Source organism: Dipteris shenzhenensis, chromosome 23 (assembly GCF_047967505.1).
Source record: "Dipteris shenzhenensis isolate YYH24624 ecotype China chromosome 23, Dip_SZ_1.0, whole genome shotgun sequence".
NCBI lineage: Eukaryota > Viridiplantae > Streptophyta > Polypodiopsida > Gleicheniales > Dipteridaceae > Dipteris > Dipteris shenzhenensis.
The window spans coordinates 48,351,995-48,424,083 of NC_141618.1; positions in this window are offsets into that span (position 1 = coordinate 48,351,995).

The window sequence follows — 72,089 nt, forward strand, 5'->3', positions numbered from 1 at the left end:
AATCTGACCTACAAGCCCTGCTCAACCATTGACCAATAGAAACCAGATTCTTGGTGATGTTCGCGACATGAAATACATCAGACAAGTATTTCTTTTTCCCATCCTACATAGACAAAGGAATTTTACCAATCTGCACAATATTATGTCCAGTATCATTACCAGTCTCCACAAATCCTAGTCTTTTTATTTTCCTTGCATCCTGCATCCATTCTGCATGACCTGTCATGTGGTTTGACACACTTGAGTCAACATACCACACATTATTTCTTTCTTCTGCACTTGTCACAGAATTCGTCATGTGCTGCACCATAAACAGATGCTCACTTCTGTCATCACCCTGTCTACTAGAAGATGCATAATTGCCTTACTGCAATTTTCCATTCATAATGTCATTTTGCTTTTTGTAGTAGTCTTTAGCCATATGACCCATTTTACCACAATAGTAGCATTCAACATTGCTGTTTGCATTTTGGCCTCTCTGCCATCCACCATGACCTCTTTGGCTCCCCCTGCCTCTAGACTTACCACGTCTCCTCCAAAGGACTGGTTTTCTTGAGGTTGCTGCATATTATGATTTCTACCACGGCCTCCAGATCAGCCTCCTCTACCTCTGCCTCTACCTCTTCCAGCATTTGAGTAGAAGATAGTTTCTTTTGAAGTTTCTCCTGAAGAAGATGCACTACCATTTCTCTGCTCTTCAGAAATTAGAAGAGCAAACAACTCCTCAAAATCAAGAATTTTTTCACGGACTGCAATGGATGTCCGGAACTATGCATAATCCTTTCCTAGACGATTCAAGGTCACAGAAACTAGATCATCATCTTCCACTGGCGACCCAATGGAAGCAAGTGCATCTGCAATTTTCTTCACCTTCATGTGGTAGTCATTGGTGCTTATATTTTCTCTCTGCACATTGTGCAACTCTTGCTTGAGCTGCATTTTCCTGACTTGGATATTTGTGATGTACATTTTTGCCAAAGTATCCCATGCCTCCTTTGGCGTACTTGCATCCTGAATATGCACAATCATAGAATCCGAAATACTGATAGACAGCCAATACATAACTTTTCTGGCTCTCTCATTGCATCCTTTAAATGCTTGCATTTCCTGTTGATTGGGAACATTAGGAAGAACTGGTTCTTTTTCATTTCCTGTAATGAACTCCCAATAGTCTTTTCCCATAAGAGGAAATTCGTCATTCTAAACTTCCAGAACACTACAAAATATTCTGTCACTGCAAAAAACACAGCTTTTGCCTCACACGGGTAGATCTGCAAAACTAACGAAAGTGGTATTTGACCACACAGTCACTTCCTAGTGATGATTTTGCATCAATAGGAAACAAGGATGATTCTGCAACTCCCAATATCTCTGCACACAGGCATACGATACGATTTCTGTGGCAACTTTTCATCGACTTGCAGAGCAGTGGTCGCACAGCAAAAAACAGGGCCTTTTTTTGAGTGCCTGTAAAGAACTTCCGCCTTCAAAACGGCAGGCCTCGAAATGGCCCCGAAATATTTCGCAGCATATATAGCCCTCTCGCTACACCACGAAGGGCATCTCAATCTGAGATAGTATACTTTTGCACTTCTGGTTGTGCTACCTGCAGAGATTGCTCCCAAACTCGAAAAAGGAAAGCAACACTGGTCCTCTTACCAGGACACCACAAACTAGGTTTGCTTTCTTGAGCTCCTTACCACAAACCAAGCTCTGATACCATGTGAAGATAGTGGGAGAGAGGGAAGGATCTCACTTGCAGCTTTCTCACATACACAATGGGGGAATATACACAAAGGTGGAGGTTGAAAATAGTTTTCCTCTTCTTAGTTGTGTAAGCCAAAAGAACTCTAGTACAAAGAAATAGGAGAACCCTATATGTGGGTCTCAAACCAAACTCAGCTAACTAAGGTGGCATACTAACTAAGCCACGAACTAGAGTACATAAGGATAGTTGTCATCTAGCTATTATTCATGGGCGGTGTACCAACCGCATCTGCAGCTAACAAGTCGGTGACATAAATGCACAACGGTCACCCTGGCATATCACGAGTGGAGCTCGATATCTCAACATCTTGTTACATATATCTAGCTACCAAACAAAGCTTGAATATAGCCTCTAGGGGAGGCGTAGGGGAGGGGGTCACTTATAAATCTATTAGCATAGCAAGTGGGTTCAATAATAGGAAATTTGAAAATGTTTTTTTGAATTAAAAAATGACTTTTAAGCTAGGTGGCTTGATATAGAGGATACCATGTTGCATTGAGAATATTTCTTTTAAAATTTAAAGAATAAAGTTAATGGTGATTAAACATCAAATCTTTTAGAATTACAGTCTGAAGTCTTAGTGAATGTTATAGAATTTCATTTCTAGGTCATAAAAAATTTCTACCCTACTAAAGAAACTATTTGCCTTCCTAACAAAACTAATAAAAAAATAATCAATCAAGGTGAGTGACAATTGTGCCGTAGGCTATAACGATGACAATTGTCTATACTCGAGTCTTTAAAATTCTTTAATTCTATATAGGCTTTTACCCAAATCCATAGAGGCTAGGGGTGGATGTTATTCACACAAACCTCTCGTGAAAAAAAATGTCAGTTTATGCTCCAAACTTGGCTAGGGATAGAGAACTTCTTTGGGAAAGTGTTTTCCATTTAGACAATTCTTTGTTACTAGGAGATTTCAACACGGTCGAGAGTATGAAAGGAAAATGGGCTGGGATAGACAATGTGATCATAGGTGCCCATGAATTGAATGCTTGGACTTGCTTCAAAGAGATGGCAAAGTTGGTTGACATTTTAGAAGACACTACATTTACTTGGACTAACAACTAGATAGGACAGCTTCACAGGAAAGGGCAAACAGAGCCTATATTTGTTCTAAGAAAATGGTTGATGATCTGATATGTTTTAAGAGAAAGTTGGAAAGAATAATTGAATATGCGCAATTGAAGTTTATATTTTCAAGTCTCAAGGGTTGATCTAGCTATTATGTGCACTAATTCATGTCGATATATTTTAATATTTCTGCATTAACTTTACAAGTCCACTTGATCCATTGAAAACCACTTAAATCACTTATACCACGTAGTTCACTTAGATCACTTAAATCAGTTAGTCCACTTAAATCACTTAAGTCACTTAAATCACTTAAATCACTTAGTCCACTTAGATTACTTATACCACTTAAATCACTTAGTCCACTTAAATCACTTATACCACTTAGTTCACTTAGATCACTTAAATCACTTAGTCCACTTAAATCACTTAAGTCACTTAAATCACTGCCTATATGGTCAAAGTGATATAGGAACCAGAACCCACTTCTTTTGAGCAAGCCATGGGAAAAGAAAAATGGGAGAAAGCCATGGATGAAGAAATGGATGCCTTGGAAGCAAATGCTACATGGGAATCGATGCCTTTGCCTAATGATAAGAATGCAATTGGTTGTAAGTGGGTTTATAAGGTCAAGCACAATGCAGATGGTTTTGTGAACAGATACAAGGCAAGATTAGTTATCAAGGGGTATGCACAAACATATGGCATTGATTATGAAGAAACATTCAATCCGGTTGCAAGGATGGCAACCGTAAGAGTAGTCATTGCTATGCTCTTGCTATGGCTGCATCAAAGGGATGGTCTTTACATCAGATGGATGTAAAGAATTCCTTCTTGCATGGTGATTTGCAAGAAGAGGTCTTTATGGAGCAACCACCAAGTTATGTTCATGCTGTTCATCCTGAGTTTGTTTGCAGGTTGAAGAAAGCCTTGTATGGCTTGAAGCAAGCACCTAGAGCATGGTTTGACAAGATAGGACAATATCTTGTCACTATTGGCTTTCAGATTTCCAAGGCAGATTTCTCACTTTATTTGAGAAAACAGAGAAAGGTATTATGCTGCTTGTCATTTGTGTTGATGATTTGATCATCACAGGTGATAGTGATGAGTGAAGATATCCTTCATGTGAAAATGCTATTGAAGCAGAAGTTTGAGATGAAGGATTTGGGAGAGCTACGTTATTTCTTGGGCATTGAGGTGATTAGATCACCAAGTGGGATACAGCTCTTGCAGAGGCAGTATGGATTGGACATGTTGTCCAAATATGGGATGATAGACTGTAAGCCTATTTCACTTCCTTTGGAGTAGAATGTGAAGCTAAGCGCAGATGCAGGTGAGCTTATGGAAGACCCTACTATGTACACATACATAGCAGGAAGTTTGATTTATATGACTATTACCAGGCCAGATTTAAGCAATGCTGTTGGATTGGTAAGTCAGTTTATGCAGGCTCCAAGGAAACCACATTTGGATGCGGCTAGATGCATACTCAGGTATGTGAAGTCCACATTGCAGTATGGACTATTTTAAGAGGCTGGGGTTCAGATACAGTTGCATGGATACACTGATGTTGATTGAGCTAGTAGTATTTCTAATAGACAATCTACCAGTGGATATGTGTTCTCTTTTGGGAGTGCTGCGGTCACTTGGAGCAGTAAGAAACAGCCTACAGTTGCCTTATCGAGCACAGAGGCTGAGTACAGGGGTGCAGCAATGGCTGCATGTGAGGTAGCTTGGTTGCATAAGCTACTTTATGATATGCATCAATCTACAGATGGGCCAGTTGTCATTTATTGTGACAACATGAGCAGTATATAATTGGCAAATAACCCAGTCTATCATGCTAGAACAAAGCACATTGAGGTGCATTATCACTATGTGTGGGAGAAGGCTTTACTAGGTCTTATTGATCTAGTTTATGTCAGCACAGAGGATTAGGTAGCTAACATAATCACAAAGGCATTGGGTGCAAAGAAGTTGCGCAAGTTTAGAGACCTGCTTGGTGTGCAGGAATTGGGATTGAGCTCGAGGGGGAGCGTTGAGATATCGAGCTCCACTCGTGATATGCCAGGGTGACCGTTGTGCATTTATGTCACCGACTTGTTAGCTGTAGATGCGGTTGGTACACTGCCCATGAATAATAGCTGGATGATAGCTATCCTTATGTACTCTAGTTCGTGGCTCAATTAGTATGCCACCTTAGTTAGCTGAGTTTGGTTTGAGACCCACATATAGGGTTCTCCTATTTCTTTGTACTAGAGTTCTTTTGGCTTACACAACTAAGAAGAGGAAAACTGTTTTCAGCCTCCACCTTTGTGTGTATTCCTCCATTGTGTATGTGAGAAAGCCGCAAGTGAGACTCCTTCCCTCTCTCCCACTATCTTCACACAAGATTGTCTACCACTGATGAGAAGATGCCATATGTATCTTATGTGCCTAGACCATCAAAGCAGCTTATCAAAATCATATCACTAAATTTATATATAATTTCTATTTTAAATCATCCTTTAACTAAGATAAACATAACCCATTCTACATGTAAATTCAATAATTTTGGAGTAGTGTAGCCATATTACTATTTGATAATCATGGACCTTAACATCCATGTCTTACTATGCTAACATTGGTGTAATTCCCACAATGTTACTATGTAGGTCCAGGTGTGCTCACCTCACCATGGTTGAGCTTCTAAATATTGCTATCATGAGTCACTTCCCTTATTATAATTGTGTACAACCATGCATATTATTGTGGGGGGGAAAGGTAAAAAGAATGTGAAGAAAAGTAGCCCCATTGTTTACTCTAACAAATCAAAACACATGATTTTTGATAAGGAGAGTAGAGTTATCATTACAGGAGACTTGAAATTAAGAAGGATGGTGCAAAGGTGCTCTACATATGTCCTTTACAATTGCATTGTTGTAGCATGAGTAATAATTGTAATTTAATGAAATGCTTAAGTTAATCTATGATTTGGGTAAAAACCTATATAGAATTAAAGTATTTTAATTTACAATCTCTTTGACAAACATGATAACTGGTGTCTCTAAATTTCATCTAACTATTAGATCCCAATGGGATTAGTAAGGACCATTCTTAAAGTCATCTTGTACATTTACCATAGGTGATTTAAACAATAATTTTGAATCTTGTGAGTCGTGACAATGAGAATTATAATTCCAAGGATCAAGACGTAGCATAATGGCATGCATATTTGGGATCACTTTTCGTGTTTAAATGATCAACATTTAAATAACTTCTGCTATGGTTCAATGTTTCTAAAGTGGTAAGGAAATTTGAAGACAAGGGTCCATGTTTCCATTTGAAGACAAGGGTCCATGTTTTCCATTTGAAGACAAGACCCTTGTGTTTTCCATTTAAAGATCCACATTAAAATTGCTGGCATGACAATTAAATGTATCTATTGAGGGTGCAAATTTGTATAGCTATTTTCGATACGAACATTTTATTTCAAAATAAAAAGTTCACAAATAGATACATAACTACATTAAATGTCATCTTTGGTTACAATGTGCATGTGCTTAACATGGCTGAAATGTCAGAAATTAAGGATCAAGCATGAAGCTTGGGTAATAGTTACATGTCAAACCCTAATAACCTCTAGAAAGAGAGCATATTATATTCATGAAGAGATTAGGTCAATATAGTCATTTCATAAACAATGGGATGCACAATATTTATGCATGTGATGATAACACATTTTGTTACATATGAAAACTCTTCGAATCTGTGCATCTAAAGGATGGGAGAATTTCACAAAAACATTTTTCATTTTTTTAAAGCTTGTAATTATAGAATTCTATAGTATCATTTGAGGTGGGCGAAAATGTATATACCACACTATATACTTTGTAAGGATAATGAAGTGTGATTTCTAGTAATACAATCTGGTTGAAAAAACATCCTCGAAACATCATTTAATAGTTTACTCATGGTGGCGGGGGAGGCTTGTAAATATGTAAGCATAGCACATGGATTCAATAAACGAGATTTTATAAATCTTTCTTTTGCACACATTTTACATATAAAAGGTACCATTTAAAGGGGATATCCACAGACTGAATAGAAAAAGGGTGGGTCTTATTCATGAAAAATTCATAAAATTTCCTTGAAGACACGTGATATAGAGGATTTACATATAGTCAACCCTCAAAAGTAGTTTATTATGTGGGTAGCATTCTTAAAAGGATATTATAGATCCACCTTTATTTTGTAAGATCTCGCTATAAACTAGGTGTCTCAAAGCGACAAAGGAGCTTTACAATAAAGTCACGGTCTAGAGACAAACTGAGTGACGTTTTGATTGGAGAATGAGACCTTGTTCCTTCTTTTATCCAAGATCCATACCTTAAACCTTGGGAGAAGTTCAATGGGTGCTTATCTTTTGTTTAAGGTGGATGGCTTCCTCGCTGTGGGGAGCATAGAACCTTATAGATACTATCCAATGCCTTGAAATCGAGATAAAACACATAGGCAGCATATGGTGTCATGTAGAACATTACAACAAATTACATCATATGAAATTGGTGCAGATAGCCAAAATGTAGGCATGCCAAGAACACACTTTTCTACAAATGGCCTGCAAACATTACATAGAATTGATGTAACTTTAGATTGATGGAGGGTTTGTAGATGGTGTCTAGTCACAACATATTGAACCGGTATGGAAGGACATAAAGCAAGTAGGCATGCTGATAACACACTTTTCTATGGGTGGCCCACAAATCTTGCAATGATTCATGATAATATTTCATGTTAAAACAAGTATGAAAAGAAGGATACTCTAAAGCGTGAGAGAAGACACATGAGCAATTGTAAGATGCTTTATTTTGTACCCTAAGAGGGATGGAATGGTTTCAAGATGGTGCAATTATGGTAGTGGCTTACTAACTTATACATCACTATGATGTATCAAGATGCCCTTCATCAATTCTAGGCTAGTGACAAATAAGGGTGTTGGCATGGTGTGGAACTCCACGTTGAAGATTTATTGATGTTATAGATTTGGAGGATTTATTCCATCGAATCTTTGCTCACTTGATATATATTCTTACCATGATATATATATTATTCAAAAACTTTCATGTGTGCAAAAAGGAGAATATAAAAAGCCTCTTATTTATTTTTTCGTAGGTGATAATTTTCCCAAATGGGAAAATTCTGAATACCCTTCCTTCATTTTCTAGGTGCCCAATGGAGTTGTATCGCCATGTCATTAATCTACAAACCTGATTGGCCCCGTGGCTTCAACTCGTGTGTTTTCAAAATCGCAATTTTAAATTCCCTTCGTTAAGGAAGGGAAGGACTGCACCCAATTGTGAATCGAATCCGGATGATGGATGCATGATGCATCAGGTAAATGAAAAGAAGTCGAGCGAGGTTGAAGTGACAACAGTCATATCATTTGTCACGACGGCGAGTAGAACCAGGGCGAGGTGACAGGATCTATAAAACGGCTGCTTCAAGCAGGCGACCACATCAGATCCGACGAAGGAGCTAAGGCGGCCGAGAGAGAGAGAGAGAGCACGCTGCAGCTGCGCGAGCGAGCGAATCACGTTGCTCAAGCTGAGAGCGCGCGAGAGAGAGAACGCGCGCGAGAGAGAGAGAGACACGACAAGCCGAAGGAGCTAGCCATAGCGGCTTGTATAGCCGGAGTCGATTTTTGAGGTGTGAGAGCGACAAAAGTTGAGGTGTTAGGGCGAGTCGAGAAGGTGAATAGTTTGTGAGAGAGAAAAGAGTGTGAGAGCGAAAGAAAGAGGAGAGCAAGGCTAAACTATAGATTGCAAGATATTGCAGCTTGCTAGACGGATAGGGAGAGAGACAGGGAGAGCCAGCCTGACAGTAGCTTGTAAGAGAGAGAAGCAGAGAGCGAAAGAGCGCGAGGGCGTAATTACTTAGACCAGCAAGGCCAAACTATGGAGCTCAACGTGCAAGGTGTGAACGGAAGTGAAGAACCGATGGAGACGACGATGCAGCTGAAGGAAGGGCCGTGGAGTCCCTGGGAGGACATGCTTCTGGCAAGCTACTTTCGTGAGCATGGCGAGGGCGATTGGGAGAGAGTGCAAGCAGTGTGTGGGCTTGCCCGTTCGGGCAAGAGCTGCCGCCAACGCTGGCGCGACCATCTGTGCTGGATCGACACCTTCAGCCCCGCCGAGGAGGCCGACATAATCACGCTTTACTTAGTCTTCGGGGGACCGGATTGGGATAGAATTGCTTTACATGTGATTAGAGAAACTCTTCTCGCTCTTTTGGAAGCCTGACATTATGAATGTTGCAGCATCTTCGTCTTCTCTTCGTTTGGAAGCCTAATATTGTCTCTATTGCATCTTCTTCTTCTTCTCTTTCGTTTGGAAGCCCAATATTTTCTCACTGTTTCATCTTCTTCTTCCCCTTGCTTTTTGTGTAGTTGCCAGGAAGAACTAAGCATGAAGTGATGAACTTTTGGAAGATAAGAACCAGCCACCGTTATCAACGTCCTCCCGCCTCGGAGCTCCCTCGCCCTCACCCTGCTGCTCCTCATCCATTACTCAGACCTCCCACCGGTCCTCCCTCCCTCCTCCCTTCCCTTTCTCCCCCTCCCATGCATCGTCCCTACTCCCTCCCCCGCATTCTCGAGACCCTCATGGCCGCACTCCTCCCCCTCCTCCCCAGTTTCTCTCCGCCCCCTCCTCTTCCTTCGCGTTTTCCTAACGTGCCTCCCGTCCCCGTTGTCCATGCTCCCGCTCCCCATTTCGCAAACGCTGTCCTCGGAGCTGACCAGATTGTGGCTCGAGCTGAAGAGCTCGAGCTCTCTTCTGTCCAAGAGCCTCCTGGTGAGAATAACCTCGCATCAATCCGACTCCTTCAGCCTCTCCTTCCTGCTTATTTGATTGTTCAGGAGAGGATTGGCGAACATCTTGTAGAAGGCATACTCGCTGAGCAGCTCACACAAGGCCAACGTTCTCCCGGACCAGCCCCAACATTCCAGAACAATGCCGCCCCCAAACTAGAAGCTCTAACTCTTCCAGATGGAATGATCTTTGACCTCCTTCGTGAATTGGAAACTCAGTTTGACGTTACCATGTGGAACAACATGCCAGGAGCCCAGGAGATGCCTGAATGAATAGTCCCTGTTCTCCGTCTCTAGGTATGTGTAAGCTAAATTAATGTCCTTGTTACATTCGTGAGACCATCAGCTACAGTAGGACTAACTGTTGTAGTGTATTGCAGGTGGAGCTGCTTACTGGAATACTTAAGCGGAGTCGTCGAAGAGTTGCAAGGGAGCTATACTTGCAACTATTACTATTGTCCTTAGCGGCATGTATGTTAGTCTAAGACGGAACAATGTTCTCAGTTAGATGGCAACTGTTTTTTTTCCCGATGCTCTCCTCTCTGCTGTCCAATGCTGCGTGTGTGTCACGCCTTCGGACTCCCAGTTGAGGAACAGTATTGTAGCTACATTGAAATGACAATTGGCTTGCATGTTGACTCTCTTTCGCTGCTCTCGACTGGGATGGTTATGTGTGTATCTCACGTACTAGAACTGTTGGAATTAACATTTTCAGCGTATATATGGTCGTTACAGTCCTATTGCATTCTTCACGGCCACGCGGTCTATGATTGTCCTTTTTTCGTGCGGCCCACGAATCGTCTGCTGCTTATGCTCAGATTTATGTGCTTCATGCAGCTTGAAGAGCGAGGTAGCCTTTACCGAACGTCCTCTACTTCGTTTCTAATACGTATCTTTTGCATCTGAGCAACTCATTTTAAGAAATTACTTTTTCTAACAACATTTGTGAGAGCGATGCCCAGGCATTTACGAGTACTTTGTCGTCTTAGGAACACCAAGTAATAAATAATGTGAGAAACACAGAGGTGAAAGGGACTGTAGATAGGTACCCTGTTAGCAGAGAATACTTACAATAGCTGGTTTTTCAAGTGAGCAAATTGTTGATGCCTTGTTTTGCTTTCACTGTCATCTTTATGGGATATGGACTCAAAAAACATCTTTGGTGTTAGCTATACCTTCTTGGGATCTTTTCCTTTCTCATGCATATGGGCTATATCTCTGCGTTTTTTCTATTCACTGCATTGTATCTCCTTTTTCCATGTACTCTAGGTTGAGTTCAATACAGATGTGAAGAGAGTAGTAGAGAGAATTGAAACTAGAGTTCCAGTGGTGGAAAGAGTAGTTGCGGAGAAGAAGGAAGTGGATGCGTTCCAAAAAAGATTTCATATCTTTGACAGTTGTTGATAAATATATAGCCTCACTACTACAGTTTCCTCCTTTTTTCGATGTTTTTTTAGCAATGTTTAGTGCGCAGGTCTCCAAAAACCATAGGTATGACATGCAGGCATGTTTTATATTGGTGTTAGTGTTAGTGTATGCCAACACTAAAAAGTGTCAGCATATACTGACATTAAGACAATGTTTGATATAACGACATTAAGAAAAGCGTTAAATTACTAGTGTTGGAATGTATCGACACTAGTAGAATTTTTTCGTGCCAACGGAATTACAGAATGTTGTTTCCAATAAGGCCTGAAATATTTTTTTGCTACAAGTTTTATCTTTTGAAGATAAAAAATATAAGAGTATGTACACCAATTTAAGATCACTTGATACTCATGTATTCATGGTAAACTCAATATACAAATGTACAGAATGCCACTACGAAAGTGAAAGGGCCAAAGATAGAAAGCCTTCTCAATGGAAAAAGGATCAATCATTAGATTTATATCAACGGCTTCATTTTGAGCCATGTCCAACACGCCAAATAAGTGTATCTCTAACTATATAGTCAATTGATAAACTATATCATCATTGTCTACTATACGTCTACCTAAGAGTTGATCCTCTAATTCATCTTCTTCAATAATATCGGGTAATACAAGATCCCCAATCTTTGATCTCCACATTCGCCCATTACGATGTCATTATATGCACTATCTTCTTGGCCCATATTGTGATCTTTATCTTCTTTCCTAGATCCATCGAGATCAACTGGATCTATTGACGGCATCCCTATATCCACATTCCTATCTTCAAAAGAATGTTTACTTTGAGGAGAAACTTGGACCCCTACCAACATCTTGGATCAGAACGATTTGGATGGAATACTATTAACAGCCATTAAGCATGTTGAGGGATCTGGCCCACCCAAATCCTACGGGTGTTGAGCCAAAAATGGCTCAGGATTGAGGTAGTCCTATGGGTTTTGAGCCTCAAATGGCTCAGGACCAAGGTAGTCGCCTAGGATCACTCAAATTAGCCAAGATAATACAAGATCCATTTGGATCCCATATATGGATAACACAACAACACAAAGCACCCATAGATGCACACACAGATGCATTTTCTTAACTTAAGAACAAACTTATGGGTGCGCCTATTTGCACATCTATTAGCGCATCTACAGGCCCGCATCTATGAGAACATTGCATAAGAAAATTGAAAGCCAAAAAAATAAAAGGAGCATTAGGGGAGAATTGGTGTCTCAAAAGGGCCTCATAAGGAATGGATTAGGGAATGCTTAGTGGGCTAATGCAAAGGGCTTGGAGGGTCCCAAAGAGGCCTAACCATCCCAACCTAGGTGGGTTAAGCCCACATTTGAGCCCACCTCTCCTCCCATCAATGAGGGGAGGGGGCCACTTTTTAAAATTTGAATTTCAAATTTCAAATCTCCCTCCCTCCCTCTCTCTCTCTCCCTCCCTCCCTCTCTCTCCCTCCCTCCCTCCCTTTCTCTCCCTCCCTCCTCCCTCCCTCCCTCCCTCCCTCCCTCTCCCCCCTCTCCCTCTCCCTCCCTCCCCCTCCCTCCTCCTCTCCCCTCCTTCGTCTTGCTCCTCCTCCTCCCTCCTCCCTCCTCCCTCTCCCCTCTTCCTCTTCCTTCTAGCTCCTCCTCCCTCCTTCCTATCCCCTCCTTCTCCAGTCGCCTAAGCTCCCTCTCCTCTGCTCCTCCCTCCTGCGGAATCTCTCCCCTCCTCCTCCCTCTTGTAGCATCTCTCCCCTCCTCCTCCCTTCTACAGCAGCTCCTTCCCTCCCTTCTACACCTGTCGCCCTATTCTCCTCCTCTTCCTCTTGCCCTTATCTGCTTCTCCTCCTCCCTCTTCCTTGCTACTCTCTCCCTCTCACTGCTCCATCTTTGCCAGTTCTCCCCTACATTTTAGCTTGCATCACTGATACCTCTCTTTGAATACTCATGGCACCATTCGAGGACATATCCAACAAGTACCATGTGAACCTACAACTAGAGGCAGAATATGCAAGCACACGCTCTTTGGGATATAGTGGAAATCCTCAAAGTGTGCTCCACAATCTTCGATTGCAAGGGAAGAAGCATCTTGACCTTTGAGTGGATGGAAACTTGTATCCTTTATACCCTGCCACCCAAAAGAGTCCTCCTTTTCATATAGTGCATGATGTTGTTCGGTTTGTTGACGAGGGACATATGCTAGATTGCTCAGTTATTATAATCTATTGAACCATTCTTAGACATTGGCTATGCAAGCAAGTGAGGTGTAGAGAGCCCAAGCAAAAGAACTTGCACATGCACTGGACTTGACTTGGAGCGACGAATTGGAAGAATCAATCCAGAAGCTCGCTAAAAGCAAACAAGATTTAGAAAGATCTATCTATGGCCAAGTTCAATGTGCTGTGGAGAAGGAACGAGAGAAGTCAATAGAACGAGTATAAAAGTTGAAGGGAACATCTTTGGGACTGAAGGAGAGGAAAAGACAATTGCAATCTATGGATGCATTGTCAACCAATAGTAGTACCCGAAAGAGGCGAATACAGGCTCCAAGGTTAGTTTCCCAAATTTTCAATGAAATTTCTTACTCCAAAATATTTGTGGTGTTGCATTCTTTCCACTAAGACTCATTTGTCCTCTACTTTAGGAATTTCATGGAGGATGTGATGGGAACAATGGAAACGGATGATAGTGATCCTTCATATGTTCTAAGAAGTTTAATAAAGCCAAGTGATGTCATGGAAGTGTTGAGGACCCTAGACAAAATGGGCTACGTAAACAAGTTGCTAGAGAGGTAATGAAGGATTTCAAGGGCCTCATCCAAGAAAAGGAGGTGCTTGGAGCTTGTGATGCTGCTGGTGTAAGTCGTGAAGCTTAATTTTCAAGTCTACTATGGAGGAAAACTATAAGATATCTACAATGCCATTGCCAACACCATGGTCTGTAAGGCTTGCATGTCAAGAAACAAACCAATGTGCTAGAGAAAAGCTTGGAGGATACCGTTGTGTAAGTGGCACAATGACTTGGAAGAGTAAAAAGAAATCTGGCATCCAAATGTTTGAGATGAATGCTTTCAATAACGTTTACATGGATGTAGAGAATTCGTAGAGAGCCATAGTCAAATTCTATGGAATGAGAGAAGAAGGTAAGAGAAATTCCCTCTTCACATTCAACTTTATTTCTTCTCATTTCTATATCCTTACTGTATTTCTCTTTCATTGTACTGATGTCAAGCTAGTATTTGTTATAAAAATGGATGAAGCTCAATTGGTAAAAGAGCACAAGCTAGAGAGGGTGAGCATTTGTATTATGAATGATGCCTTGTGTTTTGTTCAAGGGGATGAGGAAGTTGAGCAAGGTTTCTTAGTCCAATCTAAGAAGGACATATGGGGATTTGTAGCCTTTGAGACCCCAAAGGAGTGCCATGAAACATTGAAGTGGGTTTTGGAGAGAACTGACATCCTGTCTATTATTCAAAGACAAGAGGCAGGGCAAACATTAACTCAGGGGGGTCACTCATTATATGTAACCCTATCGCGTGAGTTCAACAAAAGGATGTTTTTAATATCTAAATTTAACAAAAGTTAATTTACATAAGGGAGTATTTAAAACAAATTTCAAAAAAATTTACAGATTTGTATAGAAAAAGGGTACATTTTATTGATGAAAACTTTACAGATAAGGGATTTTAGAAATATGCCTTGAACGCACGTGATATAGAGGGTTTATACATAGTGACCCCCCCGAGAACATTAATAGCAGATGGGCATGGAACGTTTCAAGTTGAATGGCATCTAGTTGGTGATTTAAAGACCCTCAAGTGCTTGTATGGTTGTGATACAGGTGCAGATGCAAAATGGATATGCTTGTATTGCACCCACTCTCACAAGATGCAAAAGGGAAGCCTATAGTGGGAAAATGGCATTCTTTATTGCAACCAAAGTGCAACCCCTGATCGTCACAAAAAGGATCCTAAGTGGGACCCCATTCTACCAATTCCATTGGAGCAGGTACATGTGTGTAGTTTGCATGCTGAACTACATATACTTGATAAGTTACGAGAGCTATCTCCATCTAGTTTATGCTTGGAATTTGAGGCCACAGCAAGTATCTGCACAATGCATTGCAAAAGCTGAAGAACTACTCTCACTAATGGGACTTCATGGAGGCAATGTGAAGCTTAAGCAGGACAAGAAACAATCAAGAAAGACACAAAATCTTCATGCTAAAGTGTCCATGGGTGGAGGAAAGGCAAGGAGGTTCTTGTCCAACCACAATGCTGATAAAGAAAAACATACATTGGCTCAAAGCACCCTAGGTTGGGAGTATTGGAAAGCTTTGTGTGAGTGCACCACTAATCAAGCTTCACATCTGTGAATTGCTACTTTGAGAGCAAAACTATGGACAAAGCTTGATGCATTTATAAAGTTGCTTAGACAAGGTCAAATAGATGAGCTTTATTATGAGAGATTCAGCACAACATTGGGAGAATTCATATCATTAATGGTAGAAGCACGGGGGGGGTCACATATTACACATTACATGGTAATCCTCCTTAGGTTGAAATTTTGTGCTTTAAACTTGAGTGAGTTTATGTTTCTAATACAATGTTTTTCTTTACAGCATATTCGTTATGCACATGCACCATGGTTTGTGGAGCAATGGGACCCTCTGTCCATTTGGAATCCTCAAGGAATGGAGAAATCACACTATAGAGAAAAGGCAACATACTTCAAGAATATAAGGCATGGGGGTGGTATCACGCGAAGCAATGTACTACACGAAATGTTCGATTGGTTTTATAGATGTCTAGAGGCTAGGACTCTCAAGCGTGATAAGGTAGAGGTCTCAAGTCTCACAAAAGTAGTTCAACATGTCAAGAAGACAAGGAGATGTGCTGGTTAGAAGTCCTTAACAGGGAGCCAAGGGGTTGCGCTTTAGTTGCAACATAGAGTCAGATAGGGAAAGCATTCGGTTCTAAGAGAGCCCCAAATGTAAAATGTTTGATGAATAAAGGTAACACTATTTTGAGTCAATTATAGATTCCAAAATTCACAAATTTGTTTGGAAATTGCAAAATTGCATGTGTGACATGGTAGGGCGGAGGGGTGAGTGGGTTGGGAGGGAGGGTGGTGAAGATAAAGTATTACCGAACTGGTGACAAAAGACGAGGGGGGAGGGGGTGCGCTCAAAAACTCCTAATGTAAAAGAAAAACCTTAAAGTGCTTTAAAAAAGACTATATAAAGCACATCAAAACCTTAAAATCCCTCATTTCTATGGCACGAGTTAAACAAACTGCTAGATCCACTGGATGTCGTTTAGATGCTACCCGTTGTCCTCCTCATAATGCCATGGCCTCCAAACACACTGCAAGCCCCAGTGGTGAAGAGGGTGATGATCAGCAAGAATCTGAAGGCGGTTCTCATCATCAGGAGTCCAAGCAATGCAAGTCCCCACCATCTAACTCTCATGGGGGATCCCAGGGATCTCAGCACCATGAGGAATCCCAGCATGATGAAGGATCCAAGCACGATTAGGGTTCCTCTTAGTCCTTCCACACAACTAACCGTGGAAGTAGTGAGGTCTCCCAAGAGAGGTAAAATAGTCCGGTCAATCCTGATCAACTGCCCCTCCCTCCTCTGTGGGGTCCTGGCATGGAGCATCTAGACCAACAAGGGACCAAGAAAGGCAAAGTGAGGAGATGGAGAGATTATAGGAGCCACAACAAAAGGAAGTATTTGGCGGGCTTGTAAATATAATGAACCTTGGCCCCAATCCTCCAAACAAGTAGACCGCATGGAAGAGCACCATCAACCCTCTATGCCTCGATATTATCAGATATGAGGAGCCTCTAATACGAGTTGAGTAAGAGGACAAAGTAGACCCCTAGGGGTGACAAGCCACTTCGCGCAAAAAATCAGGCATGAAGGCATTTGAAGAGATCCGCAAGTTCCAAACCATTGTGGACAATCTCATTCCCCGTGCACCCTTCCAACGTGTTGTATATGAAATAGCATAGCAATACAAGAATGATGTGCATTTCACTTCAGCCGCTATGGGAGCAATTCAAGAGGCAACAGAGTAGATGACAGTAGGTCTTTTTGAAGACGTGAAATTGTGTGCTATCCATGCCAAAAGAGTAACAGTGATGGACAAGGACCTTGCACTCGCCATTAAGTGCATCCGCTCTGATCCGTCCCTTAGGCCCTAGAGGTTGTTTAGGTTCATTTGGTGTAACCTAAATCATTTTGTAAATATTTGCCCTTTGAGGCCAATGAATAAAAGATATTTTTATGTTCTATTACTATTCCCATGTTATTATACATATTACGTGATGCTTTCCATCAGTTTATGCAAGTTCAGTGTGAATTTGAGTAGTCAAATGATGTTTTTTCACTGTGGTGTAGAAGGCAAATGTGTTCGGCATCACGCGGGGAGCCTAGAAATGCCAAAACCCACTATGGCATGTATGGGGCCTATTTGACTTGGCATATGTGCCATAGCGGGTTTTGGCATTTCTAGGCTCCCCATGTGATGCCGAACACATTTGCCTTCTGTCACGTGGTGAGATTCTTTGTGACGCTCCAATTTTGTATATGAAATATTTTGGAATATATATCATAGATAGTGTTCAAAAAGGATGGTTTTGATGTTTTGAAGGTTTTGGGAAAGTTTGGTGTTGGTCGAAAAATTTTGGTTTGTCCATTATGGTGTCGGTTGGATTTTGCAGCTTGATTTTGAGTTGGTTAGAGAAATAATTTGAAGAAACTCTGTATGAGAGAGTTTTAGATCTTGTTGAGTAGAAAAACTTTGTCCAACTGAAAAATTTTTGATTCACTCATTTGCATGCCTGTATGGAGGTCAGAAGTTGCTAACAAAGTGGTTTTGAGCTAAAAGTGCATCTAGATTTCCGTGTCGAGTTGCAGCATTAGACGGAGGTCGAGATGCAAGAATTAGCCATGAAAGGTCACATGCAAAGGGTAAGAAGAGGGTCCGATCTTCGAGATGAGCTATTGAGCTTGTCCATTGGGTGTACGAGGCAGGCGTGCTGATGCTCCGAACAGGGCCGTTTTCATGCCTTTAAAAAAAAAGGACACATCGAGATTCCGTACGCGTTTGCTATCATAAGCGCATGCTAAAAGAAGGTGAAAAGCACACGCACGATTTTCGAGAAAAGCTATTTTTGGTCGATTTTGGAGGCTTTTGGCGGCTTATTTTGGAGCTATGAAAGGCTATAAAAGAAGAGGAGATCATGAGAACGAGAACACACAATCCAAGGCACGCATATCGAGGCTACACGAAAGAGAAGAGAAGGCATGCATATTGAGGCTACGCGGAAAAGAAGAGAAGGCACGCATATTGAGGCTGCGTGGAGAGTGAGAGTGTGATTGAGATTTGATCATCTGATTTGAACATCTTCATGTGAGTGAGAGTGAGATAGCTCGGGGGTGGATGGGTGGTATCGAGCTCCTTCACGGAGTGATTCTTCTCCAAAATTATTGTAAAGACTCATCAGTTTGATTCATACTGCAATCTCTCCTCTTGTTCATTCGTGATTATTATCTTGCTACAATTTTGATCGTGATTGTGAAAGAACGGTGTGTGACATTCTTACTGGATTGCTAAAAAATGACCATTATAGTGCAAATATTTATGCTTTTGAATAGAATAGTGAATGAAAATATTAATGCCAACAACAATTAAAGTTACAAAATACAATGACAGTATAAAATAAATTTTGTAAAAGAACACAAAATGGGACACTATATAAAAAGTATATCTATATTCATATAAAATAAAATTTCTATACAATAAGGCTTCAGAGCCTTTCTCTCTTCTCTAAAACACTGAGAACATCGGGCTTTGAATTCCCAAATACACTCCTAGCTCTAAACCTAGTTGATAGAGAGTCAACGCTATTATCATTACTGGCGAGGGACATGGCTATTGCCGTCAATGCCATACCTTGAAAATTGCTTCCAAAGGCATTGAGGGTAGCCATGCGGTTCACCAAATAACCTTGTCAGCATTGTGATTGATGTCAGCATGACCAATCACTCATGACAAGGCCTTGCACTTCAAGAGGTCATCAGTGCCATGTGGAGAAAACTTTTTGTGGATAACCACAAAGCGCCCTTTTGATTGGCCAAGGTAATGTGCCAGTGAGTGATCACGCTCGCAAAGCTACTGCATAGTGTCCATCTCCCTAAACCCTAGGGGTCTGAGCTGGGCTCAAAAGCGATCTAAACGCTTCGTGAACCTGGGTTCTTGATTGAACAAGTACTTCGAATAATCAATTGGGACCCATCTTTCTGTAGAGTACTCATCAAGTTGATATGCAAAACTCACGATGTAGTCTTGCATGTACTTGATGAGGTCTTCAAAATCATCTCGGGCTCCCAAGTAGGTGCCTAGGATATCTATGCTCTTATCAAAGACTGGAAATAACTCCTCCTTTCTATCAATTAATAGAGTACGGAAGATGAAATCGTGGAAGGTAAACCTAGCAAAATCCATGGTAGTTTGGTAGCTAGGAGAACTATGGCTATGATAGTGAAACTTTGAAACTAAAGTAACTTTATAACCTATCTATACCCAAATGTTCTAAATATAAAGAATAAAAAGAATTATAAATTTTTTGGGAAAAACTTGACATTGACATGAAACAAAACCATTCAAAACATCAAAATTAATTACACCACTATTAATTGGAAAATGTCAAAATCCACAATTGTTCCACCCCACATTGTTTACAATATTCAATATTGTAGGAGGGATAAAAGTGGCACTATGTACGAGCTTCTTTGCACGCTTTCCTACCTTTTCACCATTTAAGGTAAAATGAAAGGACTCAGACATGCCATCCTCCATGACCAATAGTTATTCCCGCACGTCCCTGAGAGTCCACTGTGATATGACAGTCACATTCTTGACATCTCCTAAATGAGAACCAATATATAAACTTACCCCTGTATTATCATCATCGTTAGAGTTAAGGGGGAGCCAATTGCCACCTGTTTTCTTCCAGTACCTATATTGGAAAGCAAAATATAACATTTGGCAGGAGATGTGGTACTTGACAACCATATTGTCCTTACATACATGGCATTGAAACAGATCACCCTTTTGTTCACTTGACCTGCTTCCCCAATTCACCCCAAGCAATTCCTCAAGGGAATTCTCATGTAGGCACTTGCATGACCAAATGTGCAGAGGCATAAACCAAGACAACCTTACCCATTTAGAGCCAAATGTAAACTTCATGGCCATGCCCACATCCTTTGCAATATTTTCCTTGTATGATTGCATTGTTCTTGTGTCCACTATGCTGCAATCTATGTCTTCAAGTTGTGGTGTTGCAATGCATTGAAGATGGCCATAGCCTGATGCACATTGGCCCTTCTAATTGAGAACATCATGGGCATTGTGCGCCCAAGCCATTTCTCCTTTGTTTCAGGGGACACCAACATAGCTAATGTCATGCTCTTTTCAGCTAGTTGATCTAAGGTGTGCACCCCTTTGACTTTCTGTAGGCCATTTCTCAAGTTAGAGAGCATTGCCTCTTGGGCGTGCATCCCCAAGGTGTTGGTAGGGTTGTTACTCTATGAACTTTAGGGTGCAGGCTAAAGCTTGTGAAGACTCGAGACTAGTAATCACCTGAATGGCCTAATGTTGCTGCCTCGAATGCTCCCACCAATTGTGACACCACAACTCGTGTTCTTCGCTCTGATGGCAATGATCAAATGCATGCATATGAAAGGAGTCTTCTTTCTTCTCATTGTTTCTCCCTTTGCAGATGTTGCAAAGGTGTCTTCCGTTATCGATTCAATACCTTGCTAGCACTTTTCTTGACCTGCACTTTGCTCCTTGTGCGTTGACCTAGATTTTTGGCTTTCTTGTCTTGCAACCTCTGTCTGCTTCTTTTGCAAGCCATGGCAAGCTGCATGTTGCCATTAGCACCATGGCCATGATCAGTCGAGAATAGACCTAGAGAAGCTAGATTGTGAGGCAAGCAATGAATAGAAGACAACTTACCCGAAAGAAGACAATGGCAAACTAAAGTCTGTGCAAGGTCATGTCAAGGTGTGTGTGGGTTGCAGGGTGTTTCAGGGTGGGGGCAGGTTGCAGGTACTTAATCTTCCAAGATTTGATGGGCAAGAGGTGTGAAAATTTGAAATCGTGTGAGTAGTAAAATTTTCAGCCACTGGTTTTCCCCCCCTCCGATGATACACATCATTGATGCTTTGTATTATTAAATGCAATGACCTTTGGCATGGTTATGAGCCATATAGAAGGCAAGTGCATGGAAAAAGAAACAATTCAAAATTGTAAATAGTATTGGATTTATTAAAATATCTTTGCACATGCACAAATGGCACTTTTCCAACTTCTTCCATTTTAGGGTGAATCTAGATACCAATACCAACAACTATCAATATTTTAAGACCACTATGCACTAGTCCTAATAGTTTGGATTCCAAATTTTCAATCCATTTTGGTTTTCAACAAATTAAAAAAATGTTATGGGGTGTGCCCTTAAAGGGTATCTATCACTTTAGCACAACATTGGAGGCCCATTAACCCATGCACAATGATATCATTTAGGTGTGTCCTTAGGTTAAGGAGAAGCTCACGTAGTGTACTTTATAATGATTACTTTGTGGCATGTACTAACTGTTTGGAAGAGGGGGATAACTTTGCAGTTGTCATAGATTCTGGGGAAAACGAGCAAGATGACCTATACTTTCTATTGCAGTGCACGAAACCTAAGCACAAGGTTGAGGAAACATTTAAGGATAATTGGAAAACAACCTATGACAAGTGGGATGTAGTAATCGGAGCTTTTTGGTATAAAAAAACATTCAAGAGAGGCCGCAATTATGAAGTGCTACATAAGAGTCCTCAAACATGTGCGCTCTCATCTAGTAAGAGTTATTAAGTTCCAGATGCAACCTATGTCACAACGAAAGAAGGATAAGAGTGTCTTCAAATTGGACTTAGACATGCATAACACATCATGGGGTGTCCTAGAGTAGTGGACGAGGACAATTGATATAGTACTAAGAAAATATATGTAGTCTCATGGCAAGGAAACAATATGTCCTCTTGTCCTAGAAAATGGAATTTGTATTTGAGACTATGCTTCTTTTTAGTATAATATCCCAACAACCACCATGCTGGTGGTTGTTAATATCCTAATTTAAACCAACCACCATGCTGGCGATAACTTATCCTGCACTACTGCCGTGCTATCCCTACACTATTACCATGTCCTAAAATTTATTGAATAGTGCTATACTAAAACAATGCCCTTTAGACTGTTTATCATTTCGCTAACCCTCAAATTTCATCCCATGCTTGTTTTTAGTATATCCCAACAACCACATCACTGGTTTTCCATAACAAATCCACACATCCTACAAATCCATTCATCTTGTAATAATAGAAGCAAAACACCATGCTGGTGGTTGTTAATATCCTAGTGCAACCAACCACCACGCAAGCGATAACTTATCCTGCATTTCTACTACTGTGCTATTTCTACACTACTATTATGCTAATCTAAAACTTGTTGCATAGTGCTATACTAAAATAGTGCCCTTGAGACTGGTTATTATTAACTGTCAGATTTCAACCATTAGGCTACTTAAAACATTTAATTACTAACATGGAAGCAGGTTGATACAAATTCAGGTATTACAAGCACCATGAGAAAGTCTACAAGTCTAAGAAATATCTACAATATTTTATTTTTTTCAAAATACAATGACATTTTGTGACTCAAGGAAATTCCAGACTCCCAACTATCTTATGAGCCTCTCTATGGCAAGCATCTCCCACCTCTTTAGGCCAGTCTGATGTGTAATGGTAGACCTCTTCACACACTCAGATTACACATTGCTTGCTTGACTCTATTGACTTATATGCCTGTAGTAACTCCTCCTTTCATTGGGGTACTCTTCATCCTGCTCTTCATACTAGTCAAGCATATCAATGGTATTTCTGCATTAGTGGGAGAACGTTTTTGGCATGCTAACTATGCCTTACTACTGACTTCTATTATTTTATGTGTGACTCACAACACAAAGCAACTATAGACGCGCTTGGTAGACGTGCAAAATAGCGGGCGCATCTATAGGCGTTGCTTGAGTAGAGGAATTACGGGCACATCTAATAGTGCATCTAACAACTCATCTATTTGCACGTGTATTAACACGTCTATTTGCGCATTTAAACTGAGAAAATACGGGCTTGTCTAACATTGCGTTTATCAGCGTGTCTATTTGTGCATGTATTAACACGTCTATTTGTGCATCTAAATTGAGAAAATACTGGCCCATCTAACATTGCGTTTATCAGCGCGTCTATTTGCATGTGTATTAGTGCATTTATTTGCATGTTTACACTGGGAATTAGATGCATATTTAGATGCGAACTAGAGAATACAGAAAGTGAGATTTTGGTGTACATCATTGCTTTCCAAACATTGCCCATGATTACCAAAGCACATAATTTTAACAAAAACATCAATGCTTTTTGCAAGCCCATATATACAAGAATTAAGTGAGGTGAGCGAGGAGAATGAGACAATATGTAAAATAGTTTTGCCAATATCAATGATGGGCTACGGTTCAATCTCATCCTCAATGAGATCAACCCTTGCCAAACTATCTACTTCAAAATCCAAACAAGTGTTTAGATCTACAAATACATGCAACCCACTACTACTTGTGCTACTCATGTACTCATCGAAATTAGCATCACCAATGGTAGGCTTGTCCTCATGGCTAATGGCCTCAATATTTGTATCTCCTATCTCATGATCATCCTCCTCTCTCATATCATGGTCATTATCATGTCCATGGCCATGATCATCCTCCATATGCTCCATATTAGTAAATGTACTATACATCACTTTGGAACGTGGCATAATAGGTATGACATGCCACCATCTATTATTATCCACCATTAGTTGATAGACAACCTAATTCAAACACAAATACAATCATGTTATTTTTCTTGCATCAAATATTTAAAAGCGAGAATTTTTATATGTGTGCGCAGTACGTGTTCACATTGTTGTGGTAGTACTAGTGTGTCCTTACTACTTTGCCAAAACTTTGTGTAGTCAATAGTTACAAAGCCACTTGCATGGCATTTGATTGTTGCATTAGGGCCTCTTTCCACCATGTCCTTAAACCACTTTACATCCAAAACATACACAAAGAAGCATCGAAAGTCAAGCTTAATAATATCTTGGATTATGCCACAATAATCATCCATGGCTCCATTGGCTCCCTCAAAGCTAGCAATGATGCCGCAATCTTGTGTGTTTCTCTTATCATCAATCCATTGTGTTCGAAAATGCTTGCCCTCACACCATATAGCATTGAACATAGTGCACTACACTAAGAAAAAATCAATTAAATAAGCAATCTAAATTATTGAAAGCTCCTAACTTATGCATAACATTCTATATACCGACCTTGCTCATGCATCCCCTAGCATACTCCCATTCTTCCATTGTGATATGCATCCCCTCGTCTTTCTCTGCTTTCTCCATTTCATCAAGTAGCCAATCCACATGAATATCCTTTGGAAGTGCTCTTAGATACTGAGGGTATGGCACATGAGATCCGTGGTGTGTATGAAAGAGGGCCCTTTCTTCTTGTCTTCTTGCCTTTGCATCCTCGTATCTTGTCACCCATCTTTTCATCACATCACTATTAAGCACGCAATAGAGGTTGATACTATTATGCAACTCTATGTCTATTACTTTGTTGCGTCCTTTCTGTTGAGGCATAATAGAGGTCATCCTTAGATCTTCATCATCTCTCCATAGTTGTGGGAGAGAGCTATCCACATCAACAAGAAACTCAGAAATATATACAAGTGACTCTTGTACCAACCAACCCTTGGCCATGCTATCTTCGGGTCTTGCATTTTGTCTCACGAGGCCCTTCAAGGTCTTCATGAAGCGCTCGAGGAAGAACAACCATCGTGCATGTATAGTACCGCATATAGCAATCTCATCCACCAAATGTACTATAAGATGTAGTTGGCTTGTGAGAATAGAACATGGAAATGTCTCCTCCACAAATCAAACCACCTCCACTGACATAACTCGAGCATTCTCAAGCGTGGTGGGATCTATTTCCTTTGAGCTCACATATCTAGAAATGAAAAAGTACAGCATATTAGCAATATGCATTCAAACTTGCATGGAGCATTGATATGCATTGTATTTTGTATCATGTAAAGTACCTCACAAGCTTGCCCATCTTGTAAATACAATCTTTCACGTCCTTCGATGCACTACGTGAAATGCTAGTAGGTAGTATGAACTGAACCCATGAGGAGGTGGTTGATTAGTTACTTATAATTATTCACTCACAAATTTGAAAGGAAAAATATATTATGCACATAAAATACTTACTTGGAGCATCTTGTGCCAATTATGAGATTTCAAGCCATATAATTGCTCTACACCTCTTTTCTTGCTCTTTGTAAAGGCTCCCTTCAAACACTTCATGCATCTAGTGGGAGTACGAATTGTAGTAATAGTGCGATAAGTATCAATCTCAAATTATATTGCTTATGTAGTTTATTAGGAGGTTGTTTCTTTGTACTAATCCTCTGCAAATTGTGTCATCTTGCAGCTTGAGATCGTGGGCAGATACCCTACTCTTGTCGAGACAGCCTACCACTGCCACCATCGCAAAGGAGATACATGGAGGCACTTCTATCATGATAGGTTGATTACTAAGAAGCAGTATATCTGAGCTACTGGAGCGGCCCCCGAGGTATTTGAAAGTAATTAAATAATGTCAATATTATAAGTAAAGATTTTATTTTTTATACATTGATATATGTTGTCCCTTGTTTATAGGCCCATGCACAAGATGACGAGGAAGAAGACGAGGAAGGAGGCATAGAAGGGAGCATAGAAGGGAGCGTAGAAGGGAGCGAGGATGTGGAGAACATAGATTAGTCATAGAAGTAGTGCTAGCTACTCTTTTTTGTACTTAAAGCTATTGGCTTGGCTTCGTGCCTCTTGTATATACACTCCTCTTATTTTTTATACTTGAAGCCACATGACGTGGCTTGGCTTCCTTATTTTTTGTACTTGAAGCCACATGACGTGGCTTAGCTTCGTGCTATATGTACATACAAGCACTTTTTGAGCTTTCAATTTTATTGCATTTTAGAGTTGTAATGTTTTATTTGGAATTGTAATTAACATGCGGTTGGCTCTAAGAATTGAATTACACAATGTGGAAATGGGATTCTTGTAACTATATAGCATACACAACATACACAGTATTCTATAAATTAAAAAAAAATATTATAAAGCGCGTCTATCAGTGCATCTATATACATGCCTGTCTGTTTGAGAAGCATCTATTTACGCGTCTATAAACGCGTTTATAAGACCGTTTAAAAACACATCTATACATGTCTTTAACAATGCATCTATCTATTTTTAAAATTTTTAAGTAGAGCATCTATTTAAGCATCTAAATGCGAGTTCATATGCGCGTGTGTCTGCTATATAGACGCGCTATTAGATGTGGGTTTCCAGATTTAGAAATAGATGCACAAATAGACGCACCCATAAGTTTTTTATTTAGTTCACTAAACGCATCTGTGTGCACGTCTATGGGTGCTTTGTCTTGTTGTGACTATCTTGGAGTTAGCACAATAAAAGTAACTCAAAATTTATCTTTGCAAGCTATGGAACCCCTGTTAATGGCATTGGCCCTTCTAGAGATCTATACAAGGTCAAGTTTTAAAATTTGAGACAACTAATGTGAGACGAAAGATTTCGATTAAACAACTAACATGAGACTGAAGAATGAGAAGGTCAGACTCAATGAACTCTCTCCCTATTTAAGTGCAGTGCAGACATAACTAAGAGCCCATTACAAAATCTAACCCCAAAACTCTACACCGATCCACCTATTGCGAATTTTTGGCATATCCAAAAGACTTTGGAATTCTTTTGTTTTATCTAAAACGATGTTGGATGGGGTCCTCGCAGAAATAGACCTAGAGAAGGAGGAAAATAGTTATAAAGGAGGACATGCTTTGATGGTGGGTGTATTACTTGGAGTCGGCACAAAGCGTGAGTATTAATTTCCCTAGCTATTGTTTTTCCTACTCTTTTAAGGTACTTGTCAAGCTCATGATGCAGGTTTCTTTTGACATATAATGAAGATAGTGCATATAATGACATCGTAATGGGCGAATGTGGAGATCAAAGATTGGGGATCTTGTATTACCCGATATTATTGAAGAAGATGAATTAGAGGATCAACTCTTAGGTAGACGTATAGTAGAAAATGATGATATAGTTTATCAATTGACTATATAGTTAGAGATACACTTATTTGGCGTGTTGGACATGGCTCAAAATGAAGCCGTTGATATAAATCTAATGATTGATCCTTTTTCCATTGAGAAGGCTTTCTATCTTTGGCCCTTTCACTTTCGTAGTGGCATTCTGTACATTTGTATATTGAGTTTACCATGAATACATGAGTATCAAGTGATCTTAAATTGGTGTACATACTCTTATATTTTTTATCTTCAAAAGATAAAACTTGTAGCAAAAAAATATTTCAGGCCTTATTGGAAACAACATTCTGTAATTCCGTTGGCACGAAAAAATTCTACTAGTGTCGATACATTCCAACACTAGTAATTTAACGCTTTTCTTAATGTCGTTATATCAAACATTGTCTTAATGTCAGTATATGCTGACACTTTTTAGTGTTGGCATACACTAACACTAACACCAATATAAAACATGCCTGCATGTCATACCTATGGTTTTTGGAGACCTGCGCACTAAACATTGCTAAAAAAACATCGAAAAAAGGAGGAAACTGTAGTAGTGAGGCTATATATTTATCAACAACTGTCAAAGATATGAAATCTTTTTTGGAACGCATCCACTTCCTTCTTCTCCGCAACTACTCTTTCCACCACTGGAACTCTAGTTTCAATTCTCTCTACTACTCTCTTCACATCTGTATTGAACTCAACCTAGAGTACATGGAAAAAGGAGATACAATGCAGTGAATAGAAAAAACGCAGAGATATAGCCCATATGCATGAGAAAGGAAAAGATCCCAAGAAGGTATAGCTAACACCAAAGATGTTTTTTGAGTCCATATCCCATAAAGATGACAGTGAAAGCAAAACAAGGCATCAACAATTTGCTCACTTGAAAAACCAGCTATTGTAAGTATTCTCTGCTAACAGGGTACCTATCTACAGTCCCTTTCACCTCTGTGTTTCTCACATTATTTATTACTTGGTGTTCCTAAGACGACAAAGTACTCGTAAATGCCTGGGCATCGCTCTCACAAATGTTGTTAGAAAAAGTAATTTCTTAAAATGAGTTGCTCAGATGCAAAAGATACGTATTAGAAACGAAGTAGAGGACGTTCGGTAAAGGCTACCTCGCTCTTCAAGCTGCATGAAGCACATAAATCTGAGCATAAGCAGCAGACGATTCGTGGGCCGCACGAAAAAAGGACAATCATAGACCGCGTGGCCGTGAAGAATGCAATAGGACTGTAACGACCATATATACGCTGAAAATGTTAATTCCAACAGTTCTAGTACGTGAGATACACACATAACCATCCCAGTCGAGAGCAGCGAAAGAGAGTCAACATGCAAGCCAATTGTCATTTCAATGTAGCTACAATACTGTTCCTCAACTGGGAGTCCGAAGGCGTGACACACACGCAGCATTGGACAGCAGAGAGGAGAGCATCGGGAAAAAAAACAGTTGCCATCTAACTGAGAACATTGTTCCGTCTTAGACTAACATACATGCCGCTAAGGACAATAGTAATAGTTGCAAGTATAGCTCCCTTGCAACTCTTCGACGACTCCGCTTAAGTATTCCAGTAAGCAGCTCCACCTGCAATACACTACAACAGTTAGTCCTACTGTAGCTGATGGTCTCACGAATGTAACAAGGACATTAATTTAGCTTACACATACCTAGAGACGGAGAACAGGGACTATTCATTCAGGCATCTCCTGGGCTCCTGGCATGTTGTTCCACATGGTAACGTCAAACTGAGTTTCCAATTCACGAAGGAGGTCAAAGATCATTCCATCTGGAAGAGTTAGAGCTTCTAGTTTGGGGGCGGCATTGTTCTGGAATGTTGGGGCTGGTCCGGGAGAACGTTGGCCTTGTGTGAGCTGCTCAGCGAGTATGCCTTCTACAAGATGTTCGCCAATCCTCTCCTGAACAATCAAATAAGCAGGAAGGAGAGGCTGAAGGAGTCGGATTGATGCGAGGTTATTCTCACCAGGAGGCTCTTGGACAGAAGAGAGCTCGAGCTCTTCAGCTCGAGCCACAATCTGGTCAGCTCCGAGGACAGCGTTTGCGAAATGGGGAGCGGGAGCATGGACAACGGGGACGGGAGGCACGTTAGGAAAACGCGAAGGAAGAGGAGGGGGCGGAGAGAAACTGGGGAGGAGGGGGAGGAGTGCGGCCATGAGGGTCTCGAGAATGCGGGGGAGGGAGTAGGGACGATGCATGGGAGGGGGAGAAAGGGAAGGGAGGAGGGAGGGAGGACCGGTGGGAGGTCTGAGTAATGGATGAGGAGCAGCAGGGTGAGGGCGAGGGAGCTCCGAGGCGGGAGGACGTTGATAACGGTGGCTGGTTCTTATCTTCCAAAAGTTCATCACTTCATGCTTAGTTCTTCCTGGCAACTACACAAAAAGCAAGGGGAAGAAGAAGATGAAACAGTGAGAAAATATTGGGCTTCCAAACGAAAGAGAAGAAGAAGAAGATGCAATAGAGACAATATTAGGCTTCCAAACGAAGAGAAGACGAAGATGCTGCAACATTCATAATGTCAGGCTTCCAAAAGAGCGAGAAGAGTTTCTCTAATCACATGTAAAGCAATTCTATCCCAATCCGGTCCCCCGAAGACTAAGTAAAGCGTGATTATGTCGGCCTCCTCGGCGGGGCTGAAGGTGTCGATCCAGCACAGATGGTCGCGCCAGCGTTGGCGGCAGCTCTTGCCCGAACGGGCAAGCCCACACACTGCTTGCACTCTCTCCCAATCGCCCTCGCCATGCTCACGAAAGTAGCTTGCCAGAAGCATGTCCTCCCAGGGACTCCACGGCCCTTCCTTCAGCTGCATCGTCGTCTCCATCGGTTCTTCACTTCCGTTCACACCTTGCACGTTGAGCTCCATAGTTTGGCCTTGCTGGTCTAAGTAATTACGCCCTCGCGCTCTTTCGCTCTCTGCTTCTCTCTCTTACAAGCTACTGTCAGGCTGGCTCTCCCTGTCTCTCTCCCTATCCGTCTAGCAAGCTGCAATATCTTGCAATCTATAGTTTAGCCTTGCTCTCCTCTTTCTTTCGCTCTCACACTCTTTTCTCTCTCACAAACTATTCACCTTCTCGACTCGCCCTAACACCTCAACTTTTGTCGCTCTCACACCTCAAAAATCGACTCCGGCTATACAAGCCGCTATGGCTAGCTCCTTCGGCTTGTCGTGTCTCTCTCTCTCTCGCGCGCGTTCTCTCTCTCGCGCGCTCTCAGCTTGAGCAACGTGATTCGCTCGCTCGCGCAGCTGCAGCGTGCTCTCTCTCTCTCTCTCGGCCGCCTTAGCTCCTTCGTCGGATCTGATGTGGTCGCCTGCTTGAAGCAGCCGTTTTATAGATCCTGTCACCTCGCCCTGGTTCTACTCGCCGTCGTGACAAATGATATGACTGTTGTCACTTCAACCTCGCTCGACTTCTTTTCATTTACCTGATGCATCATGCATCCATCATCCGGATTCGATTCACAATTGGGTGCAGTCCTTCCCTTCCTTAACGAAGGGAATTTAAAATTGCGATTTTGAAAACACACGAGTTGAAGCCACGGGGCCAATCAGGTTTGTAGATTAATGACATGGCGATACAACTCCATTGGGCACCTAGAAAATGAAGGAAGGGTATTCAGAATTTTCCCATTTGGGAAAATTATCACCTACGAAAAAATAAATAAGAGGCCTTTCATTAGGGAAAAAGGGAACTCATTTTGGGGCCCCGTAAGAAATTCACTATTTTTTGATTTATTTCTCTCTTAAAAGACCTAAAAAATAATAAAATACGGAAACGTGGCTCAGAACTGTCAGTAAGGACTACAGAACTGTCAATTCAGAAAGGAATAAGATAATCTTTTGTCTGACTAACACGATTTTGCATTAAATATCTCCTTAGATTTTTTTTGTTTACCAAAGATTCCGCATCTTTTTTGCCGACGTGTGCAGGCCTTTCATAAAGAATCCATCACTGAACTTGGTGATTGCAAGTTTTCAAAATATTCACATGGATACCGCCACACTTCCACGATTCATGTTACAAAACGACTATGAGATTGACAAGCAAACTTCACAACCTCATAAGCACAAAAAATGGCCGATACTAGTGAGTCACTATCTCAGAAGAAGCGATTACACCATCTTCACATCGACTTAGAAGAACAATATGCTTCAGCACAAAAAAGACGAAAGGATACGGTGCTGAATGCTCAACAGCGGGAAAATATGAGAAGAGAAGGGCTTCAACATATTGACTTATGGTGCGATGGAAGCATATATCCAAAATGTCAAGTAAAAAACTCTACACCTCCATTTGTCAATCCCACCACATTACTGAGGTTTGTCGACGATGGACAAAATGGACTTCTTGGTTACATTTCAGCATAGTCTGCATTTGCGAAAACGTATAAAATGATGTACCTACAAGAAAAGGGGGCCAAGATGCATGAGATAGCCATTTATGCAAAATTGGAGCAGCAGTTGCAGAATGAAATTGAGGAGCACTCAAAGAGTAAAAAAGAGTTGACAAGAGCAAGAAAGAAGAGAACCGTGCTTGGAGACAGACTACATAGGAGGAAGATTAAAAACATTGCAAATTTGAAGGCTGGGACTGGTGGATGCAAGCGACGAATTCAGGAAGTAAGGTTAGATTGAAATTTATCATTTTGTATACTCAAAAAGGCTCTCAAATGACTATATCTATTTCGTCCCTTACCGCAAAACAAGAATAGAGGTGCTGAATAATATAGGCATATTGTGTTGTTACTATAGGAAATTATTAGAGCCTGCAAAAGAAAATATGGATCCGAACCTTCTTCCTGTTAAACAAATGAAAGGATTGCTTTCTTGTGGTGTAGCAAAAGGTTTGATTGAGGAAAAAAAATACAAAACAGTCAAATGCAATGTTGTAGAGGACTTTGTATCCAATAATCAAGTTGATGGCACAACAATCCAAGAGGCTCTTGATGTTAGTGGAGTTAGCAGGAAGGGATATAGTTCGATTTTCCATGCGATATCCTCAACTTTGAAAGATCAAAGGATTAAATGAGTTTTACTACCAAATCTAGCAACCGTGTGGAGGATAAGAGATCATTTGAATGAAAGTGTAGATGAATTTATTGGGCAATATATCCATATTGAAGAAATATTTCATGGTGGTAAAGGAACCACTATGTATGATCCTTGGAACAATATATTTGTAGACCTACAACAACTTCAAAGAAGAATGGTCGAGTTTTATGGAATAACATTTGAGGAGTGCAAAGGCATTTTGACATTTGTTATCAAACTGGATGAGTGTGAGGTTGTAAAGGAAAAGAAAATGGAAAGAGTTACTATTACATTGATGAATGGAGCAATTGATGCATCATTGACTGAAGTGAGTTCGAAGTATTTTAGTGTGCAGTCAGAGAAACACATATGGTGGTTAGGCTCATTCCAGGTATGATCATTTTTTGTTTTGTATTTGATTTTGGTCATTGTTTTCAAATCTCTTATAGTAAGATTTTTGTTTTCTATAATCTGGCAAGTGAAGACAGAAGACCATGAAACACTAGATTGGGTGTTTCACCACACGGAAATACCAAGAATAATCAAAAGACAAGTGCAAGGCGAGAATCTCCATGTTGCAGGAAAAGGTGATTTTCAAGTAGAGTGGCACATGGCTGGGGATCTTAAAACACTTAAGTGCATGTATCACGTTAGTAAAGGAGGCAACTCAAAGTCTCCTTGTCTTTACTGCAAAGAATCAGCTCAAGTAATGGATTCAAAATGGTGGAAGAGAGCACCTAATAGAGATAAAGTTGACCCTGACTTCAAGGCCATTCTGGACATTCCACTATGTAATGTTCACATCTGCACATTGCATGGTCTATGTCGAATTATTGAGAAATTGGTATTTTTATATATTGCATTTGCTTGGAAACTCCGTCCCGAAAAAAATAGAAAGGATGCTCTTCAAGCATTGGAAAAAGTGTTATCTGATATAGGTCTGCATGGAGGAGATGTTCAAATCACAAAGGATTTTAAAAAGTCTACCAATGGCAAGGAGGTACCAATCAAGCCCTCTATTGGTGGTGTTAAGGCAAGAAGATTCTTGTCTCGACCCAAACACAGTAAGCAAGTAAGGCAAGGTAGAACAGTTTCAAAGATTAATTATGGATTGTGGAAGCAAGTCCATAATGCTATGAAAGATCATGAGGCAGATGGGGAAGCACGAAATAGGAAGGCAGAGGTGTGGAGGTCTCTTGATCAACTCTTCATGTTCTGTGACAAAGTAACATGGACAAAGAGTGATTACAAGAACTTTGAGGAGGCAATTAAACATTTTGGGAAGTCAATGAAAGATGTGTGGACAACCTACAATATAACTCACTACATGGTAAGGTTCTGTCTTCTTCTTTTACTTAAGTGTGATCCTCTTTTTTTTATTACTTACTATGCATTCTTATGTCTTACAGCATATCATCTACAACCACCTTCCCTATTTTGTCAAAAAGTATGGATGCCCAGCAATTTAGTCTACCCAAGGCATGGAGAAGTCTCACTACATGGCACGTAATGGATTTTTCAGACGCACACAACACTACGGAGGGAGTCAGAAGGCAAATAGTCTGAAGGAAGTCTTCTAATGGTTTTACCGAGGCATACTACAGAGGCTGCATGCTAGAGGAAAGTTGCTAGCTCCAAAATCAAGCTTGCTTTTCTTCTAGCCCAAAAGCAAAGACGAAGACAAACTCTAGACAATTCAATGGCAGCAGAGAGACATAGACAATGGAGGGAATCGAAGATATTTAAAAACCATAAATGGACAAGTAAACATGAATAGGACTCATTTGTAACTTATTGGTGTTATGTCCACATGTTTTCAAACTCAATCAATAGAATTTTTTTTTGTGGAACAAGTGACTCTTGGTGTTATGCATCAACAGTATTTCTTTTGTGAAACATATGATCTAAACGTAATCAAATTTGTTCACAATTTCAATATATTGTTTGTTTAATATTTAACGACACCACTCTATCTAAATGTACAAATCATTTCATCTTCAACTTATTGTTCATTTATACAAGATCATACCAGACATCAAAGACTTTGTACAAATCAGTTCAACTTCAATATAATGTTTGTGTTATATTTGATGACTAAATCCTATTTCTCCTAAAGCCTGCCGATCAGAACTCTCTTTTTGATCTTGATTGGAGTCTTTTTCTTCTTTATTGGCTTGATGTCGATTGTTTGTTTATCAATGCTTGCCTCTGTTGCTTGTCTGGGAGGGGTATCCTTTTCTTCAACTGTCTCCACCTGTTCTTCTTCTTGGATTGTATGGCCTGATGCAATCATGGGTGGCTCTCGAAGCCTTATGAGCTTGTGTTTTCCATAGCCCTCCAGACATTTGGGCTCCTTAACACCACATGCTAATGCATAAGAAGTGTAAGACAGAAAGTAAGCGGCCCTAGAGGCCTACTTATTCACATAATCTCCAAATATATCTATGGTAGACAACCTCTCTATCAAAATGATCTTTTCCTTTTGCCATGAAAGATCATGTCCACCTAAAACCCTGGACAAACATTTTAAGAAGTAAACAATGGCTTCTCCATTGTTGCTCAACTGCCTACGGTAAATCAAGATCTTAGCACTGCCTAGATCATGAATATAATGAGCTAGGCCTGACATTTTGCGAAACCCAACCGGCCTGCTTCCACTTGATCTTTGGAGGAATGTGTCATCCTCAATTTGTAGCTGCCACATATCAAAAGATTGGAGTGAGACAATACACAACCTATAAAACAAAGTTAAGCAGAAGACAAAGTATTTGATTTGAAGTACCTTCTCATTTTCATCAGCAACAAGCAGTTCATCTTTCCAAAGATTTATTCCTCTCTCCTCTTGTCCAACCTCTTCTTTAGGCTTTTCTGTGTATAGTGCTGAGAGATTCATAGCTTCCTGTGTGAGCTGGAAGGCAGCTTCATCTGGCTCTTGGAACTTTTTAGCCTCTTTGAAGCAAAAAGTAAGGGCCTCTGCAGGATCAAAAATTGTTTCCAAAGCCAGTAGTGAATGGTCATCCTTTATGCCAACCTCCTTGTCAAGCCTTGAAGCCTGGGCAATAAGGGAAATGGCATAGTCCTCCCTCAAATTGAGCATACACTCTATATCATGGAGGAAAACATAATCTTTTCCACCAATCAAGACACCTGGAAGCATGGGCACTACATAGTTGCTGCTCTGAACATCAAAATATTCAATTGACTCTACTCCCCTAAGAGTTTTTGTCCTCAGTTGAACAAGGTCAAGAGCAGCCACTTGCAGCCCCTCATCCTGAAGGTTGATATCTTCTTCTTGCTCTGCCATTTTGTTACCAAAGAAACATCCTCTTTTTCCTCTGCTTCAGATGTGTCTTCTTCTTCAGTCTCCTGTCCTTGTTCATCCAAAGACTCCTGACTAAAGACAATGTACATAAGGAATGCCATGGTTTCCTCAAGCACTCTACACTTTTTGGTGTGCAAGTTATAGTTGAATTTATATTGATCAGGCAGGCTGTCAAATCTTCTGTTCACATGGTACCTCAGCCTGTCAATGGAGACAATATGATTTATATGCACAAAAACCTTTTCTCCTTCCATAATTCTTCTTGCCTCTGTCAGTTCTTTGAAGGTATCCCAATGGTCTGAAAGAAAATCTTTGTGATGCTCCAGTACAGAGCTCATTGTGAACTCCATGTTGAAAATACTGTGGTATATGTGGAAGTTACTCTAAGCCTTCCATTTGTGAAGAAACTCAAATAGGAGCAAATCTGGAGACTTGTCCTCTTCTGGTTCCTTTTGTTTTGTGATGGAAGAATCAGCATTCTGCTCCAGTCTCTTCCTTTTGCCTATTCAAAAATTTGTATACTTTGAATTCTATATGCTGACATATGCAATCAGTGAATGCATAGGATATCACCAGATAATTCCTTCATGAGCTCTCATGACTCATTTGGTGATTGCTATGGTCTAATAATAGCAGCAGAAAAGTCCAGCTTCCTCTTGAAAGGTGGGGCCTGGGAGTCAACTGTTCCAAAGCAAAAATATATCTCATCATCAAGGAAGAATTCCACAGGGCCAAAGATAGCAAAACAATGAGGTAGAAGTGAGAACCAAATCAGACACAGGAATTTGCAGCAAAATGCGATGGGGGACCATTTGGAAAATATAAAGCACTGTCCTCGCATTTTGTTGCAAATTCTCCAGTTCTATTGATATGCATGTCAAATCAAGCACTAGGTTCATCTCATTGATTCCTGGATAGTATGATTTGATATGCAAGAGAAAGGCTAGATCTGAGTGAAGCTTTTCATGAGGAATGTGTCAACAATAGGAATTTGTAGCAAAATGCGATATGGGCTACCTAGAGATGTATAAACCACTCTCCTCGCATTTTGTTGCGAATTTCTAGGTTCTATTCATATCCATCTCCAATCAAATTCCTGGGTGATTTACCACATTCTTGGACAGTATCAATTGAATATGGAACGAGAAGGGTGGAGCTGAGTGAAGACATTTGGACATAAAAAATCCAATGGATGGAAGAAATATATGTCAAAAAACATTGAAAACAATCTAGAATTCTGACCTTTTTTTTCCTTTTCCATGCTATTGGAGTTGCACTGGTGAATCTCCTGCTCTTTCATTAGCTTGAACTCTGCACTCTAGGTAACCTGGAGATCTGGCAGTGGTAGTACTCTTCAGGCAGGTTGCAGTCTAGATGGAGTGTGCTGGGTAGGAAAGGATCAGAGAGAGAAGGAAATGGAAGATGCGAGGGTCCTGGCAGGGATGAAAGATTGGGAGGCAGGGAAGGGAAGAGTGGTTGTGGAATTGATTATGAAATCATGAATGGCACAAGTTCCAAGGCATAAAGTATACCTTTCACATGTGCCAAGTTTCAAACTCTAAGAGATCTGGGTCCCATCCACAAGTGTGAAAAATGACTACATTCCACACGTGTGGGATATAGTAGCTGCCTTATTTGTATTTTGCACTTATTTGTGGTATCCTGTCTCAGCCCTCTTGCCCTCCAGTCTCTGCTCTCTTGCCTCCCTACCTCCATACTCTGCAACATCAGCATCCTGACCAGCAGCACAGGTTCATCCCTAGCACAGGGTACTCATCAGTAGCACAACACACCCACAGATAGATTTCAAGTCAGTAATAATGGGTTCTTCCCTCAGTCTCTACAATCTTCTTGCCTACCATAGAAATAATCCATCCTACATGGAAATGCATAGACTCAGTCCATATTTTATTTAGTTGTCAAGACAGAGAAATCACTGTAGGAATGTAGATCTTCAAGTGTGGTAATTGCATGTCAGGGTAAAACTGTACTTATGGGTTCTTCCTTTAGTCTGTGCACACTTCTTGCCTTCCATAGACTCAATCCATCCTGCATGGACATGCAAACACCTTCAAATGTCTAAAGGCATATTCCAGCATGCTGCCTCATGAATTTGCTGGAAAACGTGAGGAGAAGGCCTTAGGAATTTCAAACAGCCAAAATCGTGTTTTGTTGCAAATATTGAAATGTTGCTTCATCCACCCCTATCATTCTGGTTTTGTGACTTCCATAGTTATCCATCGGTGTACTCTTCTTGCATAAACTCCATTCATACTGTATTTAGTTGTAAAGATAGAGAAATCACTGAAGGAATGCACCAGCATGTCATTTTAGGAATTTGCAGGAAAACGTGATTTGGACCTGTTAGGAATTTCAAACTCCTCGTATCGGGTTTTATTGCAAATTTTTCAATGTTGCTTCATCCACCCCTATGATTGCCTTTTTGTGTCAAAACATGTTCTCCATGGCTGTAATCTCTTTCCATTGCTTTGTATGCAGTTTGTCAGAGTGATGGCAAGAACCAAGTCAACTGCAAGGAAAGCTAGCAAAGGGGTAGGGCTTGTAGCAACAGCAGCTGGGGTAGGTACCAAGAAATTTAGTGTGCTCCAAAGGGAAGAGCTGCACATGGCAGGAAGGGTAAGCCAATGAGCCTACTCAAGCAAAAGGCCAAGAGATTGAATCATGGTGCAGGTGTGCTAAGGGAGATCAGGAAGCAACAGAAAGCTATAGGCTTTGCAATCCCCAAGGCACCTTTTCAAAGACTGGTGAGAGAAATATGTGATAGTTGGCACCTTGGGTTCAGGTGGAACAGGACTACCATTCTTTCCTTACAGGAAATGGCAGAGGATTACTTGGAAAAATATTTTGAAGATGCAATGCTGGTAGCAACCCATGCTCACAGGGTGACTTTGATGGCCAAAGACTTCAACACTTTGTCCAGAGTGAGATGGAGGTATGACAAGCTTGTTCATCCTGTGGAATGGCAGGACATAAAGATGAGAGACATATTATTAATTCCACCTACAAGGAAGTTGAAGGTAGATAAGGTTAAGGTTGTTGAAGTAACCCACTCAAAGAACACCAGAGGGAAGACTGCTTATGAGGAGTCACTGAAGCAACAAATAAAAGAAACAAAATCTATTATAGATGTGGAGATTGGAAAGAGGGAGCTGCAGATACATAGAAGGTTGCAGGAGCTAGGCCCTAATATAGTTGTTCATATTGAGGATGAATTTTCAGTGAATGATTTTGACTTGACAAAACCATGCTTGGCAGCATTGGCTCATAAGAATGAGTATTGCTCAGATACTATCATTCTTGCAATGCTCTAGTAAGTGTCTATTATTTTACATTTTTTGCAAAACAATCCTCCTTGTACCTCCTTCATACCCTACCCTAATTATTTTTTGGTCCTATGCAGCATGATGAGAAGCTGGCTTCACCCCTCTATACAACATATAGTCCATATTATTGATCCTACCATTTCTTCTAAGTTAAGAGATGCAAAGGAAACTCCCATCAGTATTTCCAATTGGTTCAGACACTGCAATTTTGAAGTAATCGATGTTTTGCTACTTCCATACCATAACAGGTATGTGGGTAAATACTTCTTTTAAGATTCTTCTTTAAGATTGAGAACTCTTATAGCCTTTGATTTCCTAATGCTTTTTTCCTTATGCAGTGACCACTGGAGTTTGGTTTCTATTGACATCCAGCAGAAGCAATGCTTTATATTCAACTCTCTTAAAAACACACACAGAGAGCTGAAATTGTAAGTGCTGTGTGTGCTTTTTGAACTTAAAACTTCATTATTTTGATATCATACTAACTAAATTATATATATTGCAGTTGTATTAGAAGGCTTCTAGATGCATTGGATCACTGTCCTCCTAATGTCTCTCTTTTGGATTCAATAGAGCCAATAAATCTAGAGGTAAAAAGTCGTTCCCTCTACTGATGTCTATTTCATGCTATGCCTTTGAACTTATTGAATAATTTTGTTTTGTTCAGATGTTAACAGTTTCTAACATATCTTTCCAACTGTACAAACACCACAACAAGATGATTCAAGTAGCTACAGATGGAGAGTGTTGATCAGTGCCAAATATTTACTTTCAAGCTATTTTGAGAAAGAACAGCCAAACCTTGTAAGAAAAAATAATTTTCATTTAGCTTGAAGATAATTTATAATGATACAAAGTGTTCTAAATCATCATATGCCATTGCAAATGAAAGGAGATAGCTTCAGCTCAAACTATGTATATAATTTCAGAGCTTATACAATTTGGAGGTTTTTGAGCTATGCCTCCCCCAAACTTATTGTACCAGCTACTGTCGAGTTGGGTGAGAGCTCTAAAGTACAAGAAGGTGTCATACACCTTGATGCCACAGATGAAGCTAATGTGGTGCCACAGGAACAAGCCCCTAGTGCTGAGGAGGAGAAGCCACAGGAGCAAGGACCTGCTGCTGATGTTGTTGAGGAGAAGATGGAGCAGTAGCAAACAGATGCTCCTGGGGTAGTAGAGGAGACAATGGAGCAGCACCAACATACTGATACTGTACAGGACAGGATGGAGCAGCAGAAAACAGATTCTCCAAAAAATGATGATACGGAGATCTTGGACCATGTAGAGCAGCCTTTGGATCAAGCTGTACATAAATAGAAAATGGATGTCAGAAATATGTTCTACATGTACAACTAAACACTTCTGTACAAAATTTTACTTGATCGAATACAAAACCTTTGTTTATGGAGTCTATGTTATCTCAATTTTCAAATTTTCAATGTCTTTGCATTTTATTGAGCTCTCTCTTCTTTTGAGCAACTGCAAAAAAGCAATATGAATCAGAGGGGTAAAGTAAACTAATAGCAATGCTTAATGAGACTAGGATAAATCAGATGGTGTACATTTTTATTGTTGTAGAAAAATAAAAAGTCATTTGAAATAGAACCTTCTGTCTCAAACAGAATGTCATTGTGCAATTGAGCTAGGGAGCAACATTCTCTTAATGAGATATTGACTAGCACATCACCATTCTCAACAACATCAATATCAAGAAGTTTATTTTTTGCACTAAAAGAATTTTCATCTTAATCCATTGGGACTAGTTTTGTGCCTAGCATTCGATTGCGCTTATAATAAAAAGAAAAAATAAAATTTTGTGATGCAACCATGTACTTCAGTTGCATAGAAGGTTGGACAACCTCACAAAACACTGAACTACATGTCTTCTTATCCCAACCTTTATCCAAAAATTGTGGCATGTATGCCGAACTTGTTGCTTTAACTATGAACATTGTTTTTGAAACCCTCACTGGAAAGGTATTAAACAAGTCCACAAAAACTGTGAGAGGCATGCATAATGAAATTTTTATTATCCTTGTGGCAATATTGGGCCTCAGAGCTTTCTATACTTCTTTGAAAAGCTTGGCCCTATATGCCTCTGTAACACTAGAATGTGGGTGAGGCCAATCCACTGAATTCCATGCCGGAAGGTCTTGTTTTATTAACACACCATGTGTGTTAGCATTGTCCAGCAACTGATAAAAATGATCAGTAAAAAATATACCCGATTGAGCTAGCTCTGTTGCACATCGACCTTGGTATTATTGTTCTCCTATCGATCCATGCAGGACATCTATAAATCCCAGAATACAATCGATGTTTTGCCATGTCTCATATGATGAGGGATATAAATCTGAAATAAAACAACACAAGTGTGTCAATAAGCAAAGAAAGAAAGCTTCATCTTAAAAATCCATACACCCCTTAAAGAAAAAAACCACAATAGAAAAATATACAATTAGGCTTGTGTTGCAGAAGATCTTTTGGATAGTCTCACAAGTTCTTTATGCATGTACACATGCTAAATCAAAACTTCTTTCACCGATATCTTCCCTCTGGTGATTTTAAAATCTCGTACTCTTCCCTTCCATGACGGCAAGAAATGTTTTTTGTCTGGGGTCTTTTTCTTTTGCTAGGTTGCATGAGCACCCATGCTCCTTTTGAAACACTAAACCTTTCCCAAGTTCCTTCTGTTTTGACTGTATTTGATTTCTCTACAGAAGAAATAGAAGAAGCAAGTCGACGGGGTAAGGATGTGTGGTATAATTCTGCCTTCTAGCATTATCATCCACAGAGCATCTTCCACAAGAACGGCCATGGTTTTTATTCACCATGGAGATTTTCTAAATCTGTAACAATAGCAAAGTAATGTAAATAAGATAACAAATTGAAATTTCAAGAAAGAGAAAGTGGGCAGACAGACAGTTGACAAGAAACATCTTACTCTACGCCAAACAGGATCAAGGGAGCAGTTTTGGAAAAGAAGAGGCTGCTACACAATTAGGCAGTGGTGTAGAATGGTAGACCTTTCGAAGGAAAGGCAGCACAACATGTCAAAGTTCAAAGGAAGGTGGAAGCGGGAAGGCCCTTGTCAGATAAAATGTCAGTTTAGATTCTATCTTCTTGTCCAAGGTCTTGTGAGAATAAAAAACCAATCTCCACATTAATGTAGCACACTTGTACCTACATAAAGTATTGTTTCTTTTTTCTATTTTCTCTTATTTTCGTGAATTTCCAACGTTACATTGGCCCTCTATTGATTGGTTGAGAGCTTATTTTTCCAAACCGTAAAAGGCCCCAAAATGAGCTCCCTTTTTTCCTAATGTATATACTCCTTTTTGCACACATGAAAGTTTTTGAATAATATATATATCATGGTAAGAATATATATCAAGTGAGCAAAGATTTGATGGAATAAATCCTCCAAATCCATAACATCAATAAATCTTTAACGTGGAGTTCCACACCATGCCAACGCCCTTATTTGTCACTAGCCTAGAATTGATGAAGGGCATCTTGATACATCATAGTGATGTATAAGTTAGTAAGCCACTACCATAATTGCACCATCTTGAAACCATTCCATCCCTCTTAGGGTACAAAACAAAGCATCTTACAATTGCTCATGTGTCTTCTCTCATGCTTTAGAGTATCCTTCTTTTCATACTTGTTTTAGCATGAAATATTGTCATGAATCATTGCAAGATTTGTGGGCCATCCATAGAAAAGTCTGTTATCAGCATGCCTACTTGCTTTATGTCTTTCCATACCAGTTCAATATGTTGTGACTAGACACCATCTACAAACCCTCCATCAATCTAAAGTTACATCAATTCTATGTAATTTTTGCGGGCCATTTGTAGAAAAGTGTGTTCTTGGCATGCCTACATGTTGGCTATCCGCACCAATTTCATATGATGTAATTTGTTGTAATGTTCTACATGACACCATATGCTGCCTATGTATTTTATCTTGATTTCAAGGCGTTGGATAGTATCTATAAGGTTCTATGATCCCCACAGCGAGGAAACCATCCACCTTAAACAAAAGATAAGCACCCATTGAACTTCTCCCAAGGTTTAAGGTATGGATCTTGGATAAAAGAGGGAACAAGGTCTCATTCTCCAATCAAAACGCCACTCAGTTTGTCTCTAGACCGTGACTTTATTGTAAAGCTCCTTTGTGGCTTTGAGACACCTAGTTTATAGCGATATCTTACAAAATAAAGGTGGATCTATAATATCCTTTTAAGAATGCTACCCACATAATAAACTATCTCTGAGGGTTGACTATATGTATATCCTCTATATCACGTGTTCAAGGAAATTTTATGAATTTTTCATGAATAAGACCCACCCTTTTTCTATTCAGTCTATGCATATCCCCTTTAAATGGTACCTTTTATATGTAAAATGTGTGCAAAAGAAAGATTTGTAAAATCTCGTTTGTTGAATCCATGTGCTATGCTTACATATTTACAAGCCTCCCCTGCCACCATGAGTAAACTATTAAATGATGTTTCGAGGATGTTTCTTCAACCAGATTGTATTACTAGAAATCACACTTCATTATCCTTACAAAGTATATAGTGTGGTATATACATTTTCGCCCACCTCAAATGATACTATAGAATTCTGTAATTACAAGCTTCAAAAAAATGGAAAATGTTTTTGTGAAATTCTCCCATCCTTTAGATGCACGGATTCGAAGAGTTTTCATATGTAACAAAATGTGTTATCATCACATGCATAAATATTGTGCATCCCATTGTTTATGAAATGACTATATTTACCTAATCTTTTCATGCATATAATATGCTCTCTTTCTAGAGGTTATTAGGGTTTGACATGTAACTATTACCCAAGCTTCATGCTTGATCCTTAATTTCTCACATTTCAGCCATGTTAAGTGCATGCACATTGTAACCAAAGATGACATTTGATGTAGTTATGTATCTATTTGTGAACTTTTTATTTGAAATAAAATGTTCGTATCTAAAATAGCTATACAAATTTGCACCCTCAATAGATACATTTAATTGTCATGCCAACAATTTTAATGTGGATCTTCAAATGGAAAACACAAGGGTCTTGTCTTCAAATGGAAAACATGGACCCTTGTCTTCAAATTTCCTTACCTCTTTAGAAACATTGAACCATAGTAGAAGTTATTTAAAATGTTGATCATTTAAATAGGAAAAGTGATCCCAAATATGCATGCCATTATGCTACATCTTGATCCTTGGAATTATAATTCTCATTGTCATGACTCACAAGATTCAAAATTATTGTTTAAATCACCTATGGTAAATGTACAAGATGACTTTAAGAATGGTCCTTACTAATCCCATTGGGATCTAATATTTAGATGAAATTTAGAGACACCAGTTATCATGTTTGTCAAAGAGATTGTAAATTAAAATACTTTAATTCTATATAGGCTTTTACCCAAATCCATAGATTAACTTAAGCATTTCATTAAATTACAATTATTACTCGTGCTACAACAATGCAATTGTAAAGGACATATGTAGAGCACCTTTGCACCATCCTTCTTAATTTCAAGTCTCCTGTAATGATAGCTCTACTCTCCTTATCAAAAATCATGTGTTTTGATTTGTTAGAGTAAACAATGGGGCTACTTTTCTTCACATTCTTTTTACCTTTCCCTCCCCACAATAATATGCATGGTTGTACACAATTATAATAAGGGAAGTGACTCATGATAGTAATATTTAGAAGCTCAACCATGGTGAGGTGAGCACACATGAACCTACATAGTAACATTGTGGGAATTACACCAATGTTAGCATAGTAATCATAACTATGCATATTGGTATACTTAACTATTTGTAAGACATGGGTGTTAAGGTCCATGATTATCAAATAGTAATATGGCTACACTACTCCAAAATTATTGAATTTGCATGTAGAATGGGTTATGTTTATCTTAGTTAAAGGATGATTTAAAATAGAAATTATATATAAATTTAGTGATATGATTTTGATAAGCTGCTTTGATGGTCTAGGCACATAAGATACATATGGCATCTTCTCATCAGTGGTAGACAATCTTGTGTGAAGATAGTGGGAGAGAGGGAAGGAGTCTCACTTGCGGCTTTCTCACATACACAAAGGGGGAATACACACAAAGGTGGAGACTGAAAATAGTTTTCCTCTTCTTAGTTGTGTAAGCCAAAAGAACTCTAGTACAAAGAAATAGGAGAACCCTATATGTGGGTCTCAAACCAAACTCAACTAACTAAGGTGGCATACTAATTGAGCCACGAACTAGAGTACATAAGGATAGCTGTCATCCAGCTATTATTCATGGGCAGTGTACCAACCGCATCTGCAGCTAACAAGTTGGTGACATAAATGCACAACGGTCACCTTGGCATATCACGAGTGGAGCTCTATATCTCAACACTCCCCCTCGAGCTCAATCCCAATTCCTGCACACCAAGCAAGTCTTTGAACTTGCGCAGCTTCTTTGCGCCTAATGCCTTCGTGGATATGTCAACTACTTGATCCTCTATGCTGACATAAACTAGATCAATAAGACCTAGTAAAGGCTTCTCCCACACATAGTGATAATGCACCTCAATGTGCTTTGTTCTAGCATGATAGACTGGGTTATTTGCCAAATGTATACTGCTCATGTTGTCACCATAAATGACAACTGGCCCATCTGTAGACTGATGCATATCATAAAGTAGCTTATGCAAGCAAGCTACCTCACATGCAGCCATTGCTGCACCCCTGTACTCAACCTCTGTGCTCGACAAGGCAACTGTAGGCTGTTTCTTGCTGCTTCAAGTGATTGCAGCACTCCCAAAAGAGACACATATCCACTGGTAGATCGTCTATCAGAAATACTACCAGCCCAATCAGCATCAGTGTATCCATGCAACTGTATCTGAACCCCAGCCTCATAAAATAGTCCATACTGCAATGTGGACTTCACATACCTGAGTATGCGTCTAGCCACATCCAAATGCGGTTTCCTTGGAGCCTGCATAAACTGACTTACCAATCCAACAACATAGCTCAAATCTGGCTTGGTAATAGTCATATAAATCAAACTTCCTACTATGCGTGTGTACATAGTAGGGTCTTCCATAAGCTCACCTGCATCTGTGCTCAGCTTCACATTCTACTCCAAAGGAATTGAAATAGGCTTACAGCCTATCATCCCATATTTGGACAGCATGTCCAATCCATACTGCCTCTGCAAGAGCTGTATCCCACTTGGTGATCTAATCACCTCAATGCCCAAGATATAACGCAACTCTCCCAAATCCTTCATCTCAACCTTCTGCTTCAATAGCATTTTCACATGAAGGATATCTTCATCACTATCACCTGTGATGATCAAATCATGAACATAAATGACAAGTAGCATAATACCTTTCTCTGTTTTTCTCAAATAAAGTGAGAAATCTGCCTTGGAAATCTGAAAGCCAATAGTGACAAGATACTATCCTATCTTGTCAGACCATGCTCTAGGTGCTTGCTTCAAGCCATACAAGGCTTTCTTCAACCTACAAACAAACTCAAGATGAATAGCATGAACATAACCTAGTGGCTGCTCCATAAAGACCTGTTCTTGCAAATCACCATGCAAGAAGGAATTCTTTACATCCATCTGATGTAAAGACCATCCCTTTGATGCAGCCATAGCAATGACTGCTCTTACGGTTGCCATCCTTGCAACCGGACTGAATGTTTCTTCATAATCAATGCCATATGTCTGTGCATACCCCTTGACAACTAATCTTGCCTTGTATTTGTTCACAAACCCATCTGCATTGTGCTTGACCTTATAAACCCACTTACAGCCAATTGCATTCTTGTCTTTAGACAAAGGCACCAATTCCCATGTAGCATTTGCTTCCAAGGCATCCATTTCTTCATCCATGGCTTTCTCCCATTTTTCTTTTCCCATGGCTTGCTCAAAAGAAGTGGGTTCTGGTTCCTATATCATTTTGACCATATAGGCATAGTGAATGGCTATAAATCCATCATATTTTAGCCTATCCACAGGATATCTAGCTCTGGTAGACCTGCACAAAATAGGCTCACTTCCAGGTGCTCTCAAAACATCCCTGGTCTTCCTTACTCCAGGTGTAACAATAGAAGGAATACCCAACTCATCATCAATGCTTTGTTCTGAGCCACTAGATTCACCATCCATAAAGAGTGACCTGCATTCACATCAAACATGGGCTGATCTACCTTCTCTTTTCCTTTTCGTGATACCTGCATACCACTATCTGCATTGCTTTGAGGAGATTCTCCTGACCTCAATCTGCCTATCCATGGCGAAGTATGTGAACCGCTGCTGGAGGACACTGCAGGTCCACTAATATTTTGTGATTGCTGCTGTGAATTCTGTGCAGCATTACCATTTTGTGCATCTACATCATCAATCACATTTATAGGTTTATACCAGCTCATCTCATAAAAAACATCTCTGCTCACTGTAAACATACGAGTAGAAGGGTTATAGCATCTATACCCTTTCTACTATAGAGAATAACCAATAAAGTTGCACTTCTCAGCTTTTGGATCCCCAACTTGGACCTCAACTCATTTGGCACATGAGCATAGGCAATGCAACAAAAAATTTTCAAATGAGAAATATCTGGTTTCCTACGAGTATACATCTCATTTGGCATCATGCCATGTATTGCTGCAGTGGGAGTCCTGTTCATTATGTAAACTACTATAGCAATTGCTTCAGCCCAATAATAATTCGGAAGGTCTTTTTCATTTAGCATGGCCCGAGATACCTCTCCAATATGCCTATTTTTCCTTTTAGCAAGTCCATTTTGCTGTGGGGTATGACTGCATGAATTGCATTCTTGCCTTTAGGCAAAGGCACCAATTCCCATGTAGCATTAGCATCCAAGGCATCCATTTCTTCATCCATGGATTTCTCCCATTTTTCATTTCCCATGGCTTGCTCAAAAGAAGTGGGTTCTGGTTCCTGTATCACTTTGACCATATAGGCATAGTGAATGGCTGTAAATCCATCATATTTCAGCCTATCCACAAGATACCTAACCCTGGTAGACCTGCGCAAAATAGGCTCACTTCCAGGTGCTCTCAAAACATCCCTGGTCTTCCTTACTCTAGGTGTAACAATAGAAGGAATACCCTCATCATCAATGCTCTGCTCTGAGCCACTGGATTCACCATCCACATAAGAGTGACCTGCATTCACATCAAACATGGGCTGATCTACCTTCTCTTTTCCTTTTTGTGATACCTGCATACCACTATCTGCATTGCTTTGAGGAGATTCTCCTGATCTCAATCTGCCTGTCCATGGCAAAGTATGTGAACCACTGCTAGACGACACTGCAGGTCCACTGATATTTTGTGATTGCTGCTGTGAATTCTGTGTAGCATTACCATTTTTTGCATCTACATCAATCATCACATTTACTGGTTTATACCAGCTGCTCATCTCATCAAACACAACATCTCTGCTCACTGTAAACTTACGAGTAGAAGGGTTATAGCATCTATACCCTTTCTACTGCAGAGAATAACCAATAAAGATGCACTTCTCAGCTTTTGGATCCAACTTGGACCTCAACTCATCTGGCACATGGACATCGGCAATGCAACCAAAAATTCTCAAATGAGAAATATCTGGTTTCCTACCAGTATACATCTCTTCTGGCGTCATGCCATGTATTGCTGCAGTGGGAGTCCTGTTCATTATATATACTGCTGTAGCAACTGCTTCAGCCCAATAATAATCTGGTAGACCTTTTTCATTTAGCATAGCCCGAGATACCTCTCCAATATGCCTGTTTTTCCTTTCTGCAATTCCATTTTGCTGTGGGGTATGACTGCATGAATATTTGCAGGCCTGTTTCTTTTTCAACCATAAAATACACCCAAAGTTTTCTGCTGAAGTCATCAATAAATCTACCTGTCCATGGCGAAGTATGTGAACCACTGCTAGAGGACACTGTAGGTCCACTGATATTTTGTGATTGCTGCTGTGAATTCTGTGTAGCATTACCATTTTGTGCATCTACATCAATCATCACATTTGCTGGTTTATACCAACTGCTCATCTCATCAAAAACAACATCTCTGCTCACTGTAAACTTACGAGTAGAAGGGTTATAGCATCTATACCCTTTCTGCTACAGAGAATAACCAATAAAGACGCACTTCTCAGCTTTTGGATCCAACTTGGACCTCAACTCATCTGGCACATGGACATAGGCAATGCAACCAAAAATTTTCAAATGAGAAATATCTGGTTTCCTACCAGTATACATCTCCTCTGGCGTCATGCCATGTATTGCTGCAGTGGGAGTCTTATTCATTATATAAACTACTGTAGCAACTGCTTCAGCCCAATAATAATCTGGTAGATCTTTTTCATTTAGCATAGCCCGAGATACCTCTCCAATATGCCTGTTTTTCCTTTCTGCAATTCCATTTTGTTGTGGGGTATGACTGCATGAATATTGCTGCTTTATACCATGCTCCTGCAAGAACCTTGCAAACTCATTTGAGAGGTACTCTCCCCCTCCATCTGACCTTAGGCATTTTATTTGCAGGCCTGTTTCTTTTTCAACCATAGCTTTGAAAGCTTTGAAGTGCCCAAACACTTCACTTTTCTTTTTCATAAAATACACCCATAGTTTTCTGTTGAAGTCATCAATAAATGTGACAAAATAGTGACAGCCTCCAATAGATGTAGCTTTAGTAGTCCACACATCAGAGTGGATTAATTCCAATGGCTTTTTACTCTCTTGAACATGCCTAGGAAAAGGTTTCCTTGCCTGTTTCCCAAATTGACAGGCTTCACAAACCTTGTGCATTTCTGCAACCTTGAATTTAGGCAATCCTGCAACAATATTTTTGGCTTGCATTGATTTAAGTCACTGTATATTAACATGACCAATGCGTTTGTGCCAGATTTCAATATCTGCAACTACACCGGTCCCATGTGCAAACATTGCTGCACTCAATTCAGGCATGTCCGCATCCAATGTAAACATTCTGCCCTTCTTCTTTCCTTTTGCTATCAAGCGACCATTATTTTTCATATCCTCAACAAAGCGTCCATGAGGATTAAATCTGACGCAAGCCGTGCTCAACCATTTGACCAACAGAAACCACGTTCTTGGTGATGTTCGGGACATGAAATACATCAGACAAGTATTTCTTTTTCCCATCCTGCATAAACAGGAATTTTGTCAATCTGCACAATAGGATGTGCAGTATCATCACCAGTCTCCACAAATCCTAGTTTTTCCATTTTTCTTGCATCCTGCATCCATTCAGCATGAACTGTCATGTGGTTTGACGCACCTGAGTCAACATACCACACATCTTTGCTTTCTTCTGCACTTGTCACAGAATTTGTCATATGCTGCACCATAAACAAATGCTCATTTCTGTCATCACCCTGTCTACTAGAGGATGCATAATTGCCTTGCTGCAATTTTCCATTCATAATGTCATTCTGCTTTTTGTAGCAGTCTTTAGCCATATGCCCCATTTTACCACAGTAGTAGCATTCAACATTGATGTTTGCATTTTGGCCTCTTTGCCATCCACCACGACCTCTTTGGCTCCCCCTGCCTCTAGAGTTACCACGTCCTCCTGCATAGGACTGGTTTTCTTGCATTTGCTACATATTTTGATTTCTACCATGGCCTGCAGATCGGCCTCCTCTACCTCTGCCTCTACCTCTGCCAGCATTTGAGTAGAAGACAGTTTCTTTTGAAGTTCCTGCTCAAGAAGATGCACCACCATTTCTCTGCTCTTCAGAAATTAGAAGAGCAATCAACTCCTCAAAATCAGGAAATTTTTCACGGACAGCAATGGATGTCCGGAACTGTGCATAATCCTTTCCTAAACCATTCAAGGTCACAGAAACTAAATCGTCATCATCCACTGGCGACCGAATGGAAGCAAGTGCATCTGCAATTTTCTTCACCTTCATGTGGTAGTCATTGATGCTCATATTTTCTCTCTGCACATTGTGTAGCTCCTGCTTGAGCTACATTTTCATGGCTTGCATATTTGTGCTATACATTTTTGCCAAAGTATCCCATGCCTCCTTTGGCGTACTTGCATCCTGAATATGCACAATCATGGAGTCTGAAATACTGATAGACAACCAGTACATAAATTTCCTGGCTCTCTCATGCCATCCTTTGAATGCCTGCATTTCCTGTTGATTGGGAACATTAGAAAGAACAGGTTCTTCTTCATTTCCTGTAATGAACTCCCAATAGCCTTTTCCCATCAAGAAATTCGTCATTCTAAACTTCCATGCCTGGAAGTTGTTCTTGTCAAGCTTTTCAGTGACAATCTGTGAAAGAGAATCAGATGCCATTATAGAACACTGCAAAATATTCTGTCACTGCAAAAAACACAGCTTTTGCCTGACACGGGCAGATCTGCAAAACTGACGAAAGTGGTATTTCACCACATAGTCACTTTCTAGTGACGATTTTGCATCAACAGGCAACAAGCATGAATCTGCAACTCCCAATGTCTCTGCGCACAGGCATACGATGCAATTTCTACGGCAACTTTTCACCGACCTACAGAACCGTGGTCGCACAGCAAAAACAGGGCCTTTTTCAGAGTGCCTGCGGAGAACTTCCGCCTCCAAAACGGGCCCCGAAATGACCTCGAATCAGAAAAATAAAGTCACCTAGGGCTTTGCCCTATCCCGCAACATATAATGCCCTCTCGTCACACTGCAAAGGGCGTCTCAATCTAAGACAGTGCACTCTTGCACTTCCGACTGTGCTACCTGCAGAGATTTGCTCCCAAACTCGAAAAAGGAAAGCAACACTTGTCCTCTTACCAGGACACTGTGAACTTGGTTTGCTTTCTTGAGCTCCTTACCACGAACAAGGCTCTGATACCATGTGAAGATAGTGGGAGAGAGGGAAGGAGTCTCACTTGAGGCTTTCTCACAAGCACAATGGGGGAGTACACACAAAGGTGGAGGCTGAAAACAGTTTTCCTCTTCTTAACTGTGAAAGCCAAAAGAACTCAAGTACAAAGAAATGGAAGAACCCTATATGTGTTGAGATATCGAGCTCCACTCGTGATATGCCAGGGTGACCGTTGTGTATTTATGTGACCGACTTGTTAGCTGGAGATGCGGTTGGTACACCGCCCATGAATAATAGCTGGATGACAGCTATCCTTATCTACTCTAGTTTGTGGCTCAGTTAGTATGCCACCTTAGTTAGTTGAGTTTGGTTTGAGACCCACATATAGGGTTCTTCTATTTTCTTTGTACTAGAGTTCTTTTGGCTTTCACAACTAAGAAGAGGAAAACTGTTTTCAGCCTCCACCTTTGTGTGTATTCCCCCATTGTGATTGTGAGAAAGCCTCAAGTGAGACTCCTCCCCTCTCTCCCACTATCTTCACATGGTATCAGAGCCTTGTTCGTGGTAAGGAGCTCAAGAAAGCAAACCAAGTTCGCAGTGTCCTGGTAAGAGGACAAGTGTTGCTTTCCTTTTTCGAGTTTGGGAGCAAATCTCTGCAGGTAGCACAGCCGGAAGTGCAAGAGTGCACTGTCTCAGATTGAGACGCCCTTCGCGGTGTGGCGAGAGGGCATTATATGCTGCGGGAGTAGGCGAAGCCCTTGGTGACTTTATTTTTCTGATTCGAGGTCATTTCGGGGCCCGTTTTGGAGGCGGAAGTTCTCCGCAGGCACTCAGAAAAAGGCCCTATTTTTGCTGTGCGACCACTACTCGGCTAGTCGGTGAAAAGTTGCCATAGAAATTGCATCGTATGCCTGTGTGCAGAGATTTTGGGAGTTGCAGATTCATGCTTGTTGCCTGTTCATGCAAAATTGTCACTAGGAAGTGACTGTGTGGTAAAATACCACTTTCGTAAGTTTTGCAGATCTGCCCGTGTGAGGCAAAAGCTGTGTTTTTGCAGTGACAGAATATTTTGCAGTGTTCTATAATGGCATCTGATTCTCTTTCACAGATTGTCACTGAAAAGCTTGACAAGAACAACTTCCAGGCATGGAAGTTTAGAATGACGAATTTCTTGATGGGAAAAGGCTATTGGGAGTTCATTACAGGAAATGAAGAAGAACCTGTTCTTCCTAATGTTCTCAGTCAACAGGAAATGCAGGCATTCAAAGGATGGCATGAGAGAGCCAGGAAAGTTATGTACTGGTTGTCTATCAGTATTTTGGACTCCATGATTGTGCATATTCAGGATGCAAGTACGCCAAAGGTGGCATGGGATACTTTGCCTAAAATGTATAGCACAAATATGCAGGCCAGGAAAATTCAGCTCAAGCAGGAGCTACACAATGTGTAGAGAGAAAATATGAGCATCAATGACTACCACATGAAGGTGAAGAAAATTGCGGATGCACTTGCTTCCATTGGGTCGCCAGTGGATGATGATGATTTAGTTTCTGTGACCTTGAATGGAATTTCAAAGGATGGCATGAGAGAGCCAGGAAAGTTATGTACTGGTTGTCTATCAGTATTTTGGACTCCATGATTGTGCATATTCAGGATGCAAGTACGCCAAAGGTGGCATGGGATACTTTGCCTAAAATGTATAGCACAAATATGCAGGCCAGGAAAATTCAGCTCAAGCAGGAGCTACACAATGTGTAGAGAGAAAATATGAGCATCAATGACTACCACATGAAGGTGAAGAAAATTGCGGATGCACTTGCTTCCATTCGGTCTCCAGTGGATGATGACGATTTAGTTTCTGTGACCTTGAATGGTCTAGGAAAGGATTATGCACAGTTCCGGACATCCATTGCTGTCCGTGAAAAATTTCCTGATTTTGAGGAGTTGATTGCTCTTCTAATTTCTGAAGAGCAGAGAAATGGTGGTGCATCTTTTTGAGCAGGAACTTCAAAAGAAACTGTCTTCTACTCAAATGCTGGTAGAGGTAGAGGCAGAGGTAGAGGAGGCCGATCTGCAGGCCATGGTAGAAATCAAAATATGTAGCAAATGCAAGAAAACCAGTCCTATGCAGGAGGACGTGGTAACTCTAGAGGCAGGGGGAGCCAAAGAGGTCGTGGTGGATGGCAGAGAGGCCAAAATGCAAACAGCAATGTTGAATGCTACTACTGTGGCAAAATGGGGCATATGGCTAAAGACTACTACAAAATGCAGAATGACATTATGAATGGAAAATTGCAGCAAGGCAATTATGCATCCTCTAGTAGACAGGGTGATGACAGAAATGAGCACTTGTTTATGGTGCAGCATATGACAAATTCTGTGACAAGTGCAGAAGAAAGCAATAATGTGTGGTATGTTGACTCAGGTGCATCAAACCACATGACAGGTCATGTTGAATGGATGCAGGATGCAAGGAAAATGGAAAAACCAGGATTTCTGGAGACTGGTGATGATACTACACATCCTATTGTGCAGATTGGCAAAATTCCTTTGTCTATGCAGGATGGGAAAAAGAAATACTTGTCTGATGTATTTCATGTCCCGAACATCACCAAGAACCTGGTTTCTGTTGGTCAGATGGTTGAGCAGGGCTTGCAGATCAGATTTAATCCTCATGGATGCTTTGTTGAGGATATGAAAAATAATGGTCGCTTGATAGCAAAAGGAAAGAAGAAGGGTAGGATGTTTACGGTGGATGCGGACATGCCTGAATTGAGTGCAGCAATGTTTGCACATGGGACCGGTGTAGTTGCAGATATTGATATCTAGCACAAACGCATTGGTCATGTTAATATACAGTGACTTAAATCAATGCAAGCCCAAAATATTGTTGCAGGATTGCCTAAATTCAAGGTTGCAGAAATGCACAAGGTTTGTGAAGCCTGTCAATTTGGGAAACAGGCAAGGAAACCTTTTCCTAGGCGTGCTCAAGAGAGTAAAAAGCCATTGGAATCAATCCACTCTGATGTGTGGACTACTAAAGCTGCATCTATTAGTGGCTGTCACTATTTTGTCACATTTATTGATGACTTCAGCAGAAAACTTTGGGTGTATTTTATGAAAAAGAAAAGTGAAGTGTTTGGGCACTTCAAAGCTTTCAAAGCTATGGTTGAAAAAGAAACAGGCCTGCAAATAAAATGCCTAAGGTCAGATGGAGGGGGAGAGTACCTCTCAAATGAGTTTGCAAGGTTTTTGTAGGAGCATGGTATAAAGCAGCAATATTCATGCAGTCATACCCCACAGCAAAATGGAATTGCAGAAAGGAAAAACAGGCATATTGGAGAGGTATCTCGGGCTATGCTAAATGAAAAAGATCTACCAGATTATTATTGGGCTGAAGCAGTTGCTACCGCTGTTTATATAATGAAGAGGACTCCCACTGCAGCAATACATGGCATGACGCCAGAGGAGATGTATACTGGTAGGAAACCAGATATTTCTCATTTGAAAATTTTTGGTTGCATTGCCTATGTCCATGTGCCAGATGAGTTGAGGTCCAAGTTGGATCCAAAAGCTGAGAAGTGCGTCTTTATTGGTTATTCTCTGTAGCAGAAAGGGTATAGATGCTATAACCCTTCTACTCGTAAGTTTACAGTGAGCAGAGATGTTGTTTTTGATGAGATGAGCTGTTGGTATAAACCAGCAAATGTGATGATTGATGTAGATGCACAAAATGGTAATGCTACACAGAATTCACAGCAGCAATCACAAAATATCAGTGGACCTGCAGTGTCCTCTAGCAGTGGTTCACATACTTCGCCATGGACAGGTAGATTGAGATCAGGAGAATCTCCTCAAAGCAATGCAGATAGTGGTACACAGGTATCATGAAAAGGAAAAGAGAAGGTAGATCAGCCCATGTTTGATGTGAATGCAGGTCACTCTTATGTGGATGGTGAATCCAGTGGCTCAAAACAGAGCATTGATGATGAGTTGGGTATTCCTTCTATTGTTACACCTAGAGTAAGGAAGACCAGGGATGTTTTGAGAGCACCTGGAAGTGAGCCTATTTTGCGTAGGTCTACCAGGGTTAGGTATCCTGTGGATAGGCTGAAATATGATGGATTTACAGCCATTCACTATGCCTACATGGTCAAAGTGATACAGGAACCAGAACCCACTTCTTTTGAGCAAGCGATGGGAAATGAAAAATGGGAGAAAGCCATGGATGAAGAAATGGATGCCTTGGATGCTAATGCTACATGGGAGTTGGTGCCTTTGCCTAAAGACAAGAATGCAATTGGCTGTAAGTGGGTTTATAAGATCAAGCACAATGGAGATGGTTCTGGGAATAGATACAAGGCAAGATTAGTTGTCAAGGGGTATGCACAGACATATGGCATTGATTATGAAGAAACTTTCAGCCCGGTTGCAAGGATGGCAACCGTAAGAGCAGCCATTGCTATGGCTGCATCAAAGGGATGGTCTTTACATCAGATGGATGTAAAGAATGCCTTGTTGCATGGTGATTTGCAAGAAGAGGTCTTTATGGAGCAGCCAGCAGGTTACGTTCATGCTACTCATCCTGAGTTTGTTTGCAGGTTGAAGAAAGCCTTGTATAGAGCATGGTCTGACAAGATAGGACAGTATCTTGTCACTATTGGCTTTCAGATTTCCAAGGCAGATTTCTCACTCTATGTGAGAAAAACAGAGAAAGGGATTATGCTGCTGGTCATTTATGTTGATGATTTGATCATCACAGGTGATAGTGATGAAGATATCCTTCATGTGAAAATGCTAGAGGCAGAAGTTTGAGATGAAGGTTTTGGGAGAGCTGTGTTATTTCTTGGGCATTGAGGTGATTAGATCACCAAGTGGGATACAGCTCTTGCAGAGGCAGTATGGACTGGACATGCTGTCCAAATATGGGATGATAGGCTGTAAGCCTATTTTAGTTCCTTTGGAGCAGAATGTGAAGCTGAGCGCAGATGCAGGTGAGCTTCTGGAAGACCCTACTATGTACAGACGCATAGTAGGAAGTTTGATTTACATGACTATTACTAGGCCAGATTTGAGCTATGCTGTTGGGTTGGTAAGTCAGTTTATGCAGGCTCCAAGGAAACCACATTTGGATGCGGCTAGATGCATATTCAGGTATGTGAAGTCCACATTGCAGTATGGACTATTTTATGAGGCTGGGGTTCAGATACAATTGCATGGATACACTGATGCTGATTGGGCTAGTAGTATTTCTGATAGACGATCTACCAGTGGATACGTGTTCTCTTTTGGGAGTGCTGCAGTCACTTGGAGCAGCAAGAAACAGCCTACACTTGCCTTGTCGAGCACAGAGGCTGAGTACAGGGGTGCAGCAATGGCTGCATGTGAGGTAGCTTGGTTGCATAAGCTACTCTATGATATGCATCAGTCTATAGATGGGCCAGTTGTCATTTATTGTGACAACATGAGCAGTATACACTTGGCAAAGAACCTAGTCTTTCATGCTAGAACAAAGCACATTGAGGTGCATTATCACTATGTGCGGGAGAAAGTGTTACTAGGTCTTATTGATCTAGTTTATGTCAGCACAGAGGATGAGGTAGCTGACATCTTCACAAAAGCATTGGGCGCAGAGAAGCTGCGCAAGTTCAGAGACCTGCTTGGTGTGCAGGAATTGGGATTGAGCTCGAGGGGGAGTGTTGAGATATCGAGCTCCACTCGCAATATGCGAGGGTGACTGTTGTGTATTTATGTCACCGACTTGTTAGCTGGAGATGCGGTTGGTACACCGCCCATGAATAATAGCTGTATGACAGCTATCCTTATCTACACTAGTTCGTGGGGCTCAGTTAGTATGCCACCTTAGTTAGTTGAGTTTGGTTTGAGACCCACATATAGGGTTCTTCCATTTCTTTGTACTTGAGTTCTTTTGGCTTTCACAACTAAGAAGAGGAAAACTGTTTTCAGCCTCCACCTTTGTGTGTACTCCCCCATTGTGCTTGTGAGAAAGCCTCAAGTGAGACTCCTTCCCTCTCTCCCACTATCTTCACACGTCTGACCTTAGGCATTTTATTTGCAAGCCTGTTTCTTTTTCAACTATAGCTTTAAAAGCTTTGAAGTGCCCAAACACTTCACTTTTCTTTTTCATAAAATGCACCCAAACGTTTCTGCTGTAGTCATCAATAAAAGTGACAAAATAATGATAGCCTCCAATAGATGCAGCTTTAGTAGTCTGCACATCAAAGTGGATTAATTCCAATGGCTTCTTACTCTCTTGAACATGCCTAGGAAATGGTTTCCTTGCCTATTTTCCAAATTGACAGGCTTCACATACCTTATGCATTTATGCAACCTTGAATTTAGGCAATCCTACAATAATATTTTGGGCCTGCATTGATTTAAGTCGCTGAACATTAACATGACCAATGCATTTATGCCAGATATCAATATCTGCAACTACACCAGTCCATGTGCAAACATTGCTGCACTCAATTCAAGCATGTCCACATCCAATGTAAACATCCTACCCTTCTTCTTTCCTTTTGCTATCAAGCGACCGTTATTTTTCATATCCTGAATAAAGCATCCATGAGGATTAAATCTGACCTGCAAGCCCTGCTCAACCATTGACCAATAGAAACCAGGTTCTTGGTGATGTTCGGGACATGAAATACATCAGACAAGTATTTCTTTTTCCCATCCTGCATAGACAAAGGAATTTTACCAATCTGCACAATATTATGTGCAGTATCATCACGAGTCTCCACAAATCCTAGTCTTTCCATTTTCCTTTCATCCTGCATCCATTCTGCATGACCTATCATGTGGTTTGACAAACCTGAGTCAACATACCACACATCATTTCTTTCTTCTGCACTTGTCACAGAATTCATCATGTGCTGCACCATAAACAAATGCTCACTTCTGTCATCACCCTATCTATTAGAAGATGCATAATTGCCTTACTGCAATTTTCCATTCATAATGTCATTCTGCTTTTTGTAGTAGTCTTTAGCCATATGACCCATTTTACCACAATAGTAGCATTCAACATTGCTGTTTGCATTTTGGCCTCTCTGCCATCCACCATGACCTCTTTGGCTCCCCCTGCCTCTAGACTTACCACGTCCTCCTTCAAAGGACTGGTTTTCTTGAGTTTGCTGCATATTCTGATTTCTACCACGGCCTCTAGATTGGCCTCCTCTAGCTCTGCCTCTACATCATGGCTAATTAAAGGGGCTAATGTTTAGAGAAAATAAGAGAAAAGGCTATGGAAAAAGATGTAAGAAATGTTCCATAGTAATGCATTCCTACAAGCAAATTAAGCATAACATGGCCACATGAACACCACCACACCCACACCTATACCCTCTCACTCTTTCACTCTTTGATTTTGACCACAAGCTGGTTCTCCTAAGTTGTCCTTATTCTCTTTTGGCATTTGTAAATATTCACTCTATCTTTCTAGTACACTTTGCTTTGCACACTTTGCAAAATTGCCCAATCACCCAAAGACAAAGAGACTATCTATTAGAGGATTAAATAAAAAATGGAGTAATGGAAGGCTACATGGAGTGGGCATGGAGTGCTCTTATCATCACTATTAGGCATGAATCAAGAACATCTATTTTGATAGATGTAACTTTAACAAATGCTGTTATCATCATTATTAGGCTTGAATCAAGAATTACCATGCTAACCATGTATGGTAACAAGTGTGCGGAGAGTGTGCAGATGACAGATGGATGTTTGACAAAATATGATAGCCGTCTTATAGTCTTGTTGTTTGACAAAATAGGATAGCCGTCTTGACGTAGGTTTAAGGAAAGGGGGGGAGCACACTAGACTTTTTCTTGTACCTTATAAACTTAAATAGGGGTGTTTTATAATCCTACATGGATCTTAAATAGGGGGTTTTCTTGAAGTTCATGCACGCAGGTGACGTCCCCCTTTAATGAAGAGTGAATTCCCCGGGATTGATGCTCATATTTTCTCTCTGTAAATTGTGCAACTCCTGCTTGAGCTACATTTTCCTGGCTTGCATATATATGCTGTACATTTTTGCCAAAGTATCCCATGCCTCCTTTGGTGTACTTGCATCCTGAATATTCACAATCATAGAATCTGAAATACTGATAGACAGCCAATACATAACTTTTCTGGCTCTCTCATGCCATCCTTTAAATGCCTGCATTTCCTATTGATTGGGAACATTAGGAAGAACTGGTTCTTCTTCATTTCGTGTAATGAACTCCCAATAGCCTTTTTCCATAAGGAAATTCGTCATTCTAAACTTCCATGCCTGGAAGTTGTTCTTGTCAAGCTTTTCAGTGACAATCTGTGAAAGAGAATCACACGCCATTACAGAACACTGCAAAATATTCTGTCACTACAAAAAACACAGCTTTTGCCTCACACGGGCAGATTTGCAAAACTGATGAAAGTAGTATTTGACCACACAGTCACTTCCTAGTGACGATTTTGCATTAATAGGAAACAAGGATGATTCTGCAACTCCCAATATCTCTAGGCATAGGCATACGATGCGATTTCTGTGGCAACTTTTCACCGACTTGCAGAGCAGTAGTTGCACAACAAAAAGCAGGGCCTTTTTCTGAGTGCCTGTAAAGAACTTCCGCCTTCAAAACGGGACTTGAAATGGCAGCGAAATATTCCCTAGCATATATAGCCCTCTCGCTACACCACGAAGGGCGTCTCAATCTGAGACAGTGCACTCTTGCACTTTCGGCTATGCTACCTGCAGAGATTTGCTCCCAAACTCGAAAAAGGAAAGCAACACTGGTCCTCTTACCAGGACACCGCGAACTTGGTTTGCTTTCTTGAGCTCCTTACCACAAACCAGGCTCTGATACCATGTGAAGATAGTGGGAGAGAGGGAAGGAGTCTCACTTGCGGCTTTCTCACATACACAATGGGGGAATACACACAAAGGTGGAGGTTGAAAACAGTTTTCCTCTTCTTAGTTGTGTAAGCCAAAAGAGCTCTAGTACAAAGAAATAGGAGAATCCTATATGTGGGTCTCAAACCAAACTCAGCTAACTAAGGTGGCATACTTACTAAGCCACGAATTAAAGTACATAAAGATAGCTGTCATCTAGCTATTATTCATGGGTGGTGTACCAACCTGATCTGCAGCTAACAAGTCGGTGACATAAATGCACAATGGTCACCCTGGCATATCACGAGTGGAGCTTGATATCTCAACATCTTATTACATATATCTAGCTACCAAACAAAGCTTGAATATAGCCTCTAGGGGAGGGGTAGGGGAGGGGGTCACTTATAAATCTACTAGCATAGCAAGTGGGTTCAACAATAGGAAATTTGAAAATGTTTTCTTGAAGAAAAAATGACTTTTAAGTTAGGCAGCTTGATATAGAGGATACCATGTGGCATTGAGAATATTTCTTTTAAAATTTAAAGAACAAAGTTAATGATGATTAAACATCAAATCTTTTAGAATTACAGTCTGAAATCTTAGTGAATGTCATAGAACTTCATTTCTAGTAGGTCATAAAAAATTTCTACCCTACTAGAGAAACTATTTGCCTTCCTAACAAAACTAACAAAAAAATAATCAATCATGGTGAGTGACAATGGTGCCATAGGCTATAACGATGACAATTGTCTATACTCTAGTCTTTAAAATTCTTTAATTCTATATAGGCTTTTACCGAAATCCATAGATTAGCTTAAGCATTTCATTAAATTACAATTATTATTTGTGCTACAACAATGCATTTGTAAAGGACATATGCAAAGCACCTTTGCACCATCCTTCTTAATTTCAAGTCTCCTGTAACGATAGCTCCCACTCTCCTAATCAAGACCCATGTGTTTTCATTTGTTAGATTAAAAAATGGGGCTACTTTTCTTCACTCTTTTTCCCCTTCCCTCACCACACTAATATGCATGGGTAAGGGAAGCAACTCATGATAGCAATATTTAGAAGCTCAACCATGGTGAGGTGAGCATGCATGAACCTACATAGTAACATTGTGGGAATTATACCAATGTTAGCATAGTACTCATAACTATGCATATCGGTATACTTGCCTATTTGTAAGACAAGGGTGTCAGGGTCCATGAATATCAGATAGTAATATGGCTACACTGAGTCCAAAATTATTGAATTCGCATGTAGAATGGGATATGTTTATCTTAGTTAAAGGATGATTTAAAATAGAAATTATATATAAAAAGATACTTTCTAAGGATGGAAAGGGTTTTGAAAAAATGCTTATATTTTTTTCCATGACTCCTCACGTGTAAATTTCGAGGAACCCATGGTTCATTGTCATATCTCTATCCCTAGGGGTCATTGCCATAGCTCTATCCCCATGGGTGGTTGCCATAGCTCTATCACCATGGGTGGCTTTAGATCTATCCCCATGGGTCATGGCCTTAGCTCTATCCCCACGAGTCATTGCCTTAGCTCTATCCCCATGGGTTATTCCCTTAGATCTATCCCCCATTCCCTACCCAACAAGTACCCCTTATAGGCCTATGCGTGTAGGGAAAATACCACTCCCTAGAAGACCTCTAGTGCAACCTGGGCCAATGCACCCAAGTCACAATGCAAATGCCTAATGGGCATGGATCCTCCCATCCCAACCTCGTGCCATCAAATCCATGGAGCCCTTCATCATAATCACCAATGTAAAGGTCATGGCCCACCATTCCACAACTTTCTCCTGTATCGCAAATGGTCCTTATGGATGAAGCTATGAGAAACCTAGTGCAAGCACTAGGAAGGGGGGATGCCACACCACCACCAATGTTTCCAAGAAGGTATACCAACCCCTCAAGGTTTAGGCCTATCATAATCTTCAAGTTAGCCACCAAGTTTGTACAAGAAGGAGACCCAATATCCCATGTTGAGGTATTTGAACAAATTTGTGAGACCTTTGGTGATATCAGGGATCTAGAGAAGGTCAATGCTTTTAGCTTCAGTCTTGATGGCAAGGTTGGACAATGGTTTATAAGCCTAAACCCTGAGGAGAAAATAAATTGGGACACATTGCGCAAAGATTTCATTGTGGGGTTTGCCCCCAGTGGTCCCATGTGGAGCCCAATTAACTAGCTTTATGAGGTGAAGCAAAAAGACATTGAGTTCTTAAGAGACTATATCACCAAGATTAAACATTTGAAATCATGATGTGAACCCCATGAGAGGATGAATGATGTGCAACTTCTATCATAGGTCTATGAGAAGCTAAGTTGCATGATCATTTGTTTTTTATGAATCCCACATCATTTGAGCTATGCATCAAGATGGCGATACGCTTAGGGGATAACATGAGGGAGAAGCTCCAAAATGATAAATCCTTAGGTTCCTTTGATATCTCCCAGATGATAAAGGCTTCAACCTCATAGGTAGTTAGGGATGCAAGCATAATGCCCAAGGTGCTCAATATGGAATAGTTGGCCATAGATCTATTAAACAAGTTGACCCAACAATGGAAGATAGAAGCACCGGAAGATGCTCCTAGCAACCCCCATCTATTTCCACAAAGAGATAACATATGGTGTGGGGTATGAAATGGAAATCATCCCACTAAGGAATGCCCTCATCTTAGAGGTAGGCCAACACTCGGGAAATCATGACACATCCTTATATCATTATCTGAGGCTGATTCCTCAACCCATGTATCAACAAAGGCCACATCTACCATCGCCTGCACTACCCAATCCATCCAATCAAGAACAATTGGCAATACAAGGAGCCACATCGGGCAATCAAGGGTAATTTTAGGCTCAAAAAATTTATTACCCCCCTAGTACTGGGACCTCAACCACCACCACCACCATGAATTACTCACCTGAATCAAGTATCGATGGAAGGGCTACCTATTGATTGGTGCGATGAACCTACCTTTAGTGGAAATGACCCCCAATATGGTGACAATGGAATTAGTCGAACATTATAAGTCACTACATTATTCAAGATGACCAATACATTTTGGTCTATCAAATGGCACCAATTTCTCAAACAATGGGAGATAGGAACAAATTCACCAAGACACAACCCATTCAATGCCCTTTGTGTCAAGGGCCGCACTAATCCAATGAGTGTTGAGCCACTGATCCAATGAGTGTCCACTCAAGGGAGCAATGAGTCAGCTGGTCACATGTGCACCAGCATCTAATACACCACTACCAATGTGCATTGGGTGTGGTGTGGACCATCTTTTTAAGGATTGCCCGATGAGAAGGCCACCTAAGACCACAAGCCTCAACTTGTTAATTAAGCACTGAAAGAGGCCAAGTGTTAGCAATATCCTTAAATGTAATCACAATGTTGCAAGCTACAGCCCTTAATAAAGAGCTTTACAAGCAAGCCAAAAGGGATAAAGCTAGCACATCATAGCCTAGCGAGTCAACTGAATCAACACGAGTAAGCACCCAGGGTGCAGCAAAGATTGGAAAGGGACACAATAAGGTCATCATCCAAGATGGGTTGGAAGAAGACATGGCCTCCCTAGCAACATCCTCCTCTATTGGTGGTATTCTATAAAATGGTAGCATCAACAACCACCTACATGAGGAAAATGAGCCAATGATAAGGGTGTCAACCCATGGCCAAGCCACAACATCTAAGGTTTACAGTTAATATTCCAACCCATGGGTGGGGCAAAATTCTCACCGAGGTGCAAAAATTGGTACACAAGTGCTAAGAGGAATGTGGGCAGTGGCTCAAGGTAAGCAAGAGTGCTGATCCAATTCATCCCCAAGACATGAGATAACTTCAAATGTGTTTGCACTAAGTGAAGCATGCATCTTCAAATGATGCATATTGATGGAGGGCGAAAGAGAGGGAAAGAGGGAAAAGGGAGGGGAAAGGGAAGAGACTAGGAATGGAGGGGGAAAGAGATGTACCCCCTCCCCCCCTACCCCCCCTCTCTCTCTTCCCCCTCCCCCTTCTCTCCCCTTTGTTTTCCCCTTCCCTTCTTTCCTTCCTCACAGAAATGCAAGGGGTTGTGAAAAAAATAAAGATAAATAAATAAATAAATAAATAAATATATACATATACAGATACATATACACACACAAATATATATATATATATATACACATATACATATATATATATATGTGTGTGTGTGTATATGTATCTGTATATGTATTTATTTATCTTTATTTTTTTCACAACCCCTTGCATTTCTGTGAGGAAGGAAAGAAGGGAAGGGGAAAACAAAGGGGAGAGAAGGGGGAGGGGGAAGAGAGAGAGGGGGGGTAGGGGGGGGAGGGGAGAGGGAGAGTAGAGGGAAGGGAGGGTAGGTTAGCTCTCACAAAAGGAGAGAGAGAGAGAGAGAGAGAGAGAGAGAGAGAGAGAGAGAGAGAGAGACAGAGAGGAGGGGGAGACAGAAGGGGAGGACAGAGAGAGAGAGAGCGAGAAAGAGAGAGAGAGAGAGAGAGAGAGAGAGAGAGAGAGAGAGAGGGGAAGGGGAAGAGAGAGGAGAGGGAAGGGAAAGGGGGAGAGGAAAGGGGAGGGGAGAAGGGAGGAGAGGTCTCTTACACTGCTATGGTAGCAAGAATTTTAACACAAAAAGGAGGAAGGGGGATGGGAGAGGGAAGGGAGGGAGAGAAGGGAGGAGAATGGGAAGAGACAGGGAGAGAAGGGAGGAGAAAGGATAGAGATAGGAAGAGGGGAAGGGAGCACAATGTGAGGGAGAGGGAGAGGGGGAAGGGAATGCAATGTGACAGAGAGAGGAAGGGAGGGGACCACGATGGGGGCGAGAGTAGAAGGATGGATCCAGATGGATGTGATTGAAATTAAGTTACGGGAGAGGTGAGAGTCAATATATAGCCTTCAAGGAATTCAAACTTCCCCCTCCTCCTTCTCTCTGCCCCCCCATCTCTCTCTCTCTCTCCCTCTCTCTCTCTCTCTCTCTCTCTCCCTCTCTCTCTCTCTTCCTTGCCCCCTATCCTTTTTCCCTTCCCCCCACTTCCTCTTCTCCTCCCCTCCCCTTCCCTCCTCCCCCTTCCCCCCTCTCCCTCCCCCTCCCCCTCCCCCTTCTGCCCCCCCCCTTTGTCACCCCCCCGTCCCCTCCCTCCCCCCCTTCCCCCCCCCTTGCCCCCCTTCCCCCTTTCCTCCCCCCCCCTCCCCCCCCTCTTCCTTCTGTGCCCCTCTTCTCCATTCCATTAATTCACTTTTTTTCCTACCCTCCCCAAGGTAAACTTTAAGGGTGAATAGTTGCCCAAAGGAGAATTTATGAGCTGTCGACACTAGTGTAGCTAATATTTGAATCTTGAAATTTGATAAGTTCATCCAAAAATTAACATAAATTTCTCATATGAGTTCCAAATTTAGCCCTTTAAGTACTCAAATTGATTGGCATAAGCCATCTAAAGTCATCTTTATGGTTAAAATGTTCAAATTCTAGCTTACTAAAAAAGCTGTGAATGGAGTTTAATTATACTTGAACCCATTGAAGCCTTAAAAATAGTAGGATGGCTAATATTTGTAACTCTATCCCATACCCAAAATCCTAAACCTTGATCCCTAGAGCTTAATCCCTATACCCTAAGGGGGGATAAGAACTTTGCACTCAAGGCATCATGAAGAACAATTGCTTCCTCCTGCGATGATGGTAGAGATAAGGCTTGCCCATCTCCTGCTAAAGTAAGCCCCCTCACCTCTAGTGAACTCGAGTTCGTCTCGAATCATGAAGATAATAGCAAGACTGATGATATCATGCACGATTATGTATGAACCAAAGATGATGCAAGAGAAGGTATGACAACAGGTTTTGATTTCCAAGTGGAAGAGGGTGACATGCAAAAGGCTGATGGTTCTACAACTATCAAAGACTACTAAGTGCCTTTAGAACTGTTCCCGATAACTTCTCGTTGCTCTTAGAGTAAGACAAGGCTAAGGGCTAAGTGAATCTTTGGTGACGCTTCTGTGAAGATTGTGGGAGAGAGGGAAGGAGTCTCACTTGCGGCTTTCTCACATGCACAATGGGGGAATACACACAAAGGTGGAGGCTGAAAACAGTTTTCCTCTTCTTAGTTGTGAAAGCCAAAAGAACTCAAGTACAAAGAAATAGAAGGACCCTATATGTGGGTCTCAAACCAAACTCAACTAACTAAGGTGGCATACTAACTGAGCCACGAACTAGTGTAGATAAGGATAGCTGTCATCCAGCTATTATTCATGGGCGGTGTACCAACCGCATCTCCAGCTGTGACATAAGTACCCAACGGTCACCCTGGCATATCTCGAGTGGAGCTCGATATCTCAACACTCCCCCTCGAGCTCAATCCCAAATCCTACACACCAAGCAGGTCTCTGAACTTGCGCAGCTTCTCTGCGCCCAATGCTTTCGTGAAGATGTCAGCTACCTGATCCTCTGTGCTGACATAAACTAGATCAATGAGACCTAGTAAAACCTTCTCCCGCACATAGTGATAATGCACCTCAATGTGCTTTGTTCTGGCATGAAAGACTGGGTTCTTTGCCAAATGTATACTACTCATGTTGTCACAATAAATGACAACTGGCCCATCTGTAGACTGATGCATATCATAGAGTAGCTTATGCAACCAAGCTACCTCACATGCAGCCATTGCTGCACCCCTGTACTCAGCCTCTGTGCTCGACAAGGCAACTGTAGGCTGTTTCTTGCTGCTCCAAGTGACTGCAGCACTCCCAAAAGAGAACACATATCCACTGGTAGATCGTCTATCAGAAATGCTACCAGCCCAATCAGCATCAGTGTATCCATGCAACTATATCTGAACCCCAGCCTCATAAAATAGTCCATATTGCAATGTGGACTTCACATACCTGAGTATGCGTCTAGCCGCATCCAAATGCGGTTTCCTTGGAGCCTGCATAAACTGACTTACCAACCCAATAGCATAGCTCAAATCTGGCCTGGTAATAGTCATGTAAATCAAACTTCCTACTATGCGTTTGTACATAGTAGGGTCTTCCAGAAGCTCACCTGCATCTGCGCTCAGCTTCACATTCTGCTCCAAAGGAACTGAAATAGGCTTACAGCCTGTCATCCCATATTTGGACAGCATGTCCAATCCATACTGCCTCTGCAAGAGCTGTATCCCACTTGGTGATCTAATCACCTCAATGCCCAGGAAATAACGCAGCTCTCCCAAATCCTTCATCTCAAACTTCTGCCTCAATAGCATTTTCACATGAAGGATATCTTCATCACTATCACCTGTGATGATCAAATCATCAACATAAATGACCAGCAGCATAATCCCTTTCTCTGTTTTTCTCACATAGAGTGAGAAATCTGCCTTGGAAATCTGAAAGCCAATAGTGACAAGATACTGTCCTATCTTGTCAGACCATGCTCTAGGTGCTTGCTTCAAGCCATACAAGGCTTTCTTCAACCTGCAAACAAACTCAGGATGAGTAGCATGAACATAACCTGCTGGCTGCTCCATAAAGACCTCTTCTTGCAAATCACCATGCAAGAAGGCATTCTTTACATCCATCTGATGTAAAGACCATCCCTTTGATGCAGCCATAGCAATGGCTGCTCTTACGGTTGCCATCCTTGCAACCGGGCTGAAAGTTTCTTCATAATCAATGCCATATGTCTGTGCATACCCCTTGACAACCAATCTTGCCTTGTATCTATTCACAGAACCATCTGCATTGTGCTTGATGTTATAAACCCACTTACAACCAATTGCATTCTTGCCTTTAGGCAAAGGCACCAATTCCCATGTAGCATTAGCATCCAAGGCATCCATTTCCTCATCCATGGCTTTCTCCCATTTTTCATTTCCCATGGCTTGCTCAAAAGAAGTGGGTTCTGGTTCCTGTATCACTTTGACCATATAGGCATAGTGAATGGCTGTAAATCCATCATATTTCAGCCTATCCACAGGATACCTAACCCTGGTAGACCTGCGCAAAATAGGCTCACTTCCAGGTGTTCTCAAAACATCCCTGGTCTTCCTTACTCCAGGTGTAACAACAGAAGGAATACCCAACTCATCATCAATGCTCTGTTTTGAGCCACTGGATTCACCATCCACATAAGAGTGACCTACATTCACATCAAACATGGGCTGATCTACCTTCTCTTTTCCTTTTCGTGATACCTACGTACCACTATCTGCAATGCTTTGAGGGGATTCTCCTGATCTCAATCTGCCTGTCCATGGCAAAGTATGTGAACCACTGCTAGAGGACACTCCAGGTCCACTGATATTTTGTGATTGCTACTGTGCATTCTGTGCAGCATTACCATTTTGTGCATCTACATCAATCATCACATTTACTGGTTTATACTAGCTGCTCATCTCATCAAAAACAACATCTCTGCTGACTGTGAACTTACGTGTAGAAGGGTTATAGCATCTATACCCTTTCTGCTGCAGCGAATAACCAATAAAGACACACTTCTCAGCTTTTGGATCCAACTTGGACCTCAACTCATCTGGCACATGGACATAAACAATGCAACCAAAAATCTTCAAATGAGAAATATCTGGTTTCCTACCAGTATACATCTCCTCTGGCGTCATGCCATGTATTGCTGCAGTGGGAGTCCTGTTCATTATATAGACTGCTGTAGCAACTGCTTCAGCCCAATAATAATCTGGTAGATCTTTTTCATTTAGCATAGCCCGAGATACCTCTCCAATATGCCTGTTTTTTCTTTCTGCAATTCCATTTTGCTGTGGGGTATGACTGCATGAATATTGCTGCTTTATACCATGCTCCTGCAAGAACCTTGCAAACTCATTTGAGAGGTACTCTCCCCCTCCATCTGACCTTAGGCATTTTATTTGCAGGCCTGTTTCTTTTTCAACCATAGCTTTGAAAGCTTTGAAGTGCCCAAACACTTCACTTTTCTTTTTCATAAAATACACCCATAGTTTTCTGCTGAAGTCATCAATAAATGTGACAAAATAGTGACAGCCTCCAATAGATGCAGCTTTTGTAGTCCACACATTAGAGTGGATTAATTCCAATGGCTTTTTACTCTCTTGAACATGCCTAGGAAAAGGTTTCCTTGCCTGTTTCCCAAATTGACAGGCTTCACAAATCTTGTGCATTTCTGCAACCTTGAATTTTGGCAATCCTGCAACAATATTTTGGGCTTGCATTGATTTAAGTCGCTGTATATTAACATGACCAATGCGTTTGTGCCAGATATCAATATCTGCAACTACACCGGTCCCATGTGCAAACATTGCTGCACTCAATTCAGGCATGTCTGCATCCAATGTAAACATCCTGCCCTTCTTCTTTCCTTTTGCTATCAAGCGACCATTATTTTTCATATCCTCAACAAAGCATCCATGAGGATTAAATCTGACGTGCAAGCCCTGCTCAACCATCTGACCAACAGAAACCAAGTTCTTGGTGATGTTTGGGACATGAAATACATCAGACAAGTATTTCTTTTTCCCATCCTGCATAGACAAAGGAATTTTGCCAATCTGCACAATAGGATGTGCAGTATCATCACCAGTCTCCACAAATCCTAGTTTTTCCATTTTTCTTGCATCTTGCATCCATTCAGCGTGACCTGTCATGTGGTTTGACGCACCCGAGTCAACATACCACACATCATTGCTTTCTTCTGCACTTGTTACAGAATTTGTCATATGCTGCACCATAAACAAATGCTCATTTCTGTCATCACCCTGTCTACTAGAGGATGCATAATTGCCTTGCTGCAATTTTCCATTCATAATGTCATTCTGCTTTTTATAGCAGTCCTTAGCCATATCACCCATTTTGCCACAATAGTAGCATTCAATATTGCTGTTTGCATTTTGGCCTCTCTGCCATCCACCACGGCCTCTTTGGCTCCCCCTGCCTCTAGAGTTCCCACGTCCTTCTGCATAGGACTGGTTTTCTTGCGTTTGCTGCATATTTTGATTTCTACCATGGCCTGCGGATCGGCCTCCTCTACCTCTGCCTCTACCTCTGCTAGCATTTGAGTAGAAGACAGTTTCTTTTGAAGTTCCTGCTGAAGAAGATGCACCCGCATTTCTCTGCTCTTCAGAAATTAGAAGAGCAGGAAAGTTTTCATGGATGGCAATGGATGTCCGGAACTGTGCATAATCCTTTCCTAGACCATTCAAGGTCACAGAAACCAAATCGTCATCATGAAGCAAGTGCATCTGCAATTTTCTTCACTTTCATGTGGTAGTCATTTATGCTCAAATTTTCTCTCTGCACATTGTGCAACTCCTGTTTGAGTTGCATTTTCTTGGCTTGCGTATTTGTGCTATACATTTTTGCCAAAGTATCCCATGCCTCCTTTGGTGTCCTCCTTTGGTGTATTTGCATCCTGAATATGCACAATCATGGAGTCCGAAATACTGATAGACAGCCAGTACATAACTTTCCTGGCTCTCTCATGCCATCCTTTGAATGCCTGCATTTCCTGTTGACTGGGATCATTAGGAAGAACAGGTTCTTCTTCATTTCCTGTAATGAATTCCCAATAGCCTTTTCCCATCAAGAAATTCGTCATTCTAAACTTCCATGCCTGGAAGTTGTTCTTGTCAAGCTTTTCAGTGACAATCTGTGAAAGAGAATCAGATGCCATTACAGAACACTGCAAAATATTCTGTCACTAGAAAAAACACAGCTTTTTGCCTCACACGGGCAGATCTGCAAAACTGACGAAAGTGGTATTTCACCACACAGTCACTTCCTAGTGACGATTTTGCATCAACAGGCAACATGCATGAATCTGCAACTCCCAATATCTCTGCACATAGGCATACGATGCAATTTCTGCGGCACCTTTCCACCGACTAGCCGCATAGTGGTCGCACAGCAAAAAACAGGGCCTTTTTCTGAGTGCCTGCGAAGAACTTCCGCCTTCAAAACGGGCCCCGAAACGGCCTCAAATAAGAAAAATAAAGTCACTAAGGGCTTCGCCCTTATCTGCAGCATATACTGCACTCTCGCCACACCGCGAAGGGCATCTCAATCTGAAACAGTGCACTCCTGCACTTCTGGCTGTGCTACCTGTAGAGATTTGCTCCCAAACTCGAAATAGGA